General features: G+C 40.5%; 7 protein-coding genes across 8 annotated transcripts in view; 5 read left to right on the plus strand and 2 right to left on the minus strand.

Moving 5' to 3' along the window:
* Positions 1-4,350, plus strand: part of LOC106087381 (damage-control phosphatase ARMT1) — an 8,794-nt gene extending 4,444 nt beyond the window's left edge. Inside the window, exons 4-6 of the mRNA XM_013252406.2 lie at positions 1-253; positions 599-1,074; positions 3,917-4,350. The exon at positions 1-253 is cut by the window's left edge and continues 19 nt beyond it. Coding sequence (XP_013107860.1) covers positions 1-253; positions 599-1,074; positions 3,917-4,220 — 1,033 coding nt within the window. The 3' untranslated portion in view covers positions 4,221-4,350. The remainder of the gene's footprint in view (positions 254-598; positions 1,075-3,916) is intronic.
* A 20,168-nt stretch (positions 4,351-24,518) lies between these two features.
* On the plus strand, positions 24,519-25,671 carry LOC106087384 (uncharacterized). Its single transcript, XM_013252410.2, has 2 exons — positions 24,519-24,772; positions 24,840-25,671. Exons 1-2 carry the CDS (start codon positions 24,601-24,603, stop codon positions 25,415-25,417), a joined length of 750 nt encoding a protein of 249 aa, XP_013107864.1. The 5' UTR covers positions 24,519-24,600; the 3' UTR covers positions 25,418-25,671.
* A 506-nt stretch (positions 25,672-26,177) lies between these two features.
* Positions 26,178-29,113, minus strand: LOC106087389 (ubiquinol-cytochrome-c reductase complex assembly factor 1). Its single transcript, XM_013252415.2, has 4 exons — positions 28,949-29,113; positions 28,626-28,817; positions 28,307-28,558; positions 26,178-26,509 (listed from the first exon to the last, which is right to left on the minus strand). The coding sequence occupies exons 1-4, from the start codon at positions 29,012-29,014 to the stop codon at positions 26,228-26,230; spliced, it is 792 nt and encodes a 263-aa protein (XP_013107869.1). The 5' UTR covers positions 29,015-29,113; the 3' UTR covers positions 26,178-26,227.
* Positions 29,114-29,153: 40 nt separating this feature from the next.
* Positions 29,154-41,002, plus strand: LOC106087390 (chromosome transmission fidelity protein 8 homolog). Its single transcript, XM_013252417.2, has 3 exons — positions 29,154-29,321; positions 40,487-40,613; positions 40,670-41,002. The coding sequence occupies exons 1-3, from the start codon at positions 29,302-29,304 to the stop codon at positions 40,967-40,969; spliced, it is 447 nt and encodes a 148-aa protein (XP_013107871.1). The 5' UTR covers positions 29,154-29,301; the 3' UTR covers positions 40,970-41,002.
* Positions 29,989-37,712, plus strand: LOC106087387 (general transcription and DNA repair factor IIH helicase subunit XPB). The gene is made up of 4 exons (XM_059370780.1): positions 29,989-30,089; positions 35,041-35,124; positions 35,186-36,229; positions 36,295-37,712. Exons 2-4 carry the CDS (start codon positions 35,073-35,075, stop codon positions 37,608-37,610), a joined length of 2,412 nt encoding a protein of 803 aa, XP_059226763.1. The 5' UTR covers positions 29,989-30,089; positions 35,041-35,072; the 3' UTR covers positions 37,611-37,712.
* On the minus strand, positions 40,972-54,416 carry LOC106087388 (histone-lysine N-methyltransferase E(z)). Of its 2 annotated transcripts, XM_013252413.2 has the most exons (9): positions 54,168-54,416; positions 53,338-54,105; positions 48,239-48,399; positions 47,988-48,002; positions 47,258-47,358; positions 42,236-42,422; positions 42,045-42,181; positions 41,548-41,977; positions 40,972-41,480 (listed from the first exon to the last, which is right to left on the minus strand). In XM_013252413.2, exons 1-9 carry the CDS (start codon positions 54,290-54,292, stop codon positions 41,071-41,073), a joined length of 2,334 nt encoding a protein of 777 aa, XP_013107867.1. In that variant the 5' UTR covers positions 54,293-54,416; the 3' UTR covers positions 40,972-41,070. The 2 variants fall into 2 exon arrangements, with proteins under 2 accessions (XP_013107867.1, XP_013107868.1); XM_013252414.2 differs by lacking the exon at positions 47,988-48,002.
* Positions 54,417-54,827: 411 nt separating this feature from the next.
* On the plus strand, positions 54,828-55,849 carry LOC106087385 (nuclear envelope phosphatase-regulatory subunit 1 homolog). The gene is made up of 4 exons (XM_013252411.2): positions 54,828-54,934; positions 55,001-55,072; positions 55,155-55,289; positions 55,358-55,849. The coding sequence occupies exons 1-4, from the start codon at positions 54,913-54,915 to the stop codon at positions 55,501-55,503; spliced, it is 375 nt and encodes a 124-aa protein (XP_013107865.1). The 5' UTR covers positions 54,828-54,912; the 3' UTR covers positions 55,504-55,849.
* The last annotated feature ends 8,342 nt before the right edge of the window (positions 55,850-64,191 follow it).

Here is a 64,191-nt window from a genome sequence, read left to right on the forward strand (position 1 = left end):
ACTTTGGAACAAATTTTTGTCAACTCTACCAGCCGACGCATCCTTCTACAACATCTGTTGGCTTTATGCTGAATGTTATTTATATAGAAGGGTTTATTCCTATTTTAGATCTTCCAATAGCTTAAGGGAATACGACTATTTCAGTCCGCAGAAAATGCACGCACTACATATTTCCATTGGTGCCATGGTAGAATTGATAAGAAATACCAAAACATTGGGAAATAATTTTGAATCATTTTCGCATATGCTTAAGGTAAGTAAAAATTTAACTGAATATGTGTATGCTTGGAAACTGGAAATAGATAAATTTTCCAATTTTACACTCAGAGAATTTTGTAAGTAAAGCAAAGGAAAAATGTTTGCTGTAACAAAAGATTGTCTTATTAGGAGATAAGATGTACTATACAAGTTTTTATGGCATTTTTATGCCTCTGTCACAATTTTGCAATCTCAAAACTGCGGACAGTATTGCTGTTTTAGCAAAAAATGACTCCAGTCCCATTTTCAACAGACTTTCTGTTATAACCTCAAATATTTTTGTTGTTTTAAATAAATAATAATTTTCGGAAGCATTTTTTAATTCTATTCCCTATTCTAGCTAAACCTTTGGGGCAATAAATGTGACCTCTCGTTAAGTACTGGCCAAGATGTTAAACCTCTTGACAATCTCAATAAACTTGTGGATAGTCTTAATGGGAATATATTAACAGATGACTGTGTCCACATTTGGAATTGCATACAAAGTGGAATGGCGCAACAGCAGAAAACCCAAAAGCGGTGTGTAGACTTTGTATGTGATAATGCTGGTTTTGAACTATTTACCGATTTGCTATTGGGCAAATATTTGATAGAGCATAATTTAACGGACATGGTACGTTTTCATGTAAAAACAATGCCTTGGTTTGTTTCGGATACAACACCTCCCGATGTTCAAAACGCTTTGAAATACATGGAGAATCATGCGACTGCTGACCTAAGTGATTTTGGTAAACAATGTTTAGGCTATTTCAATAATGGTATATTTGAAATTGAAGCCAGGGAGAGTTTTTGGACGACACCCTATGAGTTCTATAGGTAAGACTTCTTATCTCTCTTATATATAAAAATCAATTTGTGTTTGGTTGTGTGTATGTTCCGTATAGACTCAAAAACGGCTGAACCGATATTCTTGAAATTTTCACAGATGGTGCATAATCCCGTGGTGAAAATGGTGTACTACATTTTTATACCCTCCACCATAAGATGGGGGGTATACTAATTTCGTCATTCTGATTGTAACTACTCGAAATATTCGTCTTAGACCCCTTAAAGTATATATATATTCTTGATCGTCGTGAAATTTTATGTCGATCTAGCCATGTCCGTCCGTCTGTCCGTCCGTCCGTCCGTCTGTCTGTCGAAAGCACGCTAACTTCCGAAGGAGTAAAGCTAGCCGCTTGAAATTTTGCGCAAATACTTCTTATTAGTGTAGGTCAGTTGGTATTGTAAATGGGCCATATCGGTCCATGTTTTGATATAGCTGCCATATAAACCGATCTTGGGTCTTGACTTCTTGAGCCTCTAGAGGGCGCAATTCTTATCCGATTGGAATAAAATTTTGCACGACGTGTTTCGTTATTATATCCAACATCTGTGTCAAGTATGGTTCAAATCGGTCCATAACCTTATATAGCTGTCATATAAACCGATCTTGGGTCTTGACTTCTTGAGCCTCTAGAGGGCGCATTTCTTATCCAATTTGAATGAATTTTGGCACGTAGTATTTTGTTATGATATCCAACAACTGTGCCAAATATGGTTTAAATCGGTTCATAACCTGATATAGCTGTCATATAAACCGATCTGGGGTCTTGACTTCTTGAGCCTCTAGAGGGCGCTTTTCTTATCCAATTTGAATGAATTTTGGCACGTAGTATTTTGTTATTATATCCAACAACTGTGCCAAGTATGGTTCAAATCGGTCCATAACCTGATATAGCTCCCATATAAACCGAGATGGGATCTTGACTTCTTGAGCCTCCTCGGTCTATAGCCCGATACAGCTCCCATATAAATCGATCTCTCTATTTTACTTCTTGAGCCCACAAAGAGAGCAATTCTTATTCGAATTGGCTGACATTTTACACAGGTCTCCAACATAAATATAATTTAATTGTGGTTCAAACCGGACCATATCTTAATATCGCTCTAATAGCAGAGCAAATCTTTTCTTATATCCTTTTATTTTGCCAAAGAAGAGATGCCGGGAAAAGAACTTGACAAATGCGATCCATGGTGGAGGGTATATAAGATTCGGCCCGGCCGAACTTAGCACGCTTTTACTTGTTGATATCTGAAGGGGGGGGCGGACCCTCCCCCTTAGCCTAATTTTCAAAAACGTCAGATCTGGGAGATGTGTGGTGCGATTTAAGCGAAATTCTATGTGCTGTCTTACAGTAACCTAAAAACAAAAATTTGGTATCCAAATTTCGGATGGGGTACCTAGGGAGCCGCCCACTCCCAAAACCTACCAAATATATATATATAGACCAAACACGACAGTATGGGACTCAAATGAAAGGTATTTGAGATTAGAAAACATATCTGATATCTAATTGTCGGACCAAGTATTTGGGGGAACGCCCCAACCCCCAAAACACCTCTAAATCGGACATATTTACCGACCATGGCAAAGTGGTACTCAAATGAAAGGTATTTGCGAGGAGAATACGAATCTGATATGCAAATTTGGGAACAAGATTCTGGGGTCTACCCCCTCCCAAAACACACCCAAATAGAACTTATTTACTGGCCATAGCAATATGGGGCTCAAATAAAAGGTATTTGAGTGTAGAATACGAATCTGATATCCAAATGTGGGACCAAGTGTTTGGGGGGCCGCCTCTCCCCAAAAACTACCTCCAAAGTTGACAAATTTGTGACCACAGCAATATGGGGCTCAAATGAAAGGTCTTTGGAAGTAAAGAACGAATCTGATATTAATATTCGCGGTAAAGTGTCTATGAGGCCACTTCACCACCCAAATAGGACGTATTTGCTGACCATTACAATGTGGGACTCAAATAAGAGGTATTTTAGAGTAGAACACGAATCTGATACATATTTTCAGGGTCAAGTCACTGAATGACCACCCCATCCCCCAAAACACCCCCCAAACCGGTCATGTGTCTCAAATGAAAGGATTTGGGAGTAGACCACGAATCTAATATCAACATTACAATCCCAAAATAGGACGTATTTGGTCACCATGACAATTTGGGTCTTAAAGAGATTGGAGCTCGATATTGATAGTTTTTAGCGCTCATACGCCAAACCGGACATATTTGCTGACTTTTGCAGTAAGGGGTTCAAATGAAAGGCAATTGTGAACAGAAAACGGATTTGATAACCAATTTTGGGGCCAAGTAGTCGAGGGACGCCTGATACCCACATTCGGGATCACGTTTCTGGGGGCCATACCACTCTTTAACCCACCAACCACCACCTTGGGGGCCTTACCACTCATAAAATCCCCATGAGAATATAGGGCTCGAATAAAGTCTTTTAAGAATGGGGTATACCAAACAACCACACTTAAATGATCCTAAAACACCCGAGAGAATTCATAGACCAATTAAGATCAAATGGGATTCAGATAAAGGGATTAATATTGTTAGTCAAGCGATATAAATATAGAGGTTTCGTAGCATGGTATTTCACTAAAACCTCTTTAATTGTCTAAAGAAATATTTAAAAGATAATTTTGTTCCATATAAAGTAAAAGAAGGCGCAGCGGAGCGGGCCCGGTTCAGCTAGTATGTGATAAGAGGAAAAGTTATAAGAATAGTTAAGTCATTGATTAACTGACAGTATTATTTCCTGTTTATAAGTTATTTTGCCAAGATTTATAACAGTTTATTTTTTTTGATATTTTTAGAATGAACGATATAGCACCTGGTCTATATCAACTTCTATCAACGTCGCTACTCATTATCTTTAAAGGGGATTTGAACTATCGCAAACTTTTAGGCGACTTCAATTGGGATCCAACTGAGAACTTTCAAAAGTGCCTACGAGGTTTTAATCCTTCTAATTTGTGTACTCTACGCACAGTTAAGGCTGATCTGATTTGCGGCTTGAAACCAGGTCTGGCTGAAGAGCTAACTTCGAAAACGAATGACTGGATGCTTACTGGAGAATATGCTGTCATACAATTTGCTAAAGGCGCCAAGGAGAATTGATGCGAAAGCATTACTGAACATCTCATATACACATTTTTGACAAAAAGAATTGCTGCCGTTTTAACAACTTTTTTTTGTAAAAAAAATACAAAAGCATTTTATTGATACATATATGTATGTATATTAGAGTGTCCCAAAAAAATTTATTTTTTTTTTCAAAAAGCATCTCCTCCATTATTTTCCTTTTGATCTCAAAAAACAACAAACAAAAAAATTGGCTATGTGTTAACGATAGCCTAAGCGTCTCGGTAGTCGGTAGCGTCTCTGGTAATTCGAGCACGCTACCAGCGTGCGGGGTCGTGGGTTCGATTCCCACCTGAGACCTTGGTCTGTCGCTACTGTGGTGTTACATAGGACTAAACATTGTCTAATTGAGCCTGTAAAGGACTACCGCTCTTACCTAACCTAACGATAAACTCTGCTGACGCAGCGTCCAAAGTTGAATATAGTGATAGGTAAACGAAGTATACATTTATATGGCATTTATAGTTAAATCATTAAATCCCGGCCGACACGGGATAACTATGAGCCCCTGGTTATCCTGGTGGTGGAAGCTTAGCTGAAAGCTACCGGGCGCGTCCACAGATTGCGGAAGGTGGAAAGCTCCGTTTTTATGCGGAGTAGCTTCTAAGTGAGGAGTCAGGTGGCACTGGCTCTTAATTAAATACTGAGTGCCAATGATACTCGAGATGACAAGGTGAGTTATTGGCGCCTTCAAATAACTAATGGCCAACATCAGCGTCTGTTCCCAGGTTAGGGGCGACTGGAGGCGAGCGTCGGATATTGGAGCAAGCGGCTCACCACAACGAGGGATACAGGCGCAGTCCCACATGCGGTTGGGGCGCTGGGCCAATAACCCGCCCCCGGAAAACTATAAGAACTACTTTGAGAAACAAAGGAATAATAAAAACGGACCCCCAACGTTCACGACCCACGCAAACGAAAAAAGGACCATGATTTGCGGATCTGCACCTGGAATGTCCGCACTCTTTATAGAGAAGGTGCAGTATACACGCTGGCGGAGAAGTGCAATGGACTGGGAATGGCATCACTACAACACCAAACGGTGACGAACTATACTATAGCTGCCATAACACGAGGCATAAATTTGGCTGAATGAGAGGCTAGCCACGATCCGCTTAAAAGCCAAATTCTTCAATATCAGCCTTATTTGTGCCCACGCCCCGACGGAAGACAAAGACGAGTAGACCAAGGATATCTTCTACGAGCGCCTAGAGAGAGAATATAACCGATGCCCCGCCCATGATATTAAAATCGTTTTGGGGGAGTTTAATGCAAAGATAGGGAAGGAAGAGATTTTTGGTCAAACAGTCGGAAAGATTAGCCTCCACGAGATAACGTACAGTAATGGGTTGAGGCTGATAGATTTTGTCGCGGCAAAAAAACAAGGTAGTTAGTAGCACCAGATTTCAACATAAAAATATTCACAAAGCCACATGGCTGTCTCCCGATCAAAACACGAGGAACCAAATCGATCACGTTGTGATAGATGGAAGGCATTCATCCAGCGTGTTAGATGTACGATCGATCCGTGGAGCGAATATAGATTCGGATCATTACCTTGCTGCAGTAAAGGTTCGCACCCATTTGAACAAGGCGAGGAAAGTAAGATCTGATACTGCACGGAAGCTGGACATTAAAAAGCTGCAAACACAACAGATGGCAGCGGCATACTCCTCTCGATTGACCCAACTGCTTGATGAAAGCACTCCTTGTTCCGATGATATTATGGCGCAGTGGCAAACTATTGTCCACTCCATAGAAAATGCCGCGAAATCCGTAATTGGGTACCGGAAGCCCCCCTAAAAAACCTATGATACGACCAAGAGTGTCGAGATGCTACTGAAGCCAAGAATGCGGCACATAGAGTAACCCTGCAATCAGTAGCAACGCGCCAGATGAAGGAGAGGTATCGGGAGAAAAGAAGAGAGGAGAATCGTCTATTCCGCAGAAAGAAAAAGGAAATGGAAAGACGTGAGTGAGAGCGAATTGAGATGTAAAGGAGTCAGAATTAAGTCGGAAATTCTACCAAAGAATTAAACATCAAACCGATGGCTTTGGTGCAGGCTCATCCTCCAGCAGAGACAAAGAAGGAAATCTGGTAACTGACACAGATAGCATGCTGAGGATATGGAAAGAATATTTTACTCAACTGCTAGTGTACGACGTTGGCGGCGAAGAGGATACCGCAGAACCAATCAATGATGATGGTATAGAATGTTTACCTCCTAGTCAGAATGAGGTCCAAGTAGCAGTGATACGACTAAGGAACAACAAGGCAGCAGTAGCCGACGGGTTACCCGCTGAACTATTTAAGACCGGAGGCGACAGGCTGATAAGGCGTATGCATCAGCTTATCTGCGCAATCTGGCTATAAAAACACATACCCGATGATTGGAACCTCAGCATACTATGTCCGATGATATATCCTGCTGGAGAAGATTATACGAGATGCAGTTGAGTGTAGATATGGCACACTAATCAGAAGAGAACACATGTCACACAATCATAGGTCAGTCACCGGAAGTAGTAACTGCAGCCTTTGAAAGAATCGGAAGAGAGTCAGTGAAAATGGGTGTGGCAGTAAATGGAAATAAGACGAAATGGATGGTTTCAACTCCCAAAAAGCCTTGTACAACCGAGCAGATAAAGAAAATGGAGAAAGCCGGGAACCACAACTTTGAGATAGTCAGTAACTTTATCTACCTCGGCACCGCCGTAACCGAAACGAATGACAACAGTTTTGAGATAAAGCGAAGAATAATACTGGCAAACAGATGCTACTTTGGACTAAGTAAGCAGTTTAGAAACAAGGATACCTCTCGACAGACGAAGACTACACTTTACAAGGCACTGATACTACCCGTGCTGTTATATGGTTCTGAGGCATGGGAACTTGTGAAAGCAGCTGAGGCAGTGCTTGGAGTATTTGAGAGGAAGATTCTTCGTAAAATATATGGACCAGTCTGCGTTAATGGAGAATATAGGCGACTATGATCCACGAGCTATATGACCACGATAGCATAGTTACACGCAACAAAATACAACGGCTACGTTGGATAGGTCGTGTTGTCAGAATGGATGAAGAAGCTCCAGCAAAGAAGTCTTTTGAAGGCAAACACGGTGGTACACGCAAACCGGGAAGACCAAAAGCCCGATGGAAAGATCAAGTGGTGGGAGACACCTCGAAACTTGGTTAAGAATGAGCGCAGAAGATCGAGGCGCTTCGAATGCTATTCTACGTTGGGCTAGTGGAACAAATATTCTGTCATAGCCAATTAAAGTAAAGTAAGTATACATCAACTATGGCTTAACCGATTTATTTGAATTTTTGATTGTAGATTGATAGGAACCGAAAAACGGATATCACATATTCAAATTTTGAGTCAAGTGCCTTAGGGGAACGCCGCAACCTAATACCCTACAAACCGACATATAGACCAAAAGGTACAATGTGGGACCTAAATGAAAGGAATGACAGGTGTCAAATGTCAGGGGTACTTCCCACTCCCAAAGCCTTCTCTAAAATATGCGGACGCTCGAAAACATCCGCATATTTTAAAAAAATTCTTAGTGCATCAAAGGGTACTAAATCGGTCCCGGGGGTAACACGGTACTCTTCAGATGGAAAAAGTACTGAATTTTCCATCCCTGATCTGTAGCGGAGGGCTGGATAACGAAAGTGTTGACTAGGAGAACAAATCAATGGGGTTTCCATGCTTTTGAGGAGAAATGGGTGTGGGTCCACGCTCTCTCTCTCTCTATCTATCTCTCTCTCTCCCTTTCTTTCTCTCTGTACAATTAGGCCAATTGCCTTGGTCAAAGTCCCAGAAAGACTGAGCTGTCACCATTTTCGAGGAAGGGAAAGCTGGTTGTTTTCAAAGGACCTAAGCTGGATAGGGGAGAGCTGCCGATCTAATAAGGCCAAGTACCTGAGAGTAAGGGTTAGAATGGGTGTGAATTCTCTCAATTCTGTCGCACCACGATATATAGGAGCTTAGAACGGGGACAGTAGATATTTATGACGGTGGTTCGTCCCATTCTGGTGTGGCAGCTGTGATTGAGAAGGAACAGGATACAGCGGCCTTAGGTTGAAGGAATCGAAAATCTGGTGTTCCTTGAACTTTTGGCACTTTTCAGTTCTCTTGGTAGCTGGGGATGCAGCGTAGCGGCAGGGTATATAAGAAGCGAGGGTCTTAAACCAAGAGGGTCTATCTTTCTTAATGGGTTTAACGTCATTTTCCTTAATGGAGTTCTCTGGCCTGGAGGCATCCTACCTTTTTTTGGGCTTTATGTATACATGGTTGGGACGAGATTGAATGGGGGAGGGGCAAGATTAATTATTGAGTTATCAAAAATTAAGGAGTCATATAAGCTTCCGGTCTTAAAACTCTGGAGACGAATCCGATACACGAGCAGTTGCCAAATCGGACTTTCCCCAGCTGAGTAGTCAGGGTGCACTGAAGCCATTTAAATAGGGCCATAGAAGGGCAAGAGCGGTTGGAGCCCACTGTAGCGCAGACGTTAACATGTCCGCCTATGACGCAGAACGCCTGGGTTCGAATCCTGCCGAGAACAGAAAATTTCCAGCGGTTATTATCCCCTACTAATGCTGGCGCCATTTGTGGCAGTCATTTAAAAACTTCTCCAAAAAAGTGTCGCACTGTTGCACGCCGGTCGGACTCGGCTACAAAAAGGAGGCTCCTTATCATTTAGCTTAAACTTTGCTGCCCGGATCATATTGGGGGTGGCAGAGAATGAAACATCTGGCAAGATGGCCTGGAAAGAATCGCCCTTGAATGCTGATCATGCAACTGAATCAGTTAAACCTAACCTGTGCGAGCTTTTGGTAGGATAAACGCTTCTACGATGACAGTGCAAATGGGGCGTAGGCAGTATGGCCGAGTTGTTCACGGAACACAATGTCACTGAAAGAAGTCCTGGCTGATTATTACAATGTCAGGCATTTGGAATATTAATTTTCGACCCAACAAAGTATATACACTTGATGTTCGTAATAATCTAAGAGGTTCAAGACTTGTCTGTCCGTCTGTACGTGACAATCACGCTACAGTCTTTAAAAATAAAGATATTGAGCTGAAATTTTGCTCATTATTTTTTATCATGGACAGGATAAGTTAAAATATGGGCTATATCGGAATCTATTATGACCGATCTCATGATTTCAGGTCTAAGGTCAATAAAAGCCTTATTTATTGACCGATTACGATGAAATTTGGCACAGTGAGTTGTCTTAGGACCCTCAATATCCGTGTAGGAAAATATCTTGATATAGCCTCCATATAGACTGATCTTCTAAATCAAAGGTCTAGGCTCAAAGAAGTCTCATTTATTGTTGTTATGGCAATGTGTTATACACTGAGGAGGAAGCCCCTGCCGAAGAATCACTCCATCGGGTCAACCTGGTACGTACAGCCGGCTGCCATTTATTCCCTTGCTGAAATTTGCCAACTAAGTTTCGTTAGACCCTCAACATACGTGTCAAATATGGTCCAGAGAGATTTTTTTTTGAATATAGTTGTCATAAATACCGATCTTCCGATTTAAGTTCTTGGGTCCATAAAAGACCTTCTTATTGCGGTTTCGTTTAAATTTGCCACAAAGAGATGTGTAAGGTCTTTCGACAAGCGTGCGTATGGATCAGATCGGCCCATATTTAGGTATAATCCCCATGTAGACCGATCTTTCGATTTAAAGACATCCGCAACAAATATGGTTCAGACCGGTTTATATTCTATTCTGTTTTGTCGTGGGAGGATGACTTCTTCAAATCCTATAGGCGATTGAGAGTATCCAATGAAGGCGTTTACTGGGTAGTTTTTTTTACTGCTGTTGCTACCGTATTCATAAACCACCCCGGTGTCCAGTGTTTGATCTAGATATACAGCGGTCAAAAAAAGTATTCATCATTAGCAAAATTGATAATAAATTCACTTATTTTGGGTAATTGAAGAAAATTTAAAGTAAACAAATAATGCAGTTTTATGCAATAGTTTATTTTTCGTAATATGTTTTAAAATAAATTCAAAAAATAAATTTAATTAGCGCAAAAAATGCAATTTTATATAATAACACCAAAAACAGAACAAAAAAAGTATTCATCATTGATGTGCTATCATCAAAGTCAAATTCAAATATTATTTGGGAATCCCCCTTTTCTGTTTTATTTAGTAAAGGAGGCTTTGCCCTTGACAGCAAATATTTAATTTCATTGAAAATATAGTTTTTGTCAAAATGGGTCGTAAGCAAAACGAGGTTTCTGATGAGGTAAAAGTTTTGATAATAAAACACCACAGGAATGGTTTAACTCAAAAAACTATCAGTGAAATATTAAATAGACCACGATCTACTATACAATCCATCATCAGAAAGTAGACAGAAACGAAAACTGTTGACAATAAACCAAGATCTGGTCGACCAAAAGCACTTTCAGTTGGAGATGTGCGTTGGCTAGTGCGGCAAGTTCAGAAAACTCCGAAGACAAATGCGACCATTCTTCGTAAAAACACTATGGAATATTTAGGGAAGGAAGTTACTACACAAACAATTCGAAATACACTCAAAAGGCATAGTTACAGAGGAAGAACTGCACGTAAGAAGCCCTTTATAAATAAAATAAACCAAGTGAAAAGGCTAAACTTCGCAAAAATGTATGTAAAACAGCCCGAATCATTTTGGAAAACAGTCATTTTTGCAGACGAGAGCAAGTTTAATCTTTTTGGGTGCGATGGAAAGGTCATAGTGTACAGAAAACCAAATACAGAGCTTGAAGAACGAAACACAGTTGCTACTGTAAAACATGGTGGAGGTGGTTTAATGGTTTGGGGGTGTATGGCGGCTTCAGGAGCGGGAAATCTTGAAATTATTAATGGAGTAATGGATCATAAGTATTACATTGACATTTTAAAGAGGAATTTAAAAGATAGTGCTGTAAAACTTGGGCTTGGTAATAACTTTCAATATTATCAAGATAATGACCCCAAACATTCTGCTTTAAATACCAAGATGTGGATGCTGTATAACTGCCCCAAAGTCATTAAAACTCCTCCTCAAAGTCCCGACTTGAACCCAATTGAACATCTTTGGGAACATCTCGAACGCAAATTGAGAACGCGCAATTTTTCGAGCAAGAGTCAAATGCAACAGGTGATAATGGAGGAATGGACTAATATAGACCAAAATATAACCGCTAAATTAGTCCAATCGATGTCAAACCGTTTAAAAGAAGTTATAAGACGCGGTGGTCGAATAACAAAGTATTAATTTTTTTAAATTATGTTATTTATTTTTTTGTTTTTTTGCAATGATGAATACTTTTTTTGTTTAATTTTTTGTGTTCAGCTGTAAAATGGCCCTTTTTGTTCCAAAAAATACTATTTTTTTCTTTAAAAACAATGAAATTGTGTACATATATATCACACAAGCACTACTGCATCATTAGTTTAATATGTTTTTATTCCAATTGTCTTTTGTAGACTTATTAAAAAAAAAACATTGAATGATGAATACTTTTTTTGACCGCTGTACCTATTTTAACGTTAAGCCCCTTTCTCTCTCCCATTCTAGACCAAACTATGGACAAATACACACACACGCACAATATTGTACATTATTTTTATACACCACCGGTTAGGACCATTTATATGGACAGCATACACATCCGCACATAACATCCGCCCGCGGGCATAGGAAAAACGAAGAAGCACACGGATAGTATAAAAAACTTCGTGCGGCTTCGTTCGGCTGTCTCTTTTCCAAAGCTATTTCATTTAGTTGATGTTTGATGATACTCACACAAACACAGTTTGGTCTTTTCCACAGTGTTAGTATGCCCATTACCGATAAAAATACTCATAGTATGCGAAACAAGTTCAGTTGATACTTCTTGCGACACATTTTTTACCCGATTTGGTTTTTTCGATTCTTATTCGACGTGGCCGACTATCTGGCCTGCATTTTTACAGCGTGCCTATGACTTGCATATACTCCGAAAGCCTGGCAGGATGCAAGGGTGGTGTTTATACCCAAGCCCGGCAAAGCAAGTTATGCGACACCAAAGGCCTACAGGCCTATAAGCCGTACGTCCTTTCTACTCAAAACCAAGGAACGCATTGTGAATGTCATGATAAAGAGTAGGACATCCAACGAACTGCTTAAATACAAACAGCATGCCTATGGCAAGGGAAAGTCGGTCGGTGGAGACTGCCCTGCACCAGGTTGTGCATAAAATAAAAGAATCCCTCGATGCAGACGTGCGAATCGACACATTGATCCAGTACTTAGATCAGTACCAGGTGGACCGGGTCCTTAGAGACTGGATAAACCAATGCTAGGGAACAGGTGGATAAGTTACGAGTCACATGTCATAAATATAAAGGAGAAAGAGGCACAGGGCACGCCTCAGGGGGGGGCATTTTATCGCCACTGCTTTGGGTGACCACCATAAATAACCTATTACGGATGCTGACTGAGGAGGGATTTGAACCCGTCTGCTACGCAGTCGATGTTATGACACGTCTTAGAGGTATGGATCCGAACAAGCTATCCAGAAGGACCAAAAGGGTTTTGCATATGGCATATGACTAGGCTAGACCCAGCGGCTTCAACCCACAGAAGACTAAAATGTGCCTGTTCACGAGGTAGACGAAATTGGGCCAATTTGCATCAAGCAAAGCATCAAGTTTCCTCAATAAAGCGATTTCGATATTTAACAAGATCAACTACTTCGGACTAATCTTGAATAGAAAACTTAATTAGTAGTGTCACATTCAGGAGCGTACTGAGAAGGCTCACAGATGTTGGGCACTATGTAGACGGGCCGTAGGCTCGAAATGGGACCTGAATCCGAGAAAAGTCCACTGCATCTACAGAAGCGTGATTAGACCAATACTTACTTATGCCTCAGTAGTTTATGTGGGCTGCTGTGGAGAAAAAGTGCAAAATAATGACCATACAACAGTTTCAGAGAACATCGAGATTATTCTAGATATCCGACCTATTGACATACAGATTAAGTGTATGTCAATAGAACAGCGAAACGGTCGATAGGACGGCGAAAATCCTATGGGGGGATGCAGATCGTGAGAAGACGAGGCTATTGCTGAAAGGAAGCAAGAAGGAGGTCAATATAGCTATTGGTATCATAACGGGACACATAGGACTACGAGCTCACTTATGTAAAATCGGTGCAGCAAGTGATAGCATGTGTAGGGCATGCGGGGAAGATGATGAGACGTTAGAGCATTTGCTTTGTCATTGCCCGGCTTTCGCGTCCAACAGATGGCGGTACTTAGGTTCGGCTGCCGGGCCATAGAGGAATAAGGGGAAATGAAAGCGCAGACGACACAATATCAGATATGAACCAACTTAGGGGAGTGGTATTGAAAACAATTAAGGATTTTGTAAGTAGCATGGAATTCCTTACTTAAAATTTTCTTTTTCGAGGTTACTTTTTAGTTTTTAGAGCGCACAAGAATCCGAATCCTGTCTATAGTGGCATGGGGCGGATTAATATCCGCACCCACTTTTCAACCTAATCCAACCCAACCTACTCAACTTAACTTCTGATTTCGAACATTCGTTTAAAATCAAAGTCAAAGTCAGTCCATAAAAAAGCTGTTATGCTAATTTATTCATGGCCGTTCTATTAAGGAACAGCGGCGATACTTTTCTATTTCAATGATTAATGTCCGATTCGGATTTTAAGCAGAATAATAAAGAAACTTCTTTTTATTGCCCAGTCCGCTCGGCGTGTTTCAGAGATAAACCACATAGTAGAGAAGTTTGACACGATTAAATACGTCACAAATTTTCCCAGCATTAGCGATGATATTCCACTTCAATTTTTTTCAAAATTTTGGCCAGGGTACGAACGCTAGCGTTCAGCGTCATATATGGAATGGTTACCTCTATGCCACGATGGTAACTATGTGATATAGCTGATCAATAAATCGATCTCCTGATTTGACTTGCTGAGCACATAGAGGGCACAGTTCTCGACTTCATAACCTCTGAGCGCCGAACGTTCATCAACTACAAGAAGGCCAACTGGACTGGCTTCAGAGAGTATACCAATCGCCGCTTCAATGAACTGCCACCCCCCTCTGATGTGCTTGTGGCCGAGAGGAAATTCCGAGACATCATCAACGCAGCAGCCGCTCGCTTTATACCAGCCGGTCGAATACCGCAAGTGCGACCCAATTTCCCGGCGTAAGCAGTGGTACTCGCAGACGAGCGTGATGGGATTCGTGCTATGGACCCCGCTAACCCCAGAATCAGCGAGCTGAATCTGGAAATAAACAGGGTAGTCAACGAACATAAGCGGAATTTGTGGCTGGAACACTTGGAGCAATGTAACTTAGGCACCGGTGCAGGCAAATTGTGGGCCACTGTTAAGTCTCTCTCGAACCCCGGTAGACGGGACGACAGGACCTCAGTCACTTTTGGCGAGTTAACCGTGACTGATCCGAAGAGATGCGCCAGGTTGTTCAACCGTCAATTTATCGTGCATCCCGAGAGAGACAGGGCAAGGAGGAGAGCCATTCGCCGTATTCGTGGTCTCCGAGCCGATGAACAGCCATCACAACTTACCGTGGGCGAAGTTACGAATGTCATCCATGGCGCAAAATCTTCCAAGGCGTTGGGCCCCGACGGAATCTCTACATTGATGCTGAAGAATCTGGATTTACCTGGAGTTGAGTACCTTACCACTGTCCTTAACCTGTCTTTGAACACTCTTATAGTTCCCGATGTCTGGAAAATGGGCAGAGTGATCCCGCTACTGAAGCCTGGTAAAGACCCGAGTTTGGGGGAGTCGTACAGACCGATCTCCCTTCTCTCACCAGTGGCTAAGACGCTTGAGGCATTACTCCTCCCGAGCCTCGTAGGAGAATTTCCATTCGCCGAGCATCAACACGGATTTCGGAGACTGCACAGCACAACAACAGCTTTGCATGCCATCACCACACACATTTGCCGTGGCTTCAATCAACCCAGGCCATGTGATAGGACGGTCCTCGTGGCATTGGACCTATCGAAGGCATTCGACACGGTCAGCCATGCCAAATTATTTGAGGACATCGCCAACACGTCCCTCCAGCCAGGCCTTAAACGTTGGGTCGCGAATTATCTGTGTGGCCGCCAGTCATTTGTGGAATTTAGGGATAAGAAGTCAAAACACCGTAGAGTGAAACAGGGAGTTCCCCAAGGCGGGGTGATATCTCCGGCTCTGTTTAACCTCTACCTATCCTCCATCCCACCTCCTCCAGACGGCATAGAGATCGTACCATATGCGGACGACTGTACGATCTTGGCATCAGGCCCCCACCCATTGATGACATCTGCGATAGGTTGAACGTCTACCTCAACGAGCTTGCCTCATATTTCGCTGCAAGAAATCTGAAGATATTATTGTTAGTTTAGAGATTTTATTAAAGACTAAAATGTATATATGTATGCAGGCAAGAAAATATTTTAACTACATACATAACAATCAGAGTATACTATGTTAATACTAATATTTCTAATAGTAAATACAGTACAATTATAGCAGAGTACTTCGTATATTTCAACACCTCCCCTCGAAGTACGGCGACTATGCGACTTCAGCAACACCTAGTTCTTGAATGTGTTGTTTGTGTTTTGTAAATCCAAGTCCTTTTGTAAGTACATCAGCCGCCATGTCTTCTGATCTTCGATATTCCAATTTGATTTCATTCCCTTGTATTGTTTTTTGTATAAATTGGTACCGAACGTCGATATGTTTTGTTCGTGAGTGGTGGCCAATACTTTGAATTAGTTTTTGAGCACTTTGACTATCATTGAAGATATGTATTGGTGTTTTTGTTGCTCCTACTTCTTCGAAAAAACGCTTTAAATACAATGCTTCTTTAACAGCGTCTGTTATTGCAAGAAGTTCAGCCTCAGTACTAGAAAGAGCCACTGTTCTCTGCTTACGAGCTTCCCATGTAATTGCTGCCCCAGACATTATAAATGAAAACCCAGAATACGATCGTCTATCTGTTAAATTTGATCCCCAATCAGCATCTACTACCCCATACAGTGGGACGTTGCTTTTCTTGTATTGAAGGCCTTGATTGATTGTTCCTTTTAAGTATCGCAAAATTCTTTTAGCCGCTTGCCAGTGTTCAGCATTATAATTTGAATTAAATTGACTCAAGATTCACTTCACAATTCACTGGATATGCTATATCTGGCCTTGTATTAACCACCAAATACATAAGTGCACCGATTAAACTTTGATATGGGTACTTCTGCATAACTTCTGGATCTGGTTTTGAAGGTTTCTCCAATTTAATTTGTAACTCCATTGGTGCGTAGTCGGTTTACAATTTTGCATATCAAAACGTTTTAGAACTGATTCAATATATTCCTTTTGATTTATCGTTATTTTTCCTTGTTTCATATCTTGCTTGAACTCAATTCCAACGTATTTGCTAACCTTTCCAAGGTCTTTCATTTCAAACGTTTCTGCCAACGACTTCTTTATTTGATTCAACAGCTTTTTATCATTCGTTGCTATAAGCAGATCATCCACGTAAACTGTTACCATAATGCTTTTATTTCTGCTTAGAAACAAACATGGATCTAACTTCGATGGTTCCAGTCCCATTTCCTTTAGCTTTTGACTAAGCTTCTGATACCATTTCAGACCTGACTGGCGCAACCCATAAAGAGCCTTTTCGAGTTTACACACTGGGTTTCGACATTTTTGTAAACTTTTCATCCATTTTGTCGCTATTTCTTTAGCCAATTTGCTTTTTTGTTCACATGTCCCAACAATCTCACCATTTATCAAATTTTGCAGAACGTCTTCTACTGGAGAATACGTGTCGGAAAAATCCTCCCCTGGCCGTTGGGAGCAGCCTTTTGCAACTAGACGTGCCTTCCGTTTGTTGTTTGCTTTGGTTCGAAGCACAAATCTATTACCAATAATATTTTTTCCTTGAGGTCTTTCCGTTATTTTCCAAGTTCCGTTCAAAATTTGGGCAACATATTCGTCCTCAATAGCTATTTGCCAATTCGCACCATCTTCGGAATTCATAGCTTCATCACATGTGACTGGATCATCTGTAAAAGCAACATTGCTGTGTTCACAATCCATGAGCAAATCCGCTTCCTCATTATCATCCACAGACTCCTCTGGTTCATTATTAGGAACAATTTCAGTACTCATTTTTGATAACTTCCGTGGTCGGCCTCGCCCGCCAGTTCTAAGAATCCGTTTTCTTCCTCTATTACTTTTTTGTTGTTGTGGTAAGACATTTTGATTACCTTGCGACCGTAGGTTTATTTCCTTTTGCACATCTTCTACTTGCTCGTCTTCTGGCGTGTCGCTTTCAGCTTGCGGATCCAAATTGATCTCAATATAGTTTTCTAAACTTTTTCCGTAAAATTCATTTATGAATTTGACATCCCTGCTGACTATTATATTTTTCTTCCGCGATGACCAAAAACGGTAAGCCTTTGACACTTCTGAGTAGCCCACTAATATACATTCTTCCGAGCGAGAATCAAATTTTCCATTTGACTTGTCTTTTATCAATACATAGGCTCGGATTCCAAACGGTCTTAAATGCTTGATTGATGGTGTTTTTCCTGTCCAAACTTTTATAGGCAATTGTCCTTTGAGAGATCTAGTTGGACATCTATTCCGCAAGTAACATGCCGTATTAATAGCTTCGGCCCAAAAAGATTCCGGAACACCAGCCTGCTTCATCATACACCGAGCCATTTCAATAAGAGTTCTGTTCTTCCTTTCTGCAATCCCGTTTTGCTGGGGTGTATGAGGAGCTGTTAATCTTCTTTTTATGCCAGCTTGTTCCAAATACTTGTTAAAGTCCTTGTTGATATACTCTGTTCCATTATCTGACTGTAGATGTTTGATTTTCGTACCCGTGAGAAGCTCAGCTGAATTCTTATACTTCTTAAATGCGTCAAAAACTTCGGATTTCTTTTTGAGAAAATAAACCTCGCAATATCTTGAATAGTCGTCAATAAATGTGACGAAATACCTTGAATTGGAATGTGAATTTACTTTCATAGGACCACAAACATCACTGTGGACCACCTCCAACATTTCACTAGTGCGATTTTCACGTCCACTTTCAAAACGTTCTCGTGTTTGCTTTTCACTCAAACATACCTTGCACTGTGACAACTGATGACCTCGACGAATGTTAATTCCATGTGCACCTTTTTTACCCGCAAGTAGTTTCAGATCACTTTCATTCAGATGACCTAGTCTTTGGTGCCACGTATCCATGTCGTTTGGCTTCACTACCGCTGAGTTTGCCACATCTGATATTTGCTTCAAGAAATAAAGATTACCTCTTCGTTCAGCTTTGCACATTACTTTATTTTCTTTCAGGATAAGAGCATGATCTTTGTTAAATTTTACCTTATAGCCCTTGTCTGCCAGCTTCGAAATAGACAATAAATTTGTTCACAAGTCCTTGACGTACATTACATCTCTTACAATAAAGCTTTCCTCTTGTCTATCACCAACAACTTTAATTCTAACGTCACCCACGGCTGTTATCTTGCTCATTTCACCATTGGCTAAGCACAAATTCTTATCAATTTTTTTCATTGTTGTGAATCCTTCTTTATTCGATGACATGTGGGAGGTACACCCACTATCCAAACACCACTCATGCGAAATGTCAAGACAGTTAAACAGCGAATCGAAGCAATTGAACATAGAATTTTCTTGACTTCCTTCTTGAACCAAATTGGCATTCTGCTTTGACCGACAATTCCGGGCGTAATGCCCGAATTTTCCGCATTTGAAACAGCCTTCCTTTTGCTTACCTCTATCTGTCCTATTTTCTGTTGACCGGTTAGAGACTTTTGAACTGACCCCATTTCTTTTTGGCTTTGCGTACAACGCGTTTTGTTCGTCTCTCTCCACTTTTGCACGACGAGACTGGTCTTCCTCCAAAATTTTTACCCTTAGAACTTCTGGTTTCGGAAGTTCGTCCCTGGTCTCCAGGGCACAACGGAATGTCTCAAACGAGTCAGGCAAACTATATAACAGCAATATAGCAAGAAGATCGTCTCCTATGGCAACATTTATTTCCTTCAGCTTGCTTACGGCGTCGAAAAAATCATTTATATGGTCTCGAACATTGTCACCATCCTTCATACGGGCTAGAGCAACCCGTTTCAACAAAGTAGCCTTTCTTGCTGGACCTTTTGATTGAAATGTGTCTTCTAATTTCAGCCATATTTCTCTCGATGTTGAACATTCGGCAATCAACCCCAATTCTGAAGGCGTAATCGACAAAAGTAAATCCGCACATGCCTTCTGGTCCATTTTTCTCCAATTCGCGGCTGTATCCCCATCTGGACACAATGTTGAACCGTCCACATACGACTACAAATCATTTTTAATCAAAATTGCTCTCATTTGCAACTTCCATGTGTCGTAATTTGATGAGTTCAACGGATCAATTCGCATAACATTTCCCGACATGCCCAATTCTTTATATTTTCACTATTTGCAGCTCCAAAAAATTATTTTCTTTTTTCCTTTTCAAACACAGTTAGGAGCTGGGCCCATAACCTATTGTTAGTTTAGAGAGATTTTATTAAAGACTAAAATGTACAAATGAAAAATGTATGTATGCAGGCAAGAAAATATTTTAACTACATACATAACAATCAGAGTATACTATGTTAATACTAATATTTCTAATAGTAAATACAGTACAATTATAGCAGAGTACTTCGTATATTTCAACAGATATCCGCCACCAAATCTTCAGCCACACTGTTCACTACAAATACGCGTGAGGTGAATTCTGAGCTGACTGTGATGGTCGATGGAGAATTGATTCCGACCATCAAGTGTCCCAAAATACTTGACGTCACATTTGACAGCTCCTACACTTTCTCCCCACATGCCACAGCAATCTGCAATAAAGTCAAAAGTAGAAACAAGGTCCTCAAGTCACTCGCTGGCAGCACTTGGGGTGCAGACAAAGAAACCTTGTTGACCACGTACAAAGCAATTGGCCGGTCTGTGGTAAGTTATGCAGCGCCAGTGTGGTCTCGTCAACTTTGTGACACGCAGTGGAATAATAATATAATAATAACCATCCAAATCATCATCCGCCCAAAAGCCTTAAGGTAGATCTACATGATCTAGAGCGTGAGGTTCAGCGCTACAAGAGAGAACCTCTAGATCAAGCAGGTCTTGACAACATTCATACAGACACGGTAGCAGATACGATAAATGGCTGACGGGTGAATGTAGTCCTTGGAGAACGACCGCCACCCATTGCACCCGAAGAAATCGACCTCCCCCGGCAAACCAGAGTGATTCTGGCTCAATTACGTTCCGGCAGATGCAGCCGCCTCAATTTCCACAGAGCTAGGATTGATGCCGACGTGCAAGATGTATGTCCCGACTGTAACCAGGGACCGCACGATACACGTCACCTGTTTAACTGCCCGGCCAGACCCACTCGACTCAGACCCAGATCCCTGTGGACGCACCCCATCTTAGTCGCGGAGTTCCTGGGTCTTGACACTCAACAGAATCAAGCAGACGAAAGATAGTACACAATAAACTGCTACAACAACAACAACAACAACAGTTCTCATCTGATCTGGCTAAAATTTGCACCTGAAATTCAGCTTCAAACATCCATGCCAAGTATAGTCGGTTTAGTATGCATACTTCCCTCGGATAGGAAATCCGATAGAAATTTTGTAAATTAAGTATGGCTACCATATAACCGATCTTATGAATTAAATTATTGACCATGTGGAAGGCAATATTCTTATTCTTCAATGTCTTCCAACAACCATGCTAATTAAGTGCACAGCTTGGCCGATTTTGACTTTGTGGACTCATAAAAATTGAAATTCTTATCCTTTTGGGTTGTAATTTTACATTTTAAGACACATTAAAACTTCTCTATCATTAAGTCTATAGCATGTATGGAACCATCACCGACATGGCATAATTCTTAAACCAAATGATAACAATTTTTATGATGACTTACGCTTTGCCCTTTCTGTAGCTTTCTACAGAAATAAGTCTCTCGTAGAACTTGGCAAACAAATTTCGTGTTGGAAGATATTCAGTCCAGCCAAACTTGTTGAACATTTTTAATAGTTGCTTAGGACTTCATCTACATAATTCAAAAAGAATGATGAGTTTATGTATGTTCGATCTAACACAATATTCCATATTTCAAAATGTAGGACAAATTTTCTTATTGTCTCCGTCATTGAACTGTCTCTCTTCTACATAAAATTTTGGGTAGACTTCAACAAACTCGATTGAAAAATCATTGTTGTTGTTTATGTAGTCACATTTTCATGTGGAGTTGGCGATCCTCGTCAAGCGCCCGTAGGTGAGCAAGCTTGTTCCGGTCCAAAGGAACGATCGCCGCGGGAACAGGGTGGTGATTGGCTATTTAAAGACACCAATAAATCGCCTTATCATATCGAGCATCATAGGCACTCAGTATTTGAGCAAGAACCGGTGCCGCCTGGCGTCTCCGCTCGATACCGCTGATAATGCAGCTACTTTGTATGGAGCATTACGCTGGCCGCCACCTCTGGACGCGCCGTGTAGCTCGCAGTTAAACCTTTCGTGACAGCAATGAACACCACACAGATCGGACCTCAATGTTCCAGTCTGTTTGGTGCTCACAGCTATCCTGGGCCGGGTTGAAAAATCGTACTTCGAAAATGTTACCTTATTTAGAGGCTTAAAGGGACCAATAGCTCGAGCACCATAGCCACTCAGTATTTGTGCAAGAACCGGTGCCGCCTGGCGTCTCCGCTCAATACCGCTTATAATGCAGCTACTCCGTATGGAGCATTCCACTATCCGCAAACTGTGGAAGCGCCCTGTAGCTCGCAGCTAAACTTCTCGTGACAGCAATGAACACCACATAGATCGGACCTCAATGTTCCAGCCTGTGTGATGCTCACAGCTATCCCGGGCCGGGTATTTCGAAAATGTTACCTTATTTAGAGGCTTAAAGGGGCCAATAGCTCGCCTTTTCATATCGAGCATCATAGCCACTCAGTATTTGTGCAAGATCCGGTGCCGCTGGCCTCTCCGTTCGATACCGCTGATAATGCAGCTACTCTGTATGGAGCATTCCACTATCCGCAACCTGTGGAAGCGACCTGTAGCTCGCAAATAAGCTTCTCGTGACAGCAATGAACACCACACAGATCGGACCTCAATGTTCTAGCCTGTGTGGTGCTCACAGCTATCCCGGGTCGGGTTGAAAAATTGTATCTCGAAAATGTAACCTTATTTAGAGGCTCCATCTAGTGTTGATTTTTGAAAAATCAAAGAAATATTTGTTTAAGAGCGAAAGCACATAGAAAAGGGGTAACTTTAATCGGCAAGATAAGTTTGATGGCACGGATAATAAGACTTTTAAACTCATTGTCAATAATTCAAAACTCTTAGAGACGTTTCCCAGGACTTATCTACGATCTTACACAGAAAAAAGTTTTAAAATCGTATAGCATACGAGTTTTAAACTTTTATTGTCCAAACAAAGTTTTATATGCCCGAGCGGACCATTTTTAAGGAGACCGTCAGCTCTTGGACCTTGACTAATTACAAATCATCTTATTAAACCTTTAGTTTATCTCATCGAATATCTTATTAAGGAGGTCGCAATTATTATCCGATTTGCCTGAAATTTTGTACGACGGATCCTCTCTTGACCATCACCATACGTGTTTATTATGGTCTGAATCGGTCTATAGACTGATACAGCTCCCATATAAATCGATCTTTCTATTTTACTTCTTGAGCCCCCAAAGGGCGTAATTCTTATTCGAATTGGCTGACATTTTACACAGGTCTCCAACATATAATTCAATTGTGGTTCGAACCGGACCATATCTTGATATCGCTCTAATAGCAGATCAAATCTTTTCTTACACCCTTTTTTGGCCTAAGAAGAGATGCCGGGAAAAGAACTACTACTTAGCACGCTTTTACTTGTTTCTCCTGTAGGAAGAGAATTCTCACAAGTGCTGACCGATTCAAGTTTTAGTTAAGGTACCTGCTTTTTGTAGCCGAGTCCGAAGGGCGCTTGGGCTACACCTCTTTCTAGATAAGATTGGAACTCTCACAAATGCTTTCAGCATTAGTAGGTTATGCTTTTTATACAACTTTTTCAAAATTAAAAACTAATACCTTAAACGGCTCAAATAATTAATGATCCCACAGATTTTTTTCTTGGTGCACTAATTCCAGTTATAGAACAAATTCGTACTGGCAAAAACTTTTTATTTAAGTAGACTACAAAACAAAAATACAAATGAACCTACCTTTTATTTAACATTTTCAAGAGTCCTTAGGGCCTTCCGTGTCTCGTGCATAACCGAAAAATATACTGAAGCTTTTCGTTTGCATTCCTTATTGTTCTGATGGAGTGTCGTATTCACTCTGAGTGGATTTATATTTGGAGTTTTTTTTTTTGCAAACATTCACTTGTAAATATAAAGTAAAACTTCCTTAAGATATGAAGTTTTTAAAGCCGAGATCACTGAGTGGATTTAAATTTAGATCGCTGGCATGAATGCGCGCACGGTCATGTCTCTTTCCATTATATCCACGTTTTTGCATAAAAACCTCACTTGTATAAAACAAATGTTTTTATTTAACTTTTTGTAATATTCTGTTGTTAAAATAAGGTCTAGTTTAATTTCCTATTGAATAAAAACTTCTCAACTAACTTATTTTCAAATTTGCTGGCACTCTTCTTTTTTCCATGCGAACTACTTCAAGGTAGATGAAAAGAGGGTAGTGTTAGCAGTAGTAAGTCTAAACGAATGATATCGATAATTATCAAGGGCAACTTTGCATATATACATGGTGAAACAATTAAAGGTGGTCTCATTTGTACAACAACCACAAATCATATGGTGCAATCCGCCATCTTGTTATCAAGCTGATCTCAAAACACAACTAATCGTTTCTTATTATCTGTTATTGTATGTTATCAATAACTTGCCAATGTAACTTTGCACTGATATTTTATCCAGAACATTCTGTATTGCAGCTGTATAGGACTAAAATAAAACACAGCAAGTACATTCAGTACTTACACTGAAGAGTTGCAAATTAAAATAGCAACAATATTGTCCTTTTTAAGTAATCACCCCCCTGCGAACCAAACAAATATTTTCCGCAACATTGGCAACAGTGTTTTATCTTTGCCATCACTGTAGTTTGCTTTTCAAGTTATCATCTCCGAGAGAATGTTTATTTACGTTTTGATAAATTTTTTGGTGCATAAAGAAATTTAGACAAAATCTGTTTACAATGACCAAAACAAGCCATAAAAAGAATCGTCCTTTTGATTTTAAACTTATTTCTTTGGTGGAACCACATCCAGTCATTTATATGAGACAGATACCGGGTATGTCAATGTTTGAAATGATGAAGACAAAAAACAAAATTTGGCAAGAAATTGCTGCACAAATGGGCTTCCCGGGTAAGTTTTATTATTATACTGAATAGTTATATATGCAATTTTTACTCATTGTTATCCTTATTTGTAGTACAATTTTGCCTAAGCCGCTGGAATAACTTAAGAGGACAATTTCAAAAGGAGCTAAAACATTGCAACGAGCTGTGTCCCAAAAGCGGCGTCATTCGTGGTTCAACTTGGCCTTACTTGGATAGATTAAGATTTCTGGAGTGTACCGTGCAAGCCTATAAGCCCAAAAAAGAGAGGATTCCTAAAAAGAAACAAAAGGAACCTCAAGATGTGCCCGAGGAATCGGATGATATATGGGAATCAGATGATACTGATACCAAATTTCACGATGAAATAGGCAGCGATTTTCATATAGAATTAGCTACTACAAGCGGACAAGAAGAGCAGATCGTACAACATGACCTGGAAGAGCATTTCTCGGATACCTACTCGATAATTGAAGAAATTGCCGAAGAGGTGGTAGGCACCGAAGACACCATTATTGAGGACACAACCGACACCCTGCGTAGAATTGAAACTCTTTTTGAGGGTTTTGAAGGTGAAACACGAGTTCGCATTGAGAAGCGAATTATGGCATTCCTATGCAAATGCCAGTTACGAGCTCTCAATCAGCAGGGCGTTGAGGATTTGTATGTTTAGGCAGTATTATTGTAACTTTTAATATACTAGTAACAAATTTAGTTAGTACGACGGAGTAGAGTAAACAAAAAACAAACCAGATATTACGAATTATAGCACTACAATGCAAAACAGTCATTGTCCATAAATATAATGTAACAAAACAAGGATAAGTAATATTTTCTTATATAGTATATGGCAATGCTTTATAATTAACTTTTAAATTATTTTGATTTGAAAAAGAGTAACTGCGAAAATATATATATATTTTTTTTGTATATGCTGAGAACTTCAGAAAAATATTCAGGGGTGGCGCCATTTGAGAGATTTATCATGTCATGTAAATGGCATATCGATAATGTAAAAACTTAAAAGGAGGTCTCTTATTATTGAGCTTATACTTGGAGCAGATAACACCCACTGATATGTAAAAGGAATGATATGCTAATGGAATGGTTCGTGTCTAAATTTGCATTCCTTTTTCAAATGAACGGTATACCTAGTGTAACACAAAAATTTTAAATTTCATAAGTACTGGGTGGTAATTATTGAAACTTTACTTCAGTTTTTACTCAAGAAGTCCGATACTTGTTGCAAAGGAGTTAATACAGGAGTTTAAAATTTGTCCTCTGTGCACTCAAAAACTCAAGTTAGGGAATACTTCATGTGGGAGACATGTCAAGTTAAACTCTGATGTTCTTCATCGCTAAGGCTTCTTATACAGACAAGTCTTTAAAGTAATCCCGTCCCTGTCATGATCTAGTATTCAAACTTCATGATATTTTGGATATCGTTCATTTCATTTGTAACCTCATGCTTTATTTACATATTCTAAATATGAATTTTATTTAAATCTTGCCAAGGAATTTTTGGTTTAATTAAAAAGTCCTGTCGAGAGAGATTATCCAGCATCAAAACTTGACGTCTAACATATTTAACCAAACGCTCAATATTCTCGTAATTGTCGCAATTTAATTCAAAAAATCTTCGCCAAAGAGCTGCAGCCAAAACTCTATCTTCTGACATTATGCCTTCATCATATGCTATAAGGGCAGCCTGAAATTGTTCCGAAAGTTCTTCGATTTGTTGGCGAGTTCGAGATGGGTTGTTAGCCTAAAAAAGAAGAAAATGTGTATTAGATTAAAAGAAAAGTAGAATTGCTACAGATATTCGTAATTTCCTTATGTAAGGTAAGGTTAGAGTGGCAGTTTTTTTCCAAAAAGGCAATAGACAATTTACATAGTGATACCACAGTGGCGACAGACCAGGCCCCTGGTATGAATCGAATCCACGACCCCCGCACTGGTAAACCGAGCACCCTACCATCTCGGTTACCAGAGCCGGCCTGGCACGGGATAACTATGAGCACCACACAGGCTGGATCTGTGTGGTATTCATTGTTATCACGAGAAACTGCGAGCTTCCGGGCCAAGGTTGCGGATAGTGGAATGCTCCATACGGAGTAGCTGCAATTGCAATCGCGGACAATCAGCGGTATGGAGCGGAGAATGTCAGTGAGAGCCAGGGAGGCGCCAGCTCTTGCATAAATACTGAGTGCCTATGATGCTCGATATGACAAGACGAGTTGTTGGTGCCTTTAAATTAACAACGGCCATAATTTTTCCGCGGCGATCGATCCTTTGGACTAGATGAGGATAACCACCTCCGCATATGGACATGTGGCTACAACAACCAGAGCCGGGTAGGTTAGGTTTGCTTTAATTGGCAGTCTGCCATCAGAGTCACTTATGGGTGTTCGTTCACTCTGAAACCACAGGCACAGAAGAAGGAAGATGCCTTCTTGTTCCTACCGCAACACCATGTTGTTATATATCTGGGTGTGGAGGTAGCTAGTCAAGATGAGATAGAATACAGAGTGCTTGTCCTTTTCGATATGACGAGGTGAGTTATTGGCGCCTTTAAATAACCTATAGCTAGCGGCGATCGGTCCTTTGGTACAGAGCAAGAAATCCCGGAAGATTCATTTTGAACCCATGGTTTCTAGAACAGACAGAACTTTCTGGCATTTGCTATAGATAACGATTTCGGAACTACCTGTTGAGTATTCAAAATTAAATTGTACAGGGGAAAAAGTGTTCACCCACTATTCTCTACCAACCTTTCGCCTGTGCAGGGTATTGACACAAAACATTTTTGATCGATTCTATGTATAGCCTGAGATTGTGCTTCCTAAGACCCTGGATAGGGACTGTCCTTCTTTCTTAAATGCTGAAACACAGTATCTTGTTGTATCTGGCATTAGTTCACATCTCCTTGGTACAGGCAACATAAAATACGTTGAAACTGAAAAAAAAACGAACCCACATGGTGTCTCAATGATTTGCTGGTGTGGTTCCTATAAATATCGATTGCTTCACGGTATGCGCAGCCTAAAGAAATAGTCCGGATTTCGAAATAAGATTATAGTCGCATTCTGAACTCTGTCTTCCCTAGACAATTTCTGTCCATTATAATACCACAGTGGCGATAGACCAAAGTCTCTCCCTGGCACGGAATAGCTGTGAGGAAGTCCGATCTGTATGGTGTTCATTGCTGTAACGGATAGTGGAATGCTCCAACGCTGCAACGGCAGCCGCGGACAATCAGCAGCAGAGTCTCAGAGAGAGGCCGAGCGGAACCCGCTCCTGCACAAATACAGAGTGCCTTTGATGATTGATATGAGAATGCGAGTTATTGGCGCCTTTAAATAATCAATGACCAACATGTTCCCGCGCCAATCGATCCGTTGGACTGAAAAGAGCATATACAGCAGCTTGACGAGGATCGCCACCTCCACATAAAAATGTGGTTACAAAAACAACAACTAAAGTCTCTTAATTACCCCACAAGGGTAATTCAAACTCGGTAAACTAATGGGGTGCTTAAAGAAGTATCCAATTCATTACTTACTCCCAATTTCTTGGCTCGGGTATTAACATCACCCCACAATGCTTCAACGATACAGTTTCTTAAAAATCTTCCATCTTCTCCGGATTCGGCCCCTTCTGCCATTGATCTTAATAATAACATCCAAACGTGCAATTCAGTAACCAAGAACCAAGAATTAAATGTATTGGGCATGTTGAAATCATTAAAGAAGGCCAAATAGTTGATTTTATCAGCCACACTCTCATAAAGCATGTGACTTGCCACTCTTATTCTCTGAAAAATTTTATAAATTGTATATTAATTTTTATTGTTGATCATTGCATTGTATAGATGCACTTACGGCTTTCGAATTTGGCGTGAATCCAACTTTCTTCAGAACCCTTTTCAAAATGCCATTGCCCTGCTCTTGGGTAGTCGTGGTTGTGGTGCTGGCGGAGCAGTACTGGCAGCTTTCAATTTGGTTAACTTTAAATTTGCAAATATTTATTTGCTGGACATATTTCGGCACTTGTGCATTGGTAACCGATGAAATCTGAAAAAAAATTTATTTTTATTACACAAAAATTCAACTTGCATATTATTTTGTTTATGTAAGACGAACTCGTTCTAAGACGCATTATTTGGTGGACGTTTTCATTGACTAATTTTAAATGGGATACTTACATGGACCACCGGCAAAAAAGCATTCCTGCATTTAGGCAGATTTGTTAACAAACGCGTTGTTAACATTTTAATTAAAAATGTATTTTTTACCCTATAAAATAATAAAATTGTAAACAAATGTAAAACCACACGACCAGAGAACACTACCAAAACAAAAACAGAGTTGTTACAAAAAGTAGCTACATCAGAACCGTCGTTGCATTGGTAACACTGTTAATTGTTGACATCAAAACAGCTGTAAAAAAGGCGGCATCGTTCGCAGTCGGTTTTGTGTAGTGCAGAAAAATTATACCTTGTCTAGTTTCTGAGTTTTCTTTGAAAAGGCTATCGCTAGTTAAAATAAAAAAAGACAAATGCCGGTATTAATAAAAACGTAAGTATTTATTAGAGCTGTATTGTTATGAATTTGACTGCGTATTTGTAATTGCTGTTACAAGATGATGCACGTAAACAGAAAAAGGAAATGCTTACAGTGGGCTCCAAATAAAACTCCGGAATGAAATACTGGATGTTCGGCACATGACATAACTAAATCATAAATGAATATATTTGATGTTCGGTATGAAATACTGAATGGCGCGAAAAGGTTGCGGATAGTGAAATACTTCATACGGAGTAGCTGCAACTGCAATCGCGGACAAAAAGCGGTATCGAGCAGCATTGCTTAAATATTGAGTGCCTAGGATGCTTGAGTTATTGAAGCCTTTAAATAACCAACAACAACATACATACAATTGAATATAAATTAACAGTTTTAGGGCAAAGCATTGTGTCATTGTGGAACGAAGGCATTTCTTTTGACGAAATCGCATTTAATAGAGTTTTTCCTGGGGTCCTCTAGAACTTAAGATCACTAATTCCTGGTTTTAATTTTGCCCACAGAAAGTATGCATTTCTTTTGACGAAATCGCATTTAATAGAGCGCTCCCTGTGGTTCTCTAGAAATCAAGACAATTATTTCCTGGTTCTAAATTGCCCACAGAGAGTTGCATATTTTAAACCGGTTACTTTTTCTAAAATTCGAAAAGTACCGGTTGTAGAGAAGAGAAGAAAACGAACCAGTAACAGTACGCGTGTTTACAACTGTGTTGGCTATAAACAACATAGCAGCTGTTGTGAAATTGCATTGTGTTTCAGTCAGGCTTGAAAAAACACGGCAACCCTGAAATCAGACAGACGTATATTTTTTGTTTATCTCAGAAAAAATTTAATAAATCATAAATTTTACGAAGACACATAACTAACAGGCATCTAAATTGCAGTTTTTGCATATATGATGCCTGGCTCGATACCCCACGACATGGATTGTGGTGTCGCTGAGGTGGAGATTTCAACATCTCAAAATCATTCGAAAGCTGGAAATACCAACAACATGAGCGCGCAAACAAGCGCTAACAAGAGGCAGCATGGAGAAATTGGAGTGAGTCCAGATGATTTGGAAGCCAATGAACTTCGAGAAAGATTAAAGAAACATAAACAGACGGACGACAACCCATTCGGCATTTTAAGTGTCCTTTCTCAAGTAGATTTTACTTCGACATCTAGTTCATCAACTCAAGTCACCCAGGGTGGCAGTGGCATTAAAAACAACAACAACGATAGCGGTGAAACAACATCAAGATGGTGCCCACCAATTTTTATTTTCAACGTCAACATTAAGGCGCTTGTCGATACCTTAAGGCAAACTATACCTAAGTTTTCATTCAAGGTAAAAAATATGAATAAGAATAAAAGTAAAATATTTTTTTCTGATCCGTCCGTTCACTCTTCAATGATGGCCCTTTTGAGAGAAAAGGGCATCCATTCTTATTCATTTACACCAAAGGAGTTGAAACAGCCTTCCTTTATTCTAAGAGGTCTTACGGCTGACACTGAAATAAAGGATATAAAAGAGGAGTTAGATGAAATTATTCCAGACACTGTGGCAAATGTTGCAATGTACAAGACACAAAGGAACAGTAATACTGGCCTGTTTTTAGTATCTCTATTTCCTGGTAAGAACCTCTCAGATATTTCTGGTATCAGAGGCTTGCTGAGTCAGATAGTCTCCTGGGAAAAGCCGAGGAGAACAGATTCGGAAATACAATGCCGGCGGTGTCAACGCTGGGGCCACATTGCAAAGAATTGCAATTCAATGTACAAATGCGTCAAGTGTGATCAGAAGCACGAGCCCGGGGAATGTCAGCGCACTAGAGAGGACTCCTCAGACCCTTATTGCACCAACTGTGGTGAGGTGGGCCATCCCGCTAACTGGCGGGGGTGCCCAACATATAGGAAATATGTTGCTGCTCGTCGGCAAAGAGTAGCTAAGGCAATTGAGGAGAGGTCTCTTGCTAAGAATAACGTTAATAGAGCTGTAGGCTTATCTATGGTGACACCAGGCCATACATTCTCCAATCTATTTCATACGCGTCCTGCGCAGCTCAATGCTCAGCCACAAAAACCTCCTGTCATTGATCAATTTCTGAAATTAGCTTCCATATTTCTGGAATCTGAAGAGTTGACTCTGGAGCAGGAGATCAACATTTTTTTATCTGGATATCCAACAATGCCAAAGACTGAGGCCAAGAATGAATTTTTGCGCCTGTTGAATAAAATTCGAATTAATTATGGACCATAGGTTCATAAAATTTTTGACTTACAACGTAAGATCTCTGGTGGATGCTAGTCGCCAGATAGATCTCAAAAACTGCCTGCATCGTAATAGAATTGATTTTGGTTTCATTCAAGAATGTCACCTGAAAGGAAATAGAAAAGCAAAATTAGATGGATACAATTATGTCTATAATAACTCCTCGGTTGGTGTTGCAGTTGCTATTAAGAATAATATACAATTTAATCGTATATTTTTAAATGATGTTGGAATAAGTACTGCGTTAGTACAGATTGAATTTGCCAACGATGACACCCGTAGAAAGATTTTGATTGGTTCAATTTACGTGCCCTGCAATTATCCACCTCAAAGATTTGAGGCTGATCTGAACAAACTGCTACAACTTTGTGGAAATTTTGATGGTTTCATATTGGGAGGTGATATGAACTCGAAAAGTCCTATATGGGGTGATTTACTCGAAAATTTAAATGGAAAGTTGTTACGAAAGTGGCTCGAAGATAATAGCCTTGATGTTTATCGATTATGTGACTCAGTGCCTTCTTACCCAAATGGCGCCTCATACCTGGACCACTTTTTGGTCAGCCCACACCTGATTAATAGAACTGCACCAAATTTCCACATCGAAACATTGCCTTCTTTCTCGGATCACTTTCCGATTAAATTTTCTCTCCGGGTTGATCAACCAGAACTCCTTTTGAGGTCTCCAAGAACATATACTTCTTATAAGGACACGAACTGGCCCAGCTTTATCCAAGAATTGGACTCTGCATCTTGCCGCATTATGCCACTTTCCAACTCCAACCTTAGGAATGACGAAATCGATATTTTGATAAATGATTTCAAAACATCTTTTCACTCTATTCATAATGCCCACTCAAAGCAAAGTACTTTTCAAGAAAATAAATTCCCCCTTTCGGATAAAACAAGGAAATTATATAAAATTAAACAGCGTTGGCAGAAAGAGCTTAAAAAAATATTCCACCGCACGGGAAACCGAATAAGTAGTGAATATACTGTATTGTCTAAGCAGATACAACTGATAAAAATTATTATCAAAGAATCAGTCAACATTGAGCAAGCGAATCATTTCAATAAAAGGTTGCAGAATATTAAACCTGGTCCATCCGCTTTTAAACAAATCTATCAAATAACTGGTAAAGTTAAATCACCGTTCTGCCAACAAATCATCCAGAACGACAACATACTCACCAATAGTTCCGATATCACACGCCACTTCCAAGAATTCTACTCAGAGACATTTCGCCAAAGACTACCTCATAATCCAGTTGCTGATTTGCAGCTGAGAATAGATAATTGTATAAATGTTACTCCTCTCCATATTTATACATTTAGTGATGAGTTCAATGCGTTGCATAATCATGATAATTTCCATTTCACGAACCCTGGAAAGATCAGGGACATTATCCAACGTACAAATAATAAGAAATCAAGTGGCTTAGATGGAGTTTCTAACTTTCTATTGAAAAAACTTCCCGACTCAACTATAAATCTGTTCACATTTATTTTTAATCATTGCATCAATAACGGATACTTTCCTTCAGATTGGAAAGTTGCAAAGATACTCCCTATCAAGAAGAAGCCTGACTGCAAGACCCCATCCGATTATCGTCCGATTTCCCTTCTGTCCAACATTGGGAAAGTGTTTGAAAACGTCCTAAAGGAAAAAGTTGAAAATGGTTATCTTATTGAACCTATACCACAATACCAGTTTGGCTTCAGGAAAACCCATTCCACCCAGCATGCACTATTGAAATTCCACAACGATATCATCGTCAATCTGCGTAACCAATGCTGCACTGTTGCTATATCACTCGACATAGAAAAGGCTTTTGACTCAGTTTATCACCCAGGTATCATCTATAAGCTTGTCCAGTTGGACACTGATCCATACATTGTGAAAATATTGGCTAGTTACTTCACAAACAGAAGATTTTGTGTAGACATACAGGGTACAACGTCCGCCTTTGGGGCCGTTGGTAGTGGCGTCCCACAAGGAAGTGTATTGGCACCATATCTTTTTAATATATTTTTACATGACTTCCCACACACATCACAGGACTCACAGGCAATTTTATACGCGGATGATTGTCTTATTTATGCCCATGACAAATCCCCTGAAATTGCTCTTGGAAAAGCATCGGTACACCTCGGACTCATTAATGAGTATTATAATACTTGGGGCATTAAAATAAACGCAACCAAATCCCGAGCAATATGCATTAGGAACGCCTCTGGTAAATGTCCAAGATATGTGGTACCCCAGAGTAAAACACTTAACCTTACCCTTAATAGTGTCACGATTCCTGTTGAGTCCAGAATAAAATACCTCGGAGTGACATTTGACAAGATGTTGAAGTTCAACTTGCATGCCAGAGAAGTTCTACAAAAGGCGAAGAGAATTTTAGGTTCTTTTTCTTATATCCTAAACAGTAAATACTTACCTCAGTCTACAAAGTTACTGTTGTATAAGGTGGCTATAAGACCGGTACTCGCCTATGGTTTCCAAATCTGGTTCACAATTTCCCCTACTGTGGCAAAGGAGTTGGAAATATTTGAGAGGAAAATCCTGAGGAAATGTGTAAATAAATTTTATGTAAATCGCACTAAAAGATATGCTAACACTTACATTTATGATAAATCTGGCATTGAACCACTATGTGCGTATGGTTTCAAGCTTCAAGAAAAGTTTATTCAAGGGTTAGCCGAACATGAGAATGACCTAATGAGAGAAATTTATGAATTGGAGGAAAATTCAACATGGGCTGATTCAGCTTACCTTTCTCCTGTTGCAATAATAAATGAAAACAATGACAACGCTTCAGCCCGCCTCGACACTCCTGAATTTTTCAAGAAAACAATAATAGGATCACACCGTGGATGAGAGAAGAGAAGAAAAATATCTAGGAATATTAAATTATTTTAGTTATACGTGTATATTTATATCTAAATGTATTTTAAATACTTACAATGAGCTTGCTCAATTCGTTTAACCACCGTCTTAACACTACAACCCATATATAAAACGTGCTAATGAATACGCTATTTACACACATGTATATATACATACGCAACTGTGATATTTACATTTCCATTAATTAAAGGGCTAGTCCATTTCATTCTGTTAGTTACGGTTTAACAGAAATTGTTATTTCGTTGTATTTGTTATCTAGTTATAAGTAAAGTAAATTATTATTTTAACAGACTCTCTTTGCTCTGTACGTAACAGTAAAGGCCGAGAGCAAGCCTTTTTCATATTCCATTTTATTTTGATATTCGTATCCATATGTATACATTTCACTGTCAAGCACGTAGCCATTATTCATTCATCGTGTATTAGAACGAGACAATAATAGTTCTAAATGTTATTTTAAACGTAATCGATAAGTCATTTCAAATGTAATCGAAAAAGAAGAAGACTCAAATAAACACACTTAATCACTTAATCACTTTCAGTCAGGCTTGATTTGCAAACAAAATTTTTTAGACAAAATGGGACCACCAAAAAAATCAAAAAAAGACAAATTTGGTTCAGAAAAATTTGGTAAGTCCATGGCTTAAAAAATTTACAAAAACCTATAGCTGTCTTGGTTTGAAATATTAAGGTAAAAAACGCCGAGCTGAAGATGATGCATATTCACAACTGGTCGATGACAATGACACCATGGAATTTAGCGAGGCGGATGGAATTCCGGGAGCGGCTTCCAAAAATGCCGAAACCAATGATGATGGCATTATGACTGATGAATATGGAGCCAAGGACTATCGTTCACAAATGGACCTTAAGTTGGATCACGCTAACCGTCCCCTGTGGGTGGCTCCCAATGGCCATATATTTTTAGAATCCTTTTCTCCGGTCTACAAACATGCTCATGATTTTTTAATTGCCATTTCGGAACCCGTTTGTCGACCTGAACACATCCATGAGTATAAGCTGACGGCATACAGTTTGTATGCTGCCGTCTCTGTGGGCCTACAGACTCACGATATTGTGGAATATTTGAAGAGATTAAGCAAAACCACTATACCCGAAGGCATTGTCGAGTTCATTAAATTGTGCACATTGTCCTATGGCAAAGTGAAATTAGTTTTGAAACATAATCGCTATTTCATTGAATCGCCGCATCCGGACATTTTGCAAAAACTTCTAAAAGATCCGGTTATACAACAGTGCCGTCTCAAGCGTGAAGAAGGTGAAGGATTTATCGAGGGGACTTTGGAAAAACAAGCCATTACACAATTTGGTACAAAGATTCCGGATAATGCGCCAAAGACTGATGCTAAAAGTATTCCTAATGCTACTACAACAACAACAACCAATGCCGACGGCACTGTAGCTGTACCTGACGACATCACAAACTTCTATGATAAAATCGACAACGAGGAAGAGGACGAAGACGAGGCGAATTTAAATACTGTCTCGTTTGAAGTGAGTCAGGAAAAGATTGAAGTCATTCAAAAACGTTGCATAGAAATTGAACATCCTCTGCTGGCAGAGTACGATTTTCGAAATGATACCCACAATCCCGACATTAATATTGACCTAAAGCCTGCTGCTGTACTAAGGCCATATCAAGAAAAGAGTTTGCGTAAAATGTTTGGTAATGGTCGAGCCAGATCTGGCGTTATTGTACTCCCTTGTGGTGCAGGCAAGTTTATTATGAAGTTACTAATAGCCAAGTTTAAATAAATAATTTATTTTGATCGCCTACAGGCAAGTCATTGGTTGGAGTTACCGCTTGCTGCACTGTGCGCAAACGTGCCTTGGTTTTATGCAACAGTGGTGTCTCTGTAGAGCAATGGAAACAACAATTTAAAATGTGGTCCACGGCCGATGACAGTATGATCTGCAGATTTACATCCGAGGCTAAAGATAAACCCATGGGCTGTGGCATTCTCGTAACTACCTACTCCATGATAACACATACGCAAAAGCGTTCCTGGGAAGCCGAGCAAACTATGCGTTGGCTGCAAGAACAAGAATGGGGTATAATGGTTTTGGATGAAGTACACACCATACCTGCAAAAATGTTCCGCAGAGTTTTAACCATTGTCCAGTCTCATTGTAAGCTTGGCCTTACTGCCACACTCTTGCGTGAGGATGACAAAATAGCAGATTTGAATTTCCTTATCGGCCCTAAACTCTATGAAGCCAATTGGTTGGAACTGCAGAAGAAAGGTTACATTGCCAGAGTTCAGTGTGCCGAAGTTTGGTGCCCTATGTCTCCAGAGTTCTATCGCGAATATTTAACGACAAAAACTTCAAAGAAGATGCTTTTGTATGTCATGAATCCCTCCAAATTCCGCAGCTGTCAATTCTTAATTAAATACCACGAAACGAGAGGAGACAAGACCATTGTCTTTTCTGATAATGTGTTTGCTTTAAAACACTATGCCATCAAAATGAACAAGCCCTTCATCTATGGCCCTACTTCCCAAAATGAGCGTATACAGATTTTACAAAACTTCAAATTTAACCAAAAAGTGAACACCATCTTCGTTTCAAAAGTTGCCGATACAAGTTTTGATTTGCCAGAAGCAAATGTACTTATACAGATTTCGTCTCACGGTGGTTCACGTCGTCAAGAAGCACAACGTTTGGGTCGTATTTTGCGTGCGAAAAAAGGAGCCATAGCTGAAGAATACAACGCATTCTTTTACACACTTGTATCACAAGACACAATGGAGATGAGTTATTCCCGCAAACGTCAACGTTTCTTAGTGAATCAGGGTTACAGTTACAAAGTTATTACTCATCTCAGTGGCATGGATACAGATCCAGACTTGTTCTACAAAAATCGTGAGGAGCAAGCACAACTATTGCAACAGGTATTGTCAGCTTCAGATTTGGACTGCGAAGATGAGAAGGTGCCAGGAGAGCCAGGCTATAGACCGAATGCTTCGACATCATCGAAACGAACTGGTGGTCTTAGTTCCATGTCCGGTGGAGATGATGCCATTTATTATGAACATCGCAAAAAGAATTCCGGAAATATACATCCCTTGTTTAAGAAGTTCCGTGGTGTTTAATCTGTTCGTACCTATTTTCAGTACATATTCTAATACTGTTTGTGCATGTAATGCTGGTTTCTACAATTATTCCTTTAATAAATTATTATATGGAAAACTTGATGTTTTGAATTTGTTGTAAGCATTTCATCTGTACATATCAAAGAGTAGTTTGAGTGATGGATCTCGCCACGAGCTGATTGTGAGCACCACACGTGTTAGAACTTTGATCTCCGACTTGGGTCGTATTCATAGCCATCACGAGAGTCTCAGCTAAGAGCTACAGGGCGCGTCTACAGGTTGTGGAGAGCGGAATGTATATGGAGTAGCTTCAACTACAGTCGCGGACAATCAGCGGTATCGCGTCTTCAGTCTCAGTGAAAGGACGGCCGACACTGGGTCTTGCTTAAATACTGAACGTTTGTGATAGTCGATATGACAAGACGAGTTATTGGCGTCTTTAAATAACCTATGGCAATAACATTCCCGCGTCGCAGCTAAGCTTCTCGTGACAGCAATGAACACCACACAAATTGGAGCTCAATGTTTCAGCCTGTGTGGTGCTCACAGCTATCCCGTGTCGGGCTGTGTAGTTAGTGTTCTTACATGGCAATACCTAGTCAGCACACCTATCTGTAGTGTGGATCATGCAGATAAGGGATGATTTCCATTCTGAAATGCTGAGCCACAGGATATAATATAACACTTTGAAGGCTCTAGCCCACGCCTGCTTGACGCAATAACCATAAAATGCTCTTATCTTACAAAAAAGAAAAACAAATCCAGAAGCTGAGGTTTTTCTGATTTACCCGGTCTATCAACTCATCGGCAACCTTATTTCCATTACCCTCTAGGCGGCTTGAGACCCTGCACAGACCCCATTTGAAGCTCTTACATGCCCCTGGCGAGAGTCTTAACTAATAGGGAGGTTGTTGTAACCACACGTTGCAAGTATAGATATTGATTCTTCCTTTCTTCTGTCTTCTTACTCTTTTCTTCTCGCTCCCTCTCTCTTTGAGATCATTCTGACCCGGCAATGGTCCCCAGATTTAGTTTTAAAAATCTGGCCGGTTTTATTGGACCGGTCCTTAGTGTTTTGCAGTCAGATCCAAGTCCAGTGCTGCACTCAGGACACATATTAGGGATACTATCTTCCAACCTTGAGCGATACAGGTTCAATCGGTTACATCATCCTGATCTACGATGGGCCAGAGTAGTTCTGGTCCCTATCGTGAGGTCATCAGCAAAGGGTGGTGGGCGCCCACCAAGGATTATATATTTGGTCGGTATGATAAGGGTGCCCTGGTTCCAGCATATTGGTGGATATCCTACAAATCCGCCTTGTATGAGGCAGTTGTGAGTGGAACTGTGAGGTGTTGGCGGATTGGGTTCTTACACAGGGAGGCCAGCCTGATTGATGGCAGCCCAGGAGGAACTGTTTATATAGAAGTTCAAAGTCGTAGGCACTCAGTATTTGTGTAAGAGGCGGTGCCTCCCGACCTCTCACGGAGACTCTCCGCTCGATTGTCCGCGAATACCGTTGCAGCTACTCCGTATGGAGCATTCCACTATCCGCAACCAGCGGACGCATCCGGCAGCTAAGCTTCTCGGGACAGCAATGAACACCACACAGATCGCACCTCAATGTTCCAGCTTGTGTGGTGCTCACAGCTGTCCAGTGACGGGGATGACATCCTGTTGGTGTAGTAGCAGTGTGTGTTACACTGAGGCGGCAGCCTGTGCCGATGAAGGAATTCATCGGGTCAATCCGCTGCATACAACCGGCTGCCATGGGATTGCGATGACATCCTGTGATGGCCTCTAGTGATGGGTTTCTAGGTTTCGCCAGTGTGTCTCGCACACCACCTAGGTAATAATGCGGTCGCACAGTTTATCGCCAGTCGCCTTACATGTTTTCAACAGGGTTTCCTCGTCTATTTCCCAGGTGCTGTCGTCCAAAGATTAGAAGATTCTGTTCTTGTTCCTAGCCCTTTCGCAGATCGTAGTAGCGTGGGCCGACATTGAGAAACAGTTCTCGAGGGTTAATTTCACGATCTTTGGCTGTCTCACCGCTGGGATCGTTTGTCCGTCGACCTATATATCAAGCTCTCTGGTGTAATCAGTTGTCCAGGTGAAGATTTTCATATTACGACTCCTGTAAAAATTCTTTCAAGTCCCGGAGGTAGTATTTATTTGTTCTCACATTCCATTGTTATTATTACCCCTCGTCAGGATAGAGCAGTCACCGCATATGATATTATCTCCACGCCAGAGAGGGTCGAATGCAGATGTCTGAAATGGCCGACTGAAAGAAACTCTCACTGATGAGAGCTCTTCTCCGGTCCGCCAGGCTGCCATCGTGGACATGTGTGTTGGTTCCCCTTTATTAACATTTACCGCACTGCTTTAGAATGACTTCACATGCCACTCTTCAGTATAACAGTTCCTTAAAATGGCCGCGAGGAGCCAAATTGAGGTTCAGACTTCAGTGGTAAAGCAAGTTGTTGTTGTTGTAGCAGTGTGTTGTACACCAAGGCGGCAGCCTTTGCCGATGAAGGATTCCATCGGGTCAATCCGGTACGTACAACCGGCTGCCATGCGATTGGTTGTGATATGATGTTGTTCTAGCTATGTATTATACACTGAGGCGGCAGCCCTTGCCGATGATAAACTCCATCGGGTCAATCCGGTACGTACAACCGGTTGCCGGATTGTGGACTTGATAGGGTGTGTTCTGCGATTTATAACGATTGTCTGACAAACTCTTTCTTTATTTATCAATAATACAGTGTTTGCTGCAGTCCTTTCTACGTACGGGGATGATAATTACAAGCCAACGACGGCAGTCCACGAATACATTAAAACATTTTAAATTCATACCATTTATCTCATTACAGCCAAACATCTGGCGGCATTAAAGAATGGGCTATTGTAGAACTGCAGGGTGACCTGGAGGTGAGAACAAGTGAAGATATGCACGATCAATTTGTGGGCGATCTTTACTACAATAAATATGGGCAACCAGTAAGTAATTTGCGATTGCATATAACAAAAAACCCATCTAATTCCAAATCGTCTAGATTTTAATTATAGGTCATCATATCCTGCAGGGAAGAGAACAAAAGTTAGAAAAACCATTTGCCGTTTTAGAAAAGTCCAAGACCAATGAAGGCCACCACCTGCTAGATCAAACGACCAACAACTTGAATGCTAGTGTCATGAACAGCACAGTTGATCGTACTTTTCTGGATAATACAGTGGCATTGGAGAACAAAAGCAAACAGCGTACAGAATATACGGTGCAGGCCATTGTTACCAAAAAGTTAACATTCAAATCTAGACCAAAACCTATTATAGCTAATGTTGCAAAGAGTGTTTAAAATATTATAATCAAATAGATATTTTGGTATTTATTTATTTTTTTTTATTATGGTATGGAATTGAGAAGCTAAATATAAAAAAAAAACAATTTCGAGATAATTTAAACAATTTCCATTTCGCGCTCAATTCCCACAAACTTCAATTGTTCGGTTGGACCATATCTGTAGTCAAAGAACAGCTCTTCGCCGGGTTGAATGGCTCGTTTGGCAAATATACCAATGCGATGATCTCCGGTAACCATCATGACCTTGGCATAGCAATTGGGATTGATGGAATGATTGGCAAAACGAATTTTGTTGCCCTTGCGTGTGGCGTCGACAACGAAATCATTGTTCAAATTAAAAAGAAATGAGCACATATATTTGTCATAGACTTTGCCGCGGCGGTCAGCCTCATCTTGCGAAATGATTTCACCACAATATTCGGAAATGAATTCGTTTTTCTGGGCACCCTCTTTAAGGAAAATACCCCAACCCGCGACATCTGAGGGAGCCATAAGTAGGTGTTTATCTATCAAACAAAAACAAAAAAATTTTAGTAGAAATTTTTTTGGGCAAAATATTTAAAAAAAACTTACGCAGCCCCCTCTGAACACAAACATTTTTGCAAGTGATTTTCGTCAACTTGAATTGATCAGCTCCACATGCCTGGCATAGATCAGGATCACATTCACGCACAGCCAAATAACAGGGGCATTGTTTGGTGTTACACTGAGCCTTGCAGCGACATCCGGGGAAACGATTTTGACAATCACTGCTGCAATTGCAAAATTTCTCACAAAAGTTTTGGGTTTGTATACAGGAGCAATTCATATCACACGGACCGGCATGGTCACATGGTGTATAGTTGTAGACGTGATTGGAGGAGGAATCCTTCTTCAATTGTATTTTACGACAATGCAGTGACCACAGACGTTGCTTCTTTTTCTTCTTACGCGGCGGTGTGTAATCTTGGCGCAACTCCTCAATGCTAAACTCGGCAGCCTCTTTTTGGGCAAATTCATAAACCTTGAAAGATAAATGCCATTACCAAAATCAATGTTTTCTTATAAAATCCTTCCTTATATTCATCTACCTGTTGACAAGTCTTTGTTAGCATAGTTTGTGCTATGGCGCAATAATTTTTGAGAAAAACTTTGTGTAATGTACGAAACAGCGATTGATCAGCACCAGTCCAATCACATTTAGAGCTAGAGGTATTCATCATGCCAGCTGAGATTAAGCAAATTATTATTTATTATGGAGTTGTCTTCCATTCATACATACCCATTATAGAATTGATTTCTGCAGAGGCAGCACTTGTCACCGTGCCATTTTCTTTATTTTGTTCATTGTTGAATTCCTTGTTGCTAAACTGACTGTTGCTATCATTGCTGTCCTCTGAGCTGGCTTCGTTACAAGAATCAATGGGTGGTGTTTTACTATCTGCCGCAAGTTTTTCTTTCATTCCATCCTGCAAGAAAACATGCGAGTACAATAAAAAATCAAGTAAGAGCGTGCTAAGTTCGACCGGGCCGAATCTTATATACCCTCCACCATGGATCGCATTTATCGAGCTCCTTGCGCGACATCTCTTTTTAGGCAAACAAAAAATAATGAATAAGAACTGTTAAGCTATTGGAGCTACATGTAATTATAGTCCGATTCGGACCATAATTGAATTGAATGCTGAACATTGTAGAAGTCATTGTGTAATATTCCAGTCCATTCGGATAAGAATTTCGCCTTGTGGGTGCACAAGAAGCAAAATCGGCAGATCGTTTATATGGTAGCTGTATCAAGCTATATATCGATTCAGAACATATTGGACACGTATGTTGAAGGTCGTGGGAGAAGCCATTGTACAAAATTTCTGACAAATCGGATAAGAATTGCGCACTCTAGAGGCTCAAGAAGTCAATATCCCAGATCGGTTTATATGGAAGCTATATTAGGTTATGTACCGATTTTGGCCATATCTAACACAGTTGTTGGAAGTCATAACAACACACCTCATGCAAAATTTCAGCCAAATCGGATGAGAATTGAGCCCTCTAGCGGCTCGAGAATACCCCAAGCGAGGCCCAATTTCCCGGCGCAGGCAGTGGTGCTCACTAACCCCAGAATCAGCGTGCTGAATCTGAAAATTAACAGGGTAGTCAATAAACATAAGCGGAATTTGTGGCTGAACACTTGGAGCAATGTAGCTTAGATACCGGTTTAGGCAAGCTATGGTCTACTGTTAAGTCAATCTCGTACCCCGGTAGACGGGATGACAGAATCTCAGTCACATTCGTCGTATCCGTGGTCTTCGGGCCATCACAATCTACCGTGGACGAAGTTACGGATGTTATCCCAGGAACAAAGGCATTGGGCGCCGACGAAATCTCTACACTGATGCTGAAGAATCTGGATCAACCTGGAGTCGAGTACCTTACAACTGTCTTTGAACATTCATATAGTACCCGATGTCTGGAAGATGGCTAGAGTGATCCCGCTTCTGAAGCCTGGAAAGTATTCCAAGTTTGAGGGAGTCGTATAGACCGATCTCCCTTCTCTCACCAGTAGCCAAGACGCTTGAGGCCAATCCCATGGCAGCCGGTTGTATGTACCGGATTGACCCGATGAATTCCTTCATCGGCAAGGGCTGCCGCCTCAGTGTACCACACACTGCTACTACAACAACACTTGAGACATTACTCCTCCCGAGTCTCGCAAGAGAATTTCCATGTGATATAACGGTCCTCGTGGCACTGGACCTATCGAAGACATTCGACACGGTCAGCAATGCCAAGCTATTTGAGGACATCGCCAACACGTTCCTCCAAATTATCTATGTGGTCGCCAGTGACTTATGGAATTTAGGGATAATGAGTCGAAACACCGTAGAGTGAAACAAGGAGTTCCCCAAGGCGGGGTGACATCTCCGGCACTGTTTTGTCTTTGAACATTCTTATAGTCCCCGATGTCTGGAAGATGGGCAGAGTGATCCCGCTACTGAAACCTGAAAAGGACCCGAGTTTGGGGGAGTCGTACAGACCGATCTCCCTTCTCTCACCAGTAGCCAAGTTGCTTGAGGGGCTAATCCTCCGAAGCCTCATTGGAGAATTTCCATTCGCCAAGCATCTGCATGGATTTTGAAAACTGTATAGCACGACCACTGCTTTGCATGCCATCACCGCACACATTTGCTGTGGCTTCAATCAGCCCAGGCTATGTGATAGGACGGTTCTCGTGGCACTGGACCTATCGAAGGCATACGACAGCCATGCTAAACTATTGGAGGACATCGCCAATACGTCCCTCCTTATAATTATTATCTGTATGGTCGCCAGGGATAAGAAATCGAAACACCGTATAGTGAAACAGGGAGTTCCCCAAGGCGTGGTGATATCTCCGGCACTCTTTAACCTCCACCTTTTTTCCATTCCAGACGTAGGATTATGGTAGAATGCCTCGTTTCATTTTTAAGCTCTCTACAGACATTCGACCTTCTTGTCATTCCAGACTCTGTAAGAGTCTGGGGTGGCTCCGCCAGCTACAGGCCAGCGTTTCCTTTCATTTCTCTCTCTCCTTCATCTTCATGCGCATGTGCTTTGTCCAGCGTTGCCGTTTTGGGGTTTCTCTACCAAATTTGGTAGGATGTACTACAGTACTGCCGTCTCTAATAACGAGAGATGAGCTGAAACTTTGTACAGATTCTTTTGTGTTTTGTTTATAGGCAGATTAAGTTCAAAGATGAGATATATCGGACTATTTCTTGATAAAGCCCACATCTTCCATTTTAAGGACTTATGCCCTTAAAAGGCGCATTTATTACCTGATTTTGCTGAAATTTGGCACAGAGTGTTATGTTAAGACCCTTTAAATTTGTTTCGAGCATGTTCCAGATGGGACTACATCTGGGTCAAGGACTTGGGCCTATAATGCAAATTGTTGAAAATTTTTTCTGATGGTCTTGCCAGTATTCGACACCAGGCGTTTAGCGTCATAGGCGGACATGCTAACCTCTGCACTTTGGTGGCCTATAATAGGAACATTTATTACCCGATTTCTATGTAACTACCACAGTTAATGGTATAGTGATTTCCCGATTTTTGGTCTTGGCCCCATAAGAAGCGCATTTATCGCCCGATTTCGCTAATATCTGGCACAGTGAGTTGTGTTTGGACACTCGACACCCGTACCGACAATAGTGTAGATGGGACCATGTTGCTGTTGTTGTTATAGTAGCCACATTTTTATGTGGAGGTGAAGACTCTCCGTACGATACCGCTAATTGTGGACGAGCCCGGTGGCGCATTTATTACCTGATTATGCTGAAATTTGGCACAGAGTGTTATGATAAGACCCTTGAAATTTGTATCGAGCTTTTTCCAGAACGAACTATATTTGGATAGAGCTTCCATATATATCGAACTACAGATTTCAGGTCTTGGGCCTATGAAAGAAGCATTTATTACCCGATTTCTGTGAAACTAGCACAGTGAGGAGTGTTAGGCCCTTCGACAACGGTACGAGTATGGTTAATGGTATGCCGATCACCCGATTTACGGTCTTGGGCCCATAAAAAGCGCATTTATTGACCGACTGCGCTGATATCTGGCACAGTGAATTGTGTTTGGAAACTTGACATCCGTACCGAAAATATTGGGTTGCCCAAAACTAATTGCGGATTTTTCATATAGTCGGCGTTGACAAATTTTTTTACAGCTTGTGACTCTGTAATTGAATTCTTTCTTCTGTCAGTTATCAGCTGTTACTTTTAGCTTGCTTTAGAAAAAAAGTGTAAAAAAGTATATTTGATTAAAGTTCATTCTAAATTTTATTAAAAATGCATTTACTTTCTTTTAAAAAATCCGCAATTACTTTTTGGGCAACTCAATAGTTTAGATGGGACCATGTTGTTGTTGTTATAGTAGCCATATTTTCATGTGGAGGTGGCGATTCTCGTCATGCTCCTGTAGATGAGCAAGCTCGTTCCGGCCCTAAAGATCGATCGCCGTGGGAACAAGGTGGCCATTGGTTATTTAAAGGCGCCAATATTACTTGTCATATTGAGCATCATAGGCACACAGTATTTGTGCAAGAGCCGATGCCGCCCGGCCTCTCAATGAGACTCTCCGCACGATACCGCTGATTGTCCTGTTGCCGCGCCCGGTAGCGTATTTATTACCTGATTATGATGAAATTTGGCACAGAGTGTTATGTTAAGACCCCTGAAATTTGTTTCGAGCTTTTTCCAGAACGAGCTATATTTGGATAAAGCTTCCATATATAACGAATTGCAGATTTCAGGTCTTGGGCCTATGAAAGAAGCATTTATTACCCGATTTATATGAAACTAGTACAGATAATGGTATACCGATTTCCCGATTTGTGGTCTTGAGCCCATAAAAAAGCGCATTTATTGCCCCATTTCGCTGATATCTGGCACAGTGAGTTGTGTTTGGACACTCGACACCTGTACCGAAAATAGTTTAGATGGGACCATGTAGTTGTTGTTGTTGTTATTATAGTAGCCATATTTTCATGTGGAAGTGAAGTCTCTCCGTACGATACCGCTAATTGTCCTGTGGACGCGCCCGTTAGCGCATTTATTACCTGATTATGCTGAAATTTGGCACAGAGTGTAATGTTAAGACCCCTCCCTGAACGAACTATATTTGGATAAAGCTTCCATATATACCGAACTACAGATTTCAGGTCTTGGGCCTATGAAAGAAGCATTTGTTACACGATTTATATGAAACTAGCACAGAGAGTAGTGTTAGGCCCATCGACATCGGTACGAGTATGGTTAATGGTATACCGATCAACTGAGTTACGGTCTTGGGCCCATAAAAAACGCATTTATGGCCCGATTTCGCTGATATCTGGCACAGTGAGTTGTGCTGGTGCCGCCCAGCCTCTCAATAAGACTCTCCGCTCGATGCCGATGAGTGTCCGCGACTGCCGCCGCAGCTACTCCGTATGGAGCATTCCACCACACACAACCGCAGCAACTCGCAGCTAAGCTTCTCGTAATAGCAATGAACATCACACAGATCGGACCTCAATGTTCCAGCCTGTGTGGTGCTCACAGCTATCCCATGCCGGAACCATATTTATATATAGCTGCTACGGGTTCATAAAAGGTAAAATTTTCACCTGATATTTACTAAAAATGTTTAATATTCATATATATCTGAGACGATGGTTATCCAAAGTTCAGCCTGGTAGAGCTTACGCCGTTTATACTTGTTTTGAACTGCAGGGTCTATTGTATTCTTCCAAATTTTATTATTTTGAATACCAGATAGAACTTACCAGAAGCATATAGCAATTGTTGGTACATGGCTCCGTAAATGGCTTGATTTCGGGAAAACGACGTTTCTGTAGATTTGGACCAGCATGACCCACTTGTAGACCTGTGAAAATGGTAATATAAATAAATATTCTTTTATTATGTGGAATTTATGGGAAGATGTACGTATTAAAATGAACTGTTCGTGATGTTATTGTTACTGCTTGTTTGACTGTTTATTTTTTTTTTAATGATTACAAAAAGGATTCGTTTCAAAAAAGTTAAAATGTTCAAAAAGTAGTAGAAAATGGATAAAGCGATGTGGAAATATCTCAAAAAGAAGGAAGTCATATCACAAAATAGGACAATGCCAATTCAGTTAGGTGGGACGACAAAAGTATATATTCACACTAACATGTGCCATGATATGTGTCAATATTTGTATGTATATATGAATGCATACTAACAGTATGTTCAACTATTGTTCATAATTTCGAAAATCATATTCAAACATTTAAAATAATGAATAATAGAAACAATAAAAAAAAGTTTAATGATTTTCGCACATATCACTGACTTGAAAACTATGTTAAGAGGATGGTATTTGTTTGGCTGTTTTCTGTTGTTGTTGTTAATGTTTTTATCTTTTTATTCTGAGCATGATGAAAAGAAACATCGAATGGTATAGAATGGATCAATGATATGAATTAGCAACATTCAGTTATTAAACATAGAACAACAGCTACAACTCACCGTGAGTTGGATGGCCTGAAGTTGTGGTAAATATTAAAATTATGTTTTTTTTTATTAATTTCATATATTTTGTAACGACATAAAATAAATAAAATTTTTGCACGTATGTATGTATAGAGGCATACATGTTTTTTTTTTTTTTAATCAATGATTTTGTAAGTATTTTGAAAACCAAAAATAAAAAGAATAAAAAAATAGAAAATATTTCATTCAAAGTAATTTTTAAGTACTCTTAGTTAAATGATACTTACGATGCAGGAAACAATCATATTTAAAGCAGCGTCTACAGAATAGTGTATGAAATGAATGCAAAGTTCTTTCTCTTGATACACTCTCGGCTTTTTCGCCATCAATGTTCGGTGTACATTCTTGGGGACGTTCTGGGTCTTGATGTTCTGTGAGTTCAATATACCTTGAAAAAAAAAACGTTAATAAATTAATAAATGGTCAAGATTTACACAAAGCAAAAACGGACCCACACACTGATCCAATCCTTAGACCAGTACCGGGTGAATCCTGTGCTTGGAGACTGGATGTGTCCCATGGCATAAATATAAGGGAGAAAGTGGCACAAGGCACGCCACAGCGGGGCATTTTATCGCCACTGCTATGGGTGACCACCATAAATGGCCTATTATGGATGCTGACTGAGGAGGGATTTGAACCCGTATGCTACGCAGACGATGTTATAATACTTCTAAGTAGTAAGGATCCGAATCAGCTATGCAGAAGCGCCGAAAGGGTATTGTATAGGGCATATGACTGGGCTAAACCCTGAGAAGACTGAAATATGCCTGTTCACGAGGAAGAAGAAGGTGGACCTATTTAACGCAACACGTTTCATCAATAAGACGATTTCGATATCTGACAAGGTCAAATACTTAGGTGTGATCTTGGACAGGAAACTGAATTGGAAGTGTCACATTCAGGAGCTTACAGAGATGGCTCACATATGTTGGGCACTATGTAGAGGGAAATGGGGCCTGAATCCGAGAATAGTCCACTGGCTCTACAGAAGCGTGATTAGACCAATACTTACTTACTTACTCAGTAGTTTGGTGGACTGTTATGGAGAAAAAGTGCATCATAAGGACCATACAACAGGTTCAGAGAACATGGTGTCTTGGCATAGGCGGAGCGACGAGGACCACGCCCACTTGGGCACAGGGGACTATTCTAGATATCCGCCCCATTGACATACAGATTATGTGTGAGGCAGCCACTGCGGCTATGAGACTTAAGGAGTAAGGATCCGAATCAGCTAAGCAGAAGGGCCGAAAGGGTCTTGCATATGGCATATGACTGGGCTAAACCCAGAGGTCTCAATGTTAACCCAGAGAAGACTGATATATGCCTGTTCACGTGGAAAACAATGGTGGGCCAATTTAACGCAACACGTTTCCTCAATAAGACGATTTCGATATCTGACAAGGTCAAATACTTAGGTGTGATCTTGGACAGGAAACTGAATTGGAAGTGTCACATTCAGGAGCTTACAGAGATGGCTCACATATGTTGGGCACTATGTAGAGGGAAATGGGGCCTGAATCCGAGAATAGTCCACTGGCTCTACAGAAGCGTGATTAGACCAATACTTATTTACTTACTCAGTAGTTTGGTGGACTGCTACGGAGAAAAAGTGCAACATAAGGACCGTACAACAGGTTCAGAGAACATGTTGTCTTGGCATAGGCGGAGCGATGAGGACCACGACCACTTGGGCACAGGGGACTATTCTACATATCCGACCCATTGACATACAGATTAAGTGTGAGGCAGCCACTGCGGCTATGAGACTTAAGGCGATGGGAGAATGGATTGAGAAGGGGAAGCAGCTCATACCATCGCGGTATAATCGAGGCGAAGATAGGAAACTTGTAAGAAAGGGAAGAGATTTCCGCTCGCATACCTAAGATGAACCTTGAAGTCGATTTGGCGGTGAAGGCCAGAGGACTGCCTTCAATAAACTTGGTTAACCCGAAGCCTTTCGGGTCGACGCATTCCGAGTTAAGGGAGTGGGCGACGAATGCGCATGCAACATTGTGGAACAGCGAAACTGTCATAGGACGGCGAAAATCCTATGGGGGGGATCCAGACCGTGAGAAGACGAGGCTATTACTGAAAGGAAGTAAGAATTGCTATTGGTATCATAACGGGACACATAAGACTACGAGTTCACCTATGTAAAATCGGTGCGGCTAGTGATAGCATGTGTAGGGCACGCGGGAAAGATGATGAGACATTGAAGCATTTCTTTTGTCATTGCCCGGCTTTCGCGTCTTACAGATACCGGCACTTAGGTGGAGACACAATACCAGGCATGAACCAACTTAGGGGAGTTGTATTGAAAACTATTAAGTATTTTGTAAGTAGCACGGAATTCCTAACAATTAAAGAGCTTTTAGTGAAATACCATGCTACTAAAATAGTATATGTATTGGGTTGCCCAAAAAGTAATTGCGGATTTTTCATATAGTCTGCATTGACAAATTTTTTCACAGCTTGTGACTCTGTAATGCATTTTTTCTTCTGTCTGTTATCAGCTGTTACTTTTAGCTTGCTTTAGAAAAAAAGTGTAAAAAAAGTATATTTGATTAAAGTTCATTCTAAGTTTTATTAAAAATGCATTTACTTTCTTTTAAAAATCCGCAATTACTTTTCGGGCAACCCAATATATCGCTTGACTAACAGTATAATAAAATAGATTCCTTTATTTGAATCCTATATGATCATAGACCAATAGGTTATAAATTCGCTCGCAGGGTTCATGGTCATTAACGTTTGGGTGTTAGATAACCTCCATTCTTAAAAGTCTTTATTTCAGCCCGACACTGTCATGATGTCCGATTTAGAGGTGTTTTTGAGGGTGAGATGGTCTCCTAGACATTTGGCCCTGAAAAAATAGCATTGTCCACTTCTTTCAAATACCATTTATTTAAACACCATATTGCCATTGGTTTAAGGAGAGTTTATGGGATGAGGTGTCCTCAAACACTTGGCCCTGAATTTTGTAGCCTTTGGGGGGTGTTTTGGGAAAGGGGGGTGCTCCAAATATATGGTCCCACATTTGGATATCAGATTCGTATTCTACTCCCAAATACCTTTATTTGAGCCCCATATCGCGATGGTCAGTAAATATTTGCTGTTTGTGGGGTGTTTTGGGGAAGGGTTAGACCCACAGAAAATTGGTCGCGAAAGTGGGTATCAATTTCGTACTCTTCTCCCCAAAACCTTTGGCGCCACATTTACGTGGTCGGTATATATGCCCGATTTAGGGGTGTTTTGGGGAGTGGGGTGGTCCCCCAAACACTTAGCCCAAAAAATCCATCAGCATCGTGCTTTACTCTCAAATATCATTTATTTGAACACCATATTGCCATTGGCCTCAAAATTGGATATCAAATTCGTTTTCTAATCTCAAATACCTTTCATTTAAACCCCTTATTGCAAAAGTCAGCAAATATGTCCGGCTTGATATGGGCCCTAAAAACTATCAATATCGAGATCCCAGAATGTTGATATCAGATTCGTGGTCTACTCCCAAATACCTTTCATTTGAGCCTCATATTCCATAGAGGGCAAACACGACCGGTTTGGGGGTTGAGGCGGCCGTTCAGTGTTATATCAGATTTGTGTTCTACTCTAAAATACCTCGTATTACGGCTCCATATTGGAATTGTCAGCAAATACGTCCTATATGGGTAGTGTTATGGGGATGGGGCGGCCCCATAGACACTTTTTTCCCCAATATTGATATTAAATTCGTGCTTTGCTCTCATAGACCTTTCATTTGTGCCCCATTTTGCTATGGTCGTAAATTTGTCGTCTTTGGGGTGTGTTTGGGAGGGGCGGCCCCCAAACACTTGGCCCCACATTTGGATATCAGAATCGTATTCTACACTCAAATACCTTGAATTTAAGCCCCATACAAAATTTCGCCTTAATCGCACCACCCATCACCGAGATCGGGCTTTTCTGAAAATTAGGATAAGGGGGAGGGTCCGCCCCACTTCAGATATCGAAATTTGTAGTACCCTATTTTCACCACGGGATCATTATGCACGATTCATGAAAATCGGTTCAGCCGTTTTTGAGTCTATAAGGAACACACAAACAAAAATACCAGCCAACAAACAAACAAACCGACAAACAAACACAAATTGATAAGATACACAAAATCCTCTTTACAATCTAAAGTTGGAAAAAATTATTTTAAAAAGTAGGCAACATCTTCACAAAATTTAGGTTAAAAACGAAATTAAGGGTCTGGGAAAGAGCTTTAATGCCACAAGGAAAAATATTTGTTTATATAGTGGCCACAAAATTTAGGTTACACATTTAGTTTTTTGCTTATAACTCAAAAACAAACAAAAAGAGATAATCGAGCAAAATTTATACGTCTGAAAGTTCTTGAAACAATTTTTTTCAAGACCCAGATCCGTCTCCCGGGGATTTTTTTATCGTTAGAATCAGTACGTCAAACTGTACAAAATATGTAATTTTCTGAGGAATCGGTGAGGGGCGAGTAAAATGCACTTGGACTGTGATAAGTCAACATCCCTACGAGCTGCCTATGGTTCCTTTGGCGCAGGGTAATGCATCCCATAGCGTTATTCCACGCAGACGTCGTACAAAATGTCAAACCTGGAAAAAAAACAACCTCGTTCAAAGGTAGTCTAAGAATTTCCCTGGCATTACACTTTCTTGACCAGCTTGTCAATAACCTTATTTCCTGGCTGGTGGTCGGGCCCTATATGCAAATGCAATGATTATTAAGGAAATTTGCAACAAATTAAAATTTTTGCAATTTTTCTTCTAGAAATCGTCAAATTAACGTTATTAACAGTTTTTGAATCTAAAGCTGGGGCCGAAAACCGCTTACGCGAGGAACGAGAACGAGTAAAATGGTTCGAAATCTCTCTATTGTGAATTATTTATCTCTTTATTGAACGGGAATTTTTTAACTTTGGGAACGCGATTGTTTAAATCAATCATTATTAATAGACTTTGAGATAAAAATTTATATAAAAATGGCATAACATCCATAAAATAAGAGATGAAATTTCATTCGATATGAAAGCGCACTCAATCACGGGTAATTCGCCCTCTGGTATGGGTTATTTACTCATACCAGGGTTATTTACCGATGGGTTATTTACAAATACATGTACACATTATTGCACTATCCCATGGCAGCCGGTTGTACGTACCGGATTTCCCCGATGGAGTCCTTCATCGACAAGGGCTTCTACCTCAGTGTACAATACACTGCTACAACAACAACAGCCCACTATTACGCACGGGCTTGGAAATAATATGCCTATCACTGATCTAAACCAATAATACTTACTTTTCCTTGAGCTCTTGTGGGGTTCCTTTATCCGGAAAATTAGAGCTGACAGCTTGAAAAATAATTGGAGGTGGAAATGGCATCTTTTCTTTTAGATTTTCCATAGGTTCACCCTCAGCCTTAGCTTCTGCCTTAACATTATCTACACTGGCGACTTCTTTTTCTGGGTTAACACTTTCACCAATTTCCTCTTTTGCATCATCCTTTTTAGTGGTTTCCTGTTCAATTTCTGTGGACTTACTTTCATTCTCATTCTTTATCTTGTCCTTGTCCTTATCCTTATCCTCTTCTGTTTTATCTTTGTTTTCTGCATCGTTTTGAATGGACTCGATTTTTAAGGGTACCCCCGTTATTTCCTCGATTTCTTTGGGATACGTGCGCATCAGTGCATGTACAAGTTCTACGAAGATTGTGTCATCCATGAACGATGGATCTTTATCACCATGCACTTTGCCATCGTAATTCTTGATCAATTCCTCAATAAATTTGCCATCCTTGTCCAAGACTTCGTCACCCATATAGGGAATATTGTGCAAGACTGTCTCGTCTTCTACCATGAAATTTTGCTGAGTAGGAGCCCATGTATACATTGTAGGTATGGGTGTCACCGCATTGATGACACAAATTGGAACTTGTTGCGTGCCACCACCATTGTAGACGGTAACTTCAGCCCGTTTTACGCAATCGACATGAGGAGGATCGTATGGTTGGGCCTGCCATAATTTGGGTTCACAGTACAAATCTTGAACGTTGTAATTGTGTTCGTCCCTGAATGGAAAAGTCATGGATTAAAGTTAAAAGCTATGTAAATAAGCTATGTACATGCATACCAATTTTTAATCCATGCTTCCTTAATCTCATCCGCTCTCTTGTATCGCTTTTGCTGCCTTATTTTCATATACTCCTTTTTAACACGTCGCTTCCATTCCAGTGAAACTTTTGAATTGTTTGCCATTATTAATTGTAATGTAATTTCTCTGTACAATGCATTAATTTTCAAATATAAACAAAGAAAATTATTATTTGAAAACTTGCGTTCTCATCAATTCACAAAATTTGGCAAAAACAATTTGCGGGAAAATAAATGCTTGTACCGGTTTTTATGCCGGTTACCAATTTATTAGAACAGCACCGTTCGCGGTTTGATTAGTGAGTGAAACGTAACGCACACAATGGGAGTGTATTGGAGAAACTAATACATTCATAGCGGATGAGTTTTGTTGTTGTAGCAGTGTGCTGTACACTGAGGCGGCAGCCTTTGCCGATGAAGGAATTCATCGGGTCAATCCGGTACGTACAATCGGCTGCCATGGGAGTGGTGAGTATTGGGGTTGATGAGTTTTGTTAGGAGAGCGAGAAAGAGAGAGAGATAAAAGGTGTATTTTCTTTTGCATTGCATAATACTTAATAAAAGCGATTGAGTGCAACTTTGCACTGAAGAGTACTACAAAAATAAACGCTCCAGCCAATCGATAACACATGACGAGTATTTGGTATCGAATGATTATTTTACATCTTCTCAACACTAACACGGAGGAATGGAAATTTGTTTATTGCCATTAAAACTGACAACAAATGGAGCCGTCCGCCTGTGAAGGTAAATATGATGATAGAGCAGTAGCGTGAACTTTGATATGAAGATAATTTTTTTTTGTTATTTTAGATTTAAAAGCATTCGAAAGACGACTTACCGAGGTGGTGTCCTCCTACAAACCCTCAACAGTACGATGGAGAAGTAAGAAAAGGAAACTGTGGTTGAAACCCAAGAGAAAAAAACCCTATTAATCATAAATTGTTATTTTTGTAACTCGCTGCAGTTGTGCTTGCAGTTATCTCATTGTGTACGGCTATTGGTGCTTGGTACTGGATAAGAGATCCAAGAACGTCTGTAGTGCCTCTGACTGAATCCCTGCTGATACATCCCGTCTTTACGTTCGCCACCTTAACCCTAAGTACTGAATGAATTGCTATTTAATTTTAGAACTCCACACTTATTTATGGCTTTTTTTCGCCATTACAGTTGTCTTATTTGTTTTTGGAATTCACAAGCTTGTGTGTGCTCCACAAATCATTACAAATCGTATGCGCCAGGTGTTAAGTGACTTCAACATGAGCTGCGATGACACAGGGAAACTGATACTGAAGCCACGACCCAACAATAACTAGTAATGTGACCCTATGAACTCGGAATTATTGACTTAAGGCAACCTATTAGTTAAAGCCCATTGATGGACATTTATAATAAGTCCATTTGCTTATAAATATAATGTTGTATGTAAACAGAGAACAAATTATTTTGTCCCTTGCACGATTGTAATTTAAAAATGTCTCATATTGCCCAAAAATTGTTGGTTTATGTTTATGATAAGCAAACAAAACTCATACGACTTTAATTTGATGTTACAGTTAGTTTTTAAAGTGATCCCATAACAATGTACACCTGCACACCTTAAGATCTATAATTATATAAGTTAAGGAATATAGAACAAATCCCATTTAAAACAAGAAGGAATTTCGATAGTTTTATTCTGCTGAAGCGAATGCCCGCTGTGCAGAATTATGGGTACTTGCGAGCAGAAACATGGATACATGAAGAGAATATTCTTAGTGAAATATATAATCCAAGGAGAATAAAGGTGCCGACAGGCATGTTGTTAGCCGGTAGGACAGATGTCAAAGAAATATTTGATTCCATATAAGACAATTGGTTGGTCAGTGGTAAACTATTCAGCGACAGTGTGGACTTGCCAGCTGAGCGACACAGTTGTTTTTGTTATTGTAGCAGTTTATTGTGTTCTATCTTTCGTCTGCTTGATTTTGTTGAGTGTCAAGACCCAGGAATCCTGCGACAAAGATGGGGTGCGTCCACAGGGATCTGGGTCTGAGTCGAGTGGGTCTGCCTGGGCAGTTGAGCGGGTGACGTGTATCGTGTAGTCCCTGGTTACAATCGGTACATATATCTTGCACGTCGGCATCAATCTTCTGTAGGAGTTAAGGCGGCTGCATCTGCCGGAACGTAATTGAGTCAGAACTACTCTGGTTTGCCGGGGGAGGTCAATTTCTTCAGGTGCAATGGGAGGCGGTCGTTCTCCAAGGACTACATTCACCCGTCAGCCATTTATCGTATCTGCTACCGTGTCTGTATGAATGTTGTCAAGACCTGCTTCATCTAGAGGTTCTCTCTTGTAGCGCTGAACCTCACGCTCTAGATCATGTAGATCATGTAGGATGATGATTTGGATGGTTATTATTATATTATTATTCCACTGCGTGTCACAAAGTTGACGAGACCACACTGGCGCTGCATAACTTACCACAGACCGGCCAATTGCTTTGTACGTGGTCAACAAGGTTTCTTTGTCTGCACACCAAGTGCAGCCGGCAAGTGACTTGAGGACCTTGTTTCTACTTTCGACTTTATCGCAAATTGCTGTGGCATATGGGGAGAATGTGTAAGAGCTGTCAAATGTGTCGCCAAGTATTTTGGGACACTTGATGGTCAGCATTATTTCTATATCGAGCATCACAGTCAGCTCAGTATTCACCTCATGCGTATTTGTAGTGAACAATGTGGCTGAAGATTTGGTAGCAGATATCTTGCAGCGCAATACGAGGCAAGTTCGTTGAGGTAGACGTTCAACATATCGCAGATGCCAACAATGGGTGGGGGACCTGATGCCATGATCGTACAATCGTCCGCATATGATGTTGTTGTTGTTGTAGTAGCAGTGTGTGGTACACTGAGGCGGCAATCCTTGCCGATGAAGGTATTCATCGGGTCAATCCGGTACATACAACCGGCTGCCATGGGATTGTCCGCATATGATACGATCTCTATGCCGTCTGGAGCGGGTGGAATGGAGGATAGGTAGAGGTTAAACAGTGCCGAAAATATCACTCCACCTTTGGGGAACTCCCTGTTTCACTCTACGGTGCTTTGACTTCTTATCCCTAAATTCCACAAATGACTGGCGACCACACAGATAATTCGCGACCCAACGTTTCAGACCTGGCTGGAGGGACATGTTGGCGATGTCCTCAAATAGTTTGGCGTGGCTGTCGAATCCCACGAGGACCGTCCTACCACATGGCCTGGGCTGATTGAAGCCACGGCAAATCTGTGCGGTGATGGCATGCAAAGCAGTTGTTGTGCTATGCAGTCTTCGAAAACCATGTTGATGATCGGCGAATGGAAATTCTACGAGGCTCGGGGGGGAGAAATTCCTCAAGCGTCTTTGCCACTGGTGAGAGAAGGGAGATCGGTCTGTACGACTCCCCTAAACTGGGGTCCTTTCCAGGCTTCAGTAGCGGGATCACTCTGCACATTTTCCAGACATCGGAAACTAAAAGAGTGTTCAAAGAGAGGTTGAGGACGGTAGTAAGGTACTCAACTCGAGGTGAATCCAGATTCTTCAACATCAATGTAGAATTTCCGTCAGGGCCTAACGCCTTGGATGATTTGGCATCACGGATGACATTCGTTACATCGGCCACGGTAAATTGTGATGGATGTCCATCGGCTCGGAGACCACGGATACGGCGAATGTCTCTCCTCTTTGCGCTGTCACTTTTGGGATGCACAATAAATTGACGGTTGAACAACCTGGTGCATCTTTTCGGATCGGCCAAAAGTTACTGAGGTCCTGTCATCCTGTCTACCGGGGTTCGAGATCACAGCTTGCCTAAACCGGTGCCTAAGTAACATTGCTCCAAGTGTTCCAGCCACAAATTCCGCTTATGTTTGTTGACTACCCTGTTTATTTCCAGATTCAGCTCACTGATTCAGGGGTTAGTAGTGTCCATACAACGAATCACATCACATTCGTTTGCGATTACCACTGCCTGCTACGGGAAATTGGACCACACCGGGGGTATTCGACCGGCTGGTATAAAACGAGCGGCTGCTGCGTTAATGATGTCTCGGAATTTCCTCTCGGCCACTAGCACATCCGAGGGGGGTAGCAGTTCACTGAAGCGTCGATTGGTATACTCTCTGAAGCCAGCCCAATCGGTTCTGGCAAACCGAACAGAACCAGGGTCCGGGGTTCTTTTCAATCCCGGCACGGACCAGACGCATGCGGAGAAGGCACTCCCGGATGTGCCTCTCCCATGACGAAAAAAGACGAACACGTACACAGAGTCCTTGCCGATGGGGGTTTCATCGGGTCAATCCGGTGCGTACCACCGGCTGCCATGGGATTGCCCAAGGAATTGTAAAGCGGACAAGCTTGCGAGACTAGGTATGTCTCTAACAAAATGTAAACTATGTTTTCAGGACAACGAATGATAGATGGTCGCAAAGAGGGGGCATTCTAAAACTATGAGGCTTAATCTAGACTTGAAGAGGTCTACCGCTTTGCTGACATACGTCTCAATCATTTTGTCCGTCATTACTGTCTAATCGGAAAACATGCTGACAGACTGAAGGTTGCAAGTAAGGACTTTTGCAGGCGCCAAACTGTGAAGACATCGAAGAAGAAGAGACAATAGAACACCTTCTGTGTGTGTGTCCCGCACAGGCAATCAGAAGGAGTTCCCCTTTAGGTTCTCATTTTTTTGAGAACCTGTGTGATTTAACGGATGTGAATATTCGAAAGTTGTGGGGCTTTTTAAAGCGATCTGGATGATCCAACGGTAGAAACTAGAAGGTATCTTCCTTCTTCTGTTCCTGTGTGTCACAATGGACGAAAACGTCTATGTGAGTCTGATGGCAGACTGCCCCTAAAAACCTAAAAAGTGTTAGGCAGTAGATTACAAATATGGCATACAAAATTAGGTCCAAGTAATCGGAGTTTGCCTCGGCATAGCCGACCATGGGATGCAATTGAAAGTTATTTGGGAGCAGATTACGAATGTGACATTAAAATTTGCGTTCAAGTCTGGCTGGCATTTTTCCTCCTATAAATACGTCGAATAGGTTAATTGAGCCATTATGGCAATATGGGACTCAAATTCAAGGTATTTGAGAGTAGAAAACGAATTTGATATTCAATTTTGGAGCCACGTGTTTGGGGTTACACCCTAAAGCACCCCTTTAACTGTACTTCATTTCAAACTTTGGCAATATGGAGCTTAAATCAACGGTAGATGGAAGTAAAGAACGAATTTTCTATCTATTTTCAGGACAAAGTGCCGGTGACCACCCCAGCCTCAAAACGGTTCACACTTACCAACCATGGGATTTGGGAGTGGGGAACGAATTTGATATCCATATCATTACCCTAATTTTCAAAAATACCAGATCTCGGAGATTGGTAATGTGATTCGTTCGAATTTTTTTGCACTCTCACAGTCACCAAAAACAAACAGCGGGGGCCGCCCAGAACCCGCCAAATGGATATATAGACCAATCACGACAATATAGAGCCATGTGTTTGGGAGCCGCCCCACCCCAAAATACCTCCCTATTATATAAAAGCTATTTGGGGTTCAAAAGTGATTGATCTTCGGGAAATTGATATTAATTTTCGGAAGAAAAACGATCCCACCCTCAAACACAACCTATTTATCGATTATGCCATTATGGGGCTTATATGGGGGGAGCCGCCCCACCCCAAAAAACCTCGCTATCATATAAAAGGTGAAAATTGATTGATTCGTAGAGCACGAATCTTATATTTACATTAATGTTCAAGTGACCAAACCTAAAATACCGCCTAAACCGGAAATATTTTCCAATACTGTATATAAAGAAAGGCATTTGGGAGTAGAGTAAAAATTTGCCCAGCAACCGAAAAAGGGCAAACTTCTCACACATTAATGAGTGCCTTCCGATTAAGTTGAGTTTATCAATGATAAGGGACCTTTTTTTATAGCAAAGTTGCAAAATTGCATGCTATCTCGCAAATGTCGCCAGCATTAAGAGGGGATAATCACAGCTTCAAATTTTTTCTGATGTTCTCGCCAGGATTCGAACGCAGGCGTTCAGCGTCATAGGCGGACATAGGCTACAGTGGCACGAATTCGATATCCACATTCAGGGCGAAGTGTCCCCACCCTACATAGATATTAGAGAGTTAAAGAAGACGCAGCGGAGCGGGCCCGGTTCGGCTAGTATATTATAATACTAAGTTTGCATCATCTTTGTACTTCATTCAAAGTCATTCCTGAATGTGAAGTCTTCTAATTCCTCATAACTTTCATCTCCTGCTTCTTCGGTTTCTTCATTTATGAAACCTTTTGGAAGTGGTTCGCAGTTCAGCAACTCTAGTACTTGTGGTGGGAGAGTTAAACGTTTTCTCTGATTTAAACGAGTTATTAGTTTAAGGGACGATATAAAAGGATTGTAGGGTCATTGGACCCATAGTGCGACGGTCCGGACCAGAGAATATACTCAGGTATGTGCCTCTCCCACGATGAAGAAAGGATGAACATTTACACAGATACAGCAGTGCCTGGTCGATAAAGGTTCCATCGGATCAATTCGGTATACAGTATACGGCTGCCACGGGATAATGAAGCGGTAATGCCGGCTAGTTCTTTTCGAATATATCAAAAACACAACTTTTTTCATATTTTTTTTTTTTAGTTTATTATTATTTTTTTATTTTTTCAATATTAACTAATTGATTTTATTTTTTAATTTTTATTAAAATTACTTAAGATGTACATAATTAATAATTTCATTAGTTTTTGTTTTTATTCTTGTGAATGCAGTTTTAGTTACACTTTATTGTGGATTGTTGTTGTTGTTGTAGAGGGATAGGATAGAGTGAGTGATTGATGTGTGCACACAGTAACAGCGTTTTCCTTAAAAACGCTTTTCCTATTAAATAACAACAAAGATATTCGAATTTGAATTTATGGGCTGATTTTTGTTTGTATTGACGTTAGTTGCGGTTATTATTATTTTTTTTTTCATTAAAGAAAAATCAGAAGAAAAACAAGTAAGAGCGTGCTAAGTTCGGCCGGGCCGAATCTTATATACCCTCCACCATGGATCGCGTTTATCGAGTACTTTGAGCGGTATCTCTTTTTAGGCAAGCAAAGAATAATGAATAAGAACTGTTATGCTATTTGAGCTATATCAAATTATAGTCCGATTCGGCCCATAAATGAATTGAATGCTGAACATTGTAGAAGTCATTGTGTTATATTTCGGTGCATTCGGATAAGAATGAGCCTTGTATGAGGCTCAAGAAGCAAAATCGGGAGATCAGTTTATATGGGAGCTGCATCAAGCCATAGATCGATTCAGACCATATTGAACACGCATGGGAGAAGGCATTGTACAAAATGTCAACCAAATCGGATTAGAATTTCGCCCTCTAGAGGCTCAAGAAGTCAATAACCCAGATCGGTTTATATGGCAGCTATATTAGGTTATGTACCGATTTGCGGCATACTTAACAAAGTTGTTGGAAGTCATAACAAAATATCTTATGCAAAATTTCAGCCAAATCGGTTGAGAACTGCGCCCTCCAGCGGCTCAAGAAATCAATATTCCAGATCGGTTTATATGGCAGCTATATTAGGTTATGAACAGATTTGCGGCATACTTAACACAGTTGCTGGAAGTCTTAACAAAACACCTCGTGCAAAATTTCAGCTAAATCGGATGAGAACTGCGCCCTCTAGAGGCTCAAGAAATCAAGATCCAAGATCGGTTTATATAGCAGCTACATTAGGCTATGTACCGATTTGCACCATACTTAACACAGTTGTTGGAAGTCATAACAAAACACCTCATGCAAAATTACAGCCAAATCGGATGAGACCAGCGCCCTCTAGCGGCTCAAGAACTCAAGCGCCAAGATTGGTTTATATAGCAGTTGTACCAGGTTATGAACCGATTTGAACCATACTTAGCACAGTGGTTGGAAGTGATACCAAAACACCATGCGCCAAATTTCAGTCAAATCGGACGAGATTTGCGCCCTCAACAGGCTCAAGAAGTCAAGACCCAAGATCAATGTATATGTCAGCTATAACAGAACATGGACCGCTTGGGCCATTTACAATCCCAAACGAACTACACTAATAAAAAATATTTATGCAAAATTTCGAGCGGCTAGCTTAACTCCTTCGAAAGTTAGCGTGCTTTTTACAGACAGATAGACGGACGGACGGACAGACGGACCGATATGGCTAGATCGACTTAAAATTTCATGACGATCAAGAATATATGTACTTTATAGGGTCTTAGACTTCGTCTTCGAGGTGTTACAAACAGAATGACGAAATTAGTATGCCCCCATCCTATGGTGGAGGGTATAAAAATACTAAAATATATCTTTGACAGTGTAGCACAGACTTAACGATTTTTTACTTTTTTTTTGTTTACTTTGCAAAATTCATATTCAAAGAACAAATTTTTTGTTATCTGTTTTGGTGTATATTTTTATATACACCATATATATTTTTATATATGTAATTAATAATAATAGATAATAATTAAGGAATCTGTAAAGGATATGATGGACTCATTATTGTTACACAGTTTTTCTAAATGCATTTATTTGTTTCCTTATTTGTTGTTGTTTTTTTTTTGTTTGTTTTGTTTTGTATAAAAGACACCAGCAATTTAAAAAAGGCCTCAGAAGGAAATTTTTTGCATATAAGCATATGAAACAGTCCTACTCCTGCTTCTTTTCCTCCTGTGAGTAAAATACAATTTCAGTACAATCTAAGAAATACTAGGAAGAAACAATAATCACAAATTTTTAAAACTTAATACAATTTATAACTAAACAATGTACATCCATATATCATTTATTGAAGACAAATAAAGGCGAACAAGTGAAAAAAAAAGAAAATACAAATTTACAAGATTTTTTTTTTTGGTAAAAAAATGAAATTATGTTACAACATGTATAAGTGATTAATATTTAGTTAAGAAGCGAGAACAATGTGAAATTAAAGTCCCTCCATGATGTTCTGATGAAAAAGGGGGCAATTCAAAAAAATTTTTTCATAAACACAAATTTTGTGGCTGGGGGGCTTGGTGGTCATCCTACACCTACGTGGGACCTATATCCAATTCTGAACCAATTTTAATGGACCTCGGCGAGCAAATATGTTCAAACTGTAAAAACTACGGTCGACAAATGACAACATTATGGTAAATTACCCAAAATTTGACGAACATATACATGGGAGCTATATCTAATTCTGAACCGATTTCGAGCAAACTTCTGAGAAAATGTGGTAGTCGTCGGGGAAAGCGGTGTGCAAAATTTTGGCAAGATGGGCCAATAAGTACGCTTGCAGTGGCTCTTGGGGTGAAAATCTAACGATATACATATATGACAGCTTTATCTAAATCTGAACCGATTTCCATGAAATTCACCATATAATATTGAGAGTCAAGAGAAAATCCTTCCTGCCAAATTTCGAGAAAATCGGTTAACAAAAGACCATTTTATTGCAATATTACTGCAAATCGGACGAACATATATATGGAAGCTACACCTAAGTCTGAACCGATTTCGAGCAAACTCCTCAGACACTGTGGCGGTCGTCGAGGAAAGCGTTTTGCAAAATTTTGGCAAGATGGGTCAATAAATGTGCTTGCAGTGACTCCAGAAGTCAAAATCGGGCGATATATATATGAGAGCTATAGCCAAATCTGAACCGATTTCCATGAGATTCACCATATAATAGTGAGAGTGAAGAGAAAATCCCTCCTGCCAAATTTCGAGAAAATCGGTTAACAAAAGACCATTTTATTGCAATATTACTGCAAATCGGACGAACATATATATGGAAGCTACACCTAAGTCTGAACCGATTTCGAGCAAACTCCTCAGATACTGTGGCGGTCGTCGAGGAAAGCATTGTGCAATATTTTGGCAAGATTGGTCAATAAATGTGCTTGTTGTGGCTCTAGTAGTGAAAATCGGGCGATATATATAT

This window comes from Stomoxys calcitrans, chromosome 1 (genome assembly GCF_963082655.1).
Source record: "Stomoxys calcitrans chromosome 1, idStoCalc2.1, whole genome shotgun sequence".
NCBI classification, from domain to species: Eukaryota; Metazoa; Arthropoda; class Insecta; order Diptera; family Muscidae; genus Stomoxys; species Stomoxys calcitrans.

What these genes read in the sequence shown, in the direction of transcription:
- LOC106087384 (XM_013252410.2), top strand. Translation starts at nt 24,601, where the DNA reads ATGACCAAAACAAGCCATAAAAAGAATCGTCCTTTTGATTTTAAACTT. An exon ending in TGCACAAATGGGCTTCCCGG is followed by an intron (nt 24,773 to 24,839) that starts GTAAGTTTTATT and finishes CCTTATTTGTAG; the next exon opens with TACAATTTTGCCTAAGCCGC.
- LOC106087389 (XM_013252415.2), bottom strand. Translation starts at nt 29,014, where the DNA reads ATGTTAACAACGCGTTTGTTAACAAATCTGCCTAAATGCAGGAATGCT. An exon ending in TCACGCCAAATTCGAAAGCC is followed by an intron (nt 28,559 to 28,625) that starts GTAAGTGCATCT and finishes AAAATTTTTCAG; the next exon opens with AGAATAAGAGTGGCAAGTCA. An exon ending in CCCGAGCCAAGAAATTGGGA is followed by an intron (nt 26,510 to 28,306) that starts GTAAGTAATGAA and finishes CTTCTTTTTTAG; the next exon opens with GCTAACAACCCATCTCGAAC.
- LOC106087390 (XM_013252417.2), top strand. Translation starts at nt 29,302, where the DNA reads ATGCCGGTATTAATAAAAAC. An exon ending in ATGCCGGTATTAATAAAAAC is followed by an intron (nt 29,322 to 40,486) that starts GTAAGTATTTAT and finishes ATCTCATTACAG; the next exon opens with CCAAACATCTGGCGGCATTA. An exon ending in ACAATAAATATGGGCAACCA is followed by an intron (nt 40,614 to 40,669) that starts GTAAGTAATTTG and finishes CAAATCGTCTAG; the next exon opens with ATTTTAATTATAGGTCATCA.
- LOC106087387 (XM_059370780.1), top strand. Translation starts at nt 35,073, where the DNA reads ATGGGACCACCAAAAAAATCAAAAAAAGACAAATTTGGTTCAGAAAAA. An exon ending in ATTTGGTTCAGAAAAATTTG is followed by an intron (nt 35,125 to 35,185) that starts GTAAGTCCATGG and finishes TGAAATATTAAG; the next exon opens with GTAAAAAACGCCGAGCTGAA. An exon ending in TGTACTCCCTTGTGGTGCAG is followed by an intron (nt 36,230 to 36,294) that starts GCAAGTTTATTA and finishes GATCGCCTACAG; the next exon opens with GCAAGTCATTGGTTGGAGTT.
- LOC106087388 (XM_013252413.2), bottom strand. Translation starts at nt 54,292, where the DNA reads ATGGCAAACAATTCAAAAGTTTCACTGGAATGGAAGCGACGTGTTAAA. An exon ending in GAAGCATGGATTAAAAATTG is followed by an intron (nt 54,106 to 54,167) that starts GTATGCATGTAC and finishes TTTTCCATTCAG; the next exon opens with GGACGAACACAATTACAACG. An exon ending in TTGTGTTCAGAGGGGGCTGC is followed by an intron (nt 41,481 to 41,547) that starts GTAAGTTTTTTT and finishes TTTGTTTGATAG; the next exon opens with ATAAACACCTACTTATGGCT.
- LOC106087385 (XM_013252411.2), top strand. Translation starts at nt 54,913, where the DNA reads ATGGAGCCGTCCGCCTGTGAAG. An exon ending in GGAGCCGTCCGCCTGTGAAG is followed by an intron (nt 54,935 to 55,000) that starts GTAAATATGATG and finishes TTGTTATTTTAG; the next exon opens with ATTTAAAAGCATTCGAAAGA. An exon ending in CTCAACAGTACGATGGAGAA is followed by an intron (nt 55,073 to 55,154) that starts GTAAGAAAAGGA and finishes AACTCGCTGCAG; the next exon opens with TTGTGCTTGCAGTTATCTCA.